This window comes from Macaca thibetana, chromosome 5, assembly GCF_024542745.1.
Source record: "Macaca thibetana thibetana isolate TM-01 chromosome 5, ASM2454274v1, whole genome shotgun sequence".
Taxonomy (NCBI): domain Eukaryota; kingdom Metazoa; phylum Chordata; class Mammalia; order Primates; family Cercopithecidae; genus Macaca; species Macaca thibetana.
In genome coordinates, this window is record NC_065582.1 from 185,399,427 (window position 1) to 185,470,820 (window position 71,394).

Below are 71,394 nucleotides of genomic sequence, written 5' to 3' on the forward strand. Positions count from 1 at the left end.
GGTCTGGGGGAACTCACCACCCTGAAAAGAAAGATACAGGCCTGGCTGGCTTTGCCAACTGCAGACTGCAGAGCCCCAGGGCGTTGAGTGAATGTAGGCAGCAGCCAGGGAGTGGCTACTGACCCAGGGTTGTGCTGGCTTCAGGTCTGACCCAGTGTAGTCAGTGATGTGGCCACTGGGGTGCTTGTGTCACTCCACCCCAGCTTTAGGTGGCTTGGAACAGAGAGACTCCATTTGTTTGGGAGAAAGTAAGGGACGAAAACAAGAGCTTCTGCCTGGTAATCCAGAGTTCTTCTGGATCTTATTCAAGACCATCAAGGTGGTACATTTATGGGTCTTCAAGAACCACAGTGTTACTGGGCTTGGGGTGCTCCTTAAGGCTGATAGAGCATAGATCACAACACAAAGTCCCTTCAGATACCCAGAAAGCCTTCCAAAGGAGGGGTACAAATGAGCTCAGACAGTGAAGACTATAAGAAATGTCTACCTCTTCAATGCCCAGACACTGAAGAACATCTACTAGGTTAGTGCAAAAGTAACTGTGGTCTTTACTAGCATCAATACCATCCAGGAAAACATGACCTCACCAAACGACCTAAATAAGGCACCAGGAAGCAATCATGGAGAAACGAGAGATATGTCACCTTCCAGACAAAGAATTCAAAATAGCTGTGTTGAGGAAACTCAATGAATTTAAGATAACACAGAGAAGGAATTCAGCATTCTATCAGATAAATTTAATACAGAGATTGAAATAAGAAGAGTCAAGTAGAAACTCTGGAGCTGAAAAATGCAACTGGCATACTGAAGAATGCATCAGAGTCCTTTAATAACAGACCTGATCAAGCAGAAGGAAGAATTAATGAGCTTGAAGACAGACTATTTGAAAATACGTGGTCAGAGGAGACAAAAGAAAAAAGAATAAACAAACAATGAAGCATGTCTACAGGGTCTAGAAAATAGCCTCAAATGGGCAAATCTAAGAGTTATTGGCCTTTAAGAGGATGTACAGAGACAGGAGTAGAAAGTTTATTCAAAGGGATAATAACAGAGACCTTCCCAAACGTGGAGAAAGATATCAATATCCAAGTACCAGCAGGTTATAGAACACCAAGCAGATTTAACCCAAAGAAGACTACCTCAAGGCACTTAATAATCAAACTCCCAAAGATCAAGGACAAAGAAAGCATCCTAAAAGCAGCAAGATAAAAGAAACAAATATATAATGGAGCTTCAATATGTCTGGTAGCAGACTTTTCAGTGGAAACCTTACAGGCAAGGAGAGAGTGGCATGACATACTTAAAGTGCTGAAGAAAAAAACTTCTACCTTAGAATAGTATATCTGGTGAAAATATCCTTCAAACATGAAGGAAAAATAAACTTTCCCAGACAAAAGCTGGGGGATTTCATCAACACTAGACCTGTACTACAAGAAATGCTGAAGGGAATACTTCAGTCAGAAAGAAAAGGGTGTCAATGAGCAATAAGTAATCACTTTGAAGGTACAAAACTCACTGGTGATAGTAATTACATAGAAAAACACAGAATATAATAACACTCTAATTGTGGTGTGTAAATTACTCTTATCCTAAGTAGAAAGACTAAACAAATGAACCAATAAAAAATAATGACAAATCTTCAAGACAGACAATACAATTAAGATATAAATAGAAACAACAAAAAAGTTAAAAAGCAGGGGGACAAAGTTAAGGGGGACAAAGTCAGCTTCAGAATTTCTGCTTGGTTCTTTTTAAATAAGTTAGTTAAGGGACTAATAAAAACTACAGTTACCAGCTTAAAATAATGGATTATAAGATAGTATCTGCAAGCCTCATCATAGCCTCAAACCAGAAAGCATACAATGGATACACAAAAAATAAAAACTGAGAAACTAAATCATATCACCAGAGAAAATCACCTTCACTAAAGGAAGACAGGCAGGCAAGAAAGAAGACCATAAAACAACCAGAAAACAAGTAATATGGCAAGAGTAAGTCTTTACTTATCAATAATAACAATAAATGTAAATGTATTAAACTCTCCACTCAAAAGACAGAGTGGCTGAGTGGATGAAAAATCAATTTTACCATGTAATGATCCTTCTAGTGTTTTCCCCTCCAAACATGATTGTATTGTCAAAGTTGATCAAGTTATTGATGTTACAAAAAAATATCCACTTAGTCACAGGGCTCCATTGAGCATAAATGAAGAATTAAAATATAGCATAAACAATACTTTAAAACAGTATCAATCTTGTCATTGAATTGTCCTACCAATATTCCATAGTCATAGGTATGAAGAGGCAGAAACTCTTCCTTTGATGTTGACAATCAGCCTTCCATATTCAAACAAGGTTTTGGCCGGGCGCGGTGGCTCAAGCCTGTAATCCCAGCACTTTGGGAGGCCCAGACGGGCGGATCACAAGGTCAGGAGATGGAGACCATCCTGGCTAACACGGTGAAACCCCGTCTCTACTAAAAAAATACAAAAACCTAGCTGGGCGAGGTGGCGGGCGTCTGTAGTCCCAGCTACTCGGGAGGCTGAGGCAAGAGAATGGCGTGAACCCGGGAGGCGGAGCTTGCAGTGAGCTGAGATCCGGCCACTGCACTCCAGTCTGGGCGACAAAGCGAGACTCTGTCTCAACAAAAAAAAAAAAAAAGAAAGAAAAAAAAAAAAAACAAGGTTTTGTGTATCCTCTGCCTGAGAAGCTGCCCTTTCTCTTTGCTAGCTACCAGCTCTCTTAATAGATGTTATAAGAAATTAATTTTCTTAATTTTATAAGAATATTTTATGAATGTTTCTTGTAAAAGAAACATCCAAAATGCAGCCTTTCCTTTGGTTTCACTTTTTCTGTTAAATTTAAAAATTATATAACTACTTTGGATTTAAAAATTATATATATTTATACATAAAATAGTAATATATTTGTATATATATAATTTATAAATATATATGATTTTCATGTATGCATCTGTGTATCCTCTCTGCTTCTTCCATTTAGTGAACTGTATTCACTAACTGTTAGTGACTGTTTTGGATAGTGAGATTTTTTTTCCTCACAGGTTTTTTAGACTCTGTTGCCCAGGCTGGAGTGCAATGGTGCAATCCTAACTCATTGCAGCCTTGAACTCCTGGGCTCAAGTGGTCCTCCTGCCTCAGCCTCCTGAGTAGTTGGGACTACAGGTGCACACCACTGCACCTGGCTAATTTTCAAAGTTTTTTTTAGAGATGGGGTCTCACTACGTTGCCTAGGCTGGTCGCAAACTCCAGGCTTCAAGCGATCCTCCTGCTTCCCCAACCTCCCAAAGTGCTGGGATTACAAGTGTGAGCCACCATTCAATCTTTAAAGACTTTTCTGATGAGATTGGTAGTGATATAAATAAGTGATTTTGGTAAGGAATGATGAACATTTGTAAACCTCTATCATTCAGTGAATTGTTATTTTCCAAACAACAATGCAGATGTTAAGAATCACTCCTGGGTAAAAGTTTCATTCAGGGTGCAAGACAGGTCAATGTGTTGTAATGCATCAGGACATGAAAGCTCATTGATATGATTTCAGATTCCACATGGCAGCTAACCTTTTCTTTTTCAAAATAACTTTTATTTTGAGATAGTTGAAGACTCACAAGAAGTTGCAAAAATAGTATAGAGAGTTCTATGTATCCTTCACCCAGCTCCCCGCAATGACGGTATCTTACACAACCAGATCAAAACCAGGAAAACAATGTGGGCACAATTCTATTAATTCAAATACAGCCCTCAGTAGCATTTCACTAGTTTTCATATGCACTTGTTTCTTTTCTTTTTGTCCAACTAACCTTCAGAAAACTACCATTTGTTGAGGTTTGGTGTTGGTATCAAAAAAGAACATCCACAATGATCAGAAAAAGGACATTAAAATATTCCTCCTCTTTCCAACTACTGATCTGTGTGAGGCAGTATTTTCTTCATATATTATTATTATTATTATTTTGAGACAGAGTCTCACTCTGTCACCCAGGCTGGAGTGCGATGGCACAATCTTCTCTCACTGCAATCTCCGCTTCCCAAGTAGCCGGGATTACAGCCACCTGCCATCATGCCTGGCTAATTTTTGTATTTTTGTAGAGATGGGGTTTCACCATGTTGGCCAGGCTGGTCTTGAACTCCTGATCTCAGGTGATCTGCCCGCCTCAGCCTCCCAAAGTGCTGAGATTATAGGCATGAGCCACTGTGCCCAGCCGATTTTCTTATATTTTAACCAAACACACATATCACAACAGGTCAAACATAGAATCCCACTAGCTTCAATTAGGCCAGGCATGAAAGAGGTTTGTAAAAATGTAAAACAGTATCATTTTTCTCATTAAACATTTTTAATTTTAAAGACAGAGTCTCACTCTGTTGTCCTGGCTGGAATACAGTGGTGCAATCGTGGCTCACTGCAGCCTTGAACTTCTGGGCTGAAACAATACTCTTTCCTCAGCCACCTGAGTAGCTGGGACCACAGGTGTGTCCCATCATGCCCAGCTAATTTTTGAAGTTTTTGGAGACATGAGGGTCTCACTATGTTGCCCAGGCTGATCTCAAACACCTGGGCTCAAGTGATCCCCCCACTCTGGCCTCCCAAAGTGCTGGGTTTCGCTGAACTTTTTTGTTTTGGAAAATATAGTTATTTCTCCTTCAAGTATTATATTAATATGCAATAAGATTATTTATAAATGAGTCATTTTTTTATCTTAGTTTTCATCTCAAATGCCATCAACACTGATACCTGTAACCCTCATAAACCAAAGCTCCCTGGGGCCCTCAGTGGTTTGCAGGATTCTAAGAGCTCAGTGCTCCGTAAGGTAATCCAGGTGCCTCCTCCCACAGAGCTCCTGGACTCTCTAAAAAAGGCCAGAACCTTTTCATTCATTGATTTAAACACACATATTTGGGTCATACCATAGCTTATTCAGAGGAAATTAAAAGTTCAGAAGCTTCCAGAGTGATTGTCAATAGGGGAAATATACAAACTGTATATTAAAGTGACATTTTATTAGACTATTTACTACTTAGTCTAAATTCAAGTATAGTAGTCAAAGAAATGAGTTATTCATCAACTTTGTTGAATTCACATCTTTCATTTTAGAATAACAGCAGACTTTAAGCATGTATTATTTTTCCAGTATTCAGCTTAGTCTAAGACTGTGTGAGTCTGGTTTGATCCATTGCCGTGAAGAATACACAGACAGCAGCTGTAATGAGCAGTTGCATTCCCTCGTAGAGAAGTTTTGGAGAAAATACGCTCCATATAAATAAATGATAACGCAGAGATGTCACCAAAACGATATATGTGGAAACTGGAATAGAACAAATCAGCGCGTAGCAGAAGCAAGCATGACTCAGTGCTGAACTGCTGTTAATAAGAAAGAAAATGTGTATTAGCACATGCCACTTACATACCACGCATGTAACAACACTTTGACTTTCAAAGAGACTCCAGTAGCTCTTGCCCTTGGACTAGAGGGCACCGCGTTCCTTCTTCCGCACACACATCCAGTCACTATGGTGCTGGGACAGGTGCCTCTCCAGATGCCCGGGAGACGGGAAAACCCATCCTGCCCCCTTGGAGGCTGTGTTCTAGTGAAGGAGGCAGGAGACACCAGATACATAACATGTCAAGAAGAGACAAATTCATGAAGAAAAATGAAGCAGAGTAGGCCGGGCGTGGTGGCTCAAGCCTGTAATCCCAGCACTTTGGGAGGCCGAGACAGGTGGATCACGAGGTCAGGAGATCGAGACCATCCTGGCTAACACGGTGAAACCCCGTCTCTACTAAGAAATACAAAAAACTAGCCGGGCGAGGTGGTGGGCGCCTGTAGTCCCAGCTACTCGGGAGGCTGAGGCAGGAGAATGGTGTAAACCCGGGAGGCGGAGCTTGCAGTGAGCTGAGATCCGGCCACTGCACTCCAGCCTGGACGACAGAGCCAGACTCCGTCTCAAAAAAAAAAAAAAAGAGAAAAGAAAAATGAAGCAGAGTAAACAGAAGAAGGATGGGTGAGGGCCACCACGTCCCATACACGCACCTTGAGCTCTCCAGAAATGCTTCTAAAATTTGACTGTATATAAAAATCACCTACAGTGTGTGCTGGAAGTGCCACTCTGGAGTCCCTCCCCACAGAAATCTGGATGTGGTTGGTCTGGGATGGGCAGAGGTCTGCGTCTCCACAAGGCATGGAGGCGCCCGAGGGGACATGAGCTGCAGCCCCAACTGCTCAGCAGTGCCACCGTCTGCCAACAGTCTGTAAAACAGCTGTAAAACAGCTGTAAAACACCGTCTGTAAAACAGCTCTAAAAAACGCACCCCCAGACTTTGCACAGGTATTTAAAAATTACATATCCGGCCGGGCGCGGTGGCTCAAGCCTGTAATCCCAGCACTTTGGGAGGCCGAGATGGGCGGATCACGAGGTCAGGAGATCGAGACCATGCTGGCTAACACGGTGAAACCCCGTCTCTACTAAAAGATACAAAAAATTAGCCAGGCGAGGTGGCGGGCGCCTGTGGTCCCAGCTACTCGGGAGGCTGAGGTGGGAGAATGGCGTGAACCCAGGAGGCGGAGCTTGCAGTGAGCTGAGATCCGGCCACTGCACTCCAGCCTGGGCGACAGAGCGAGACTCCGTCTCAAAAAAAAAAAAATAAATAAAAATAAAAAATAAAATAAAATAAAATAAAAATTACATATCCATGTGCTACCATATCACATGCATTATAAAATACAAACAATGAACAGAAAATCACAAAAGGGCGAGATACAAATAAACATAAATACAAGTTCTGGCCAGGCGCGGTGGCTCACGCCTGTAATCCCAGCACTTTGGGAGGCCGAGGCGGGCGGATCACAAGGTCAGGAGATCGAGACCACGGTGAAACCCCGTCTCTACTAAAAATACAAAAAATTAGCCGGGCGCGGTTGTGGGCGCCTGTAGTCCCAGCTACTCGGGAGGCTGAGGCAGGAGAATGGCATGAACCCGGGAGGCGGAGCTTGCAGTGAGCCGAGATCGTGCCACTGCACTCCAGCCTGGGCGACAGAGCGAGACTCCGTCTCAAAAAAAAAAAAAATAGAAGTTCTGAGCTTTTCTCCCTGCTGTTGTGTGGAGGACCACGTCAGTCCGTCTGGTCTGGGGACACTGGCCCAGTGGGGTTTGCTGAGCAAATCCACAGGGAAAGACAGCATTCTCGGAAGAGCCACCCCTCGAAGTACGTTAATGTACTCCCCTAGTTCTCAACCCACCAACACATTACATAAATCTCTTCCTCAAAACAACTTCCCGTGAGTCTGTGATTATTGAAAAATGATAGGCCGGGCGCGGTGGCTCAAGCCTGTAATCCCAGCACTTTGGGAGGCCGAGATGGGCGGATCACGAGGTCAGGAGATCGAGACCATCCTGGCTAATGCGGTGAAACCCCGTCTCTACTAAAAAAAAATACAAAAAACTAGCCGGGCGAGGTGGCGGGCGCCTGTAGTCCCAGCTACTCGGGAGGCTGAGGCAGGAGAATGGCGCAAACCCGTGAGGCGGAGCTTGCAGTGAGCTGAGATCCGGCCACTGCACTCCAGCCTGGGCGACAGCGAGACTCCATCTCAAAAAAAAAAAAAAAAAAAAAAAAAGAAAAATGATAAATTCCATTATTTGGGCACTTTCCATGCCTCATCCATGACCTCTGATCAAGTCCTATTAGAAAGGGCCCAGGGGCAGCCCTCAGACCTTCAGAGGCCGGGCCTTCCAGGATCCAAATCTAAGTTCTGGCTTTGTGGCCTCACCGCAAAAGCAGCAGCGAGTGCTGAGCTGACCTGTCTGTGCTCTCTGTTCCGCAAGTCCCACTTCACGGCTGCCTGGTCTCCCTAAGCATGACCTCCAGCACTCACGGGGTAGCCTGTGCTGACTGCGCAGACGCTCGTGCAAGCATGCCAGTGTGCAGACGTTCAGGGCACTGCTGACACAAAGCCAGGCGCCTCTAAAATCCACTGTGGGCGGGGTGTGGGCGCTTCCACCATGGTGGACAGTTCCTTTGGCTCAGAGGCATTCATGCTGTTGAGAGCCTCAACATAGGAGGTGAGCGGCGAGGGGCTCCTTTTAGGGTGGGGAAAAGCTCAAAGGCAGAGCACAGGCGTGTGTCCTGGGTGTGTGGGCCCCACCGCATGTCTTGTAAAGGGCTCCTCAGTCCTGTCAGCCCAGCAGCTCCGCCAGGTGCTACTTGAGGGTGTCCTGTAAGCGGATCCTGCTTCAGTGCTCACTGCTCAGGAAAGGGCGTCAACAGCCACGAAGGGCCAAGGACGGGGCTGTCTCTGGCTGGAGGTGCCTGGTACCTCATGCTCCCAGCGACTGTCTCTGGCAGGGAGCTCAGGCTGACCCCTCCACAGCCTCACCTCAGCCCCTCACTGGCTCGCCATCTCAGGCCTTGGAGGGCCCCTGCTTCCTCCTGGCTTCTCCAAACACTCCTTCACCTCAGCCTGCCATGCACTCCGGTCAAACACTCAGACCCTGGGATCTCCCTGTGGGCGGCCCTGGTGCCTCTGTTTCCTTGCCAGGCCCAGGCTCCTTAGGCGGGTCCCCCAATCCCGTACCGCTGGTCACCACTTGGCATCTAGTCCCACGGGCGGGGAACCCACAGGGAGGTGGACCCCAAGTTATCCTCGACACACCCCCTGGTGACAGCAACACCTGGGAAAAGATGAAGAGACTCTGCAGGAAGCTTCATGGCTAAGTGGGCCGTGGCCCCATCCTACCCAGATAGCGCGCAGGAAGCTGTGGCTTAGACGTGGTACCACCTTGACTTCAGTTTAACAGTTTTTAGCGTTACCCATCTAGAAGATGGCGGCTTGCAGTTCCCACCACCTCAGTAAAGAGCCATGTGCACTGCAGGGGAGCAGGCAGCCCGGGGTGCCAGCCCGACGCCAGCCCCTGGAACAGAGGGTTGCCAACCACTCAGGGCCACGTTTTTGACCTGCTGGAAATGTATTTTCTGTCTACCATTTAGACCTAGTTACAGTTTTTCTACTCTACTGAAACAAAATAGAAACCACGAGTAAAACTTGATGCTTTAAGCTTTTAAAAGGGAAGGAGAAAACCCTATAAAATGAAGGAGAAATGCTCCTTGACTAGGAAAAGTATCATATGATACTCTCCAATTGATCAAAATGCCTTCAGCTCACTTTAAAAAAATGCTTTCATTTGTCTTTTTCCCTCCCAAATACAAACTGCCTGGCTATGTAAGAGATGAAAAGTGCCTGGTCCATCAAACTGTAATCTGCAAGCCCCAGGGCAGCTGCAAGGCCAATGACCAAACCTACAGAGAGAGGAGCCGGGCAAGTGCTTCCAGCCCTCAGTCCCCAGCTGGCCACTGGCAGGTGTGCCGTCCACACAGCAAGTGCTTGATCATGCCGTGCACAGCTGCAGCACATCCGTTCTCCAGGGTGGAGGTGGGTGCACCTCCACGCGCTCACGCCCGCTTGTCCTGACACCTGACCACACGACGTGCTGACAGCCCACCCCGGACGGCCGGGGACGGGGCCTCCTGTTTCTATAAGCCCAGTGTGAGCGCGCAGCTGGCCTCAGACAATGAGAAAGACGTCCCAGGTCAGCTGCTGAGAGACTGGCGGGCGCTGAGCAGGGGTCTCACGGCAGACGTTTGTTTCTACACAGAACCTAAGTCAGGACGGACGTCTCCACACAGCCCCGCCACGGGGCGTGTCTCCCAGGCTGGTCTGTTGGTGGCTTCCGCCCCCCGAACCTCAGCTTTCTGCTGTGATGACAAGCTCAGTGGTGACTGTAAATTACGGGGGTCTGTCCACAGACTGCCCCAGAGTGGGCGTGTCAAGCGTCCACAGGCACCTGAAGAAAACACAGGTGAATCTCAGGTATTCCTGTCCTTGGGAAGCTTGCAGTCTGGCAGTCTGGCCAGGAAGCGATTCTCACCTTGGAAAGGCTCCCATGTCAGCTGTGGGAAGCACATGCCTACCACTGCTAAAGCAAGGCCAATGCTCCCCGACCCCTTACAGAAACCTGTGAGTAACTGAGGGGTCCAGCCCGGGCCCGCCAAGTCGGCTGGGCGTGAGCGCTTCCACCACGGTGGATTGGACGGTTCCTTTGGCTCAGAAGCATTCATGCTGTGAGAGCCTCAACACAGGAGGTGAGCAGCCAGGAACTCCTTTTAGGGTGGGAAAAGCTCAAAGGCAGGGCACAGGTGTGTGTGCCTGGGTGCGTGGGCCCTGCCCACATGTCCTGTAAAGGGCTCCTCAGTCCTGTTAGCCCGAGGACACCTCTGTGGAATGTCAACAGGGGGCTGGGCATCTGGGTCTGGAGGCAAGGGCAAGGGTCCCTGTGGCCTGGGTCTCAGGAGCTGGTCTGGGGAGGGGAGTAGGGAGAGGGCCTGGGTGGAGCTGAGAGGATGAACTGGTGAAGGAGGCTGTGGAGCAGAGCCAGAGGGCAGAGCGGGGCCACAGAAACGTGCAGAGTGCTCTGTGGAGTCACCGGGAGCTCCGCATGAGAAGCCTCTAAGTGTCCTGGGAGGGCTGGCATGGGGGCTCAGCAGTCAGCACCGCCAGAGACTGCTCAGTCATGGGAGGACGTAGGAAGCCCTCCAGCCTCACTGCTCAGCAGAGGCCACAGCGCACTCCCTGGGGCTCCCGGCAGGACTGGGGCCTCTGGTCACCACAGGACACGCGCAAAGCTCTGGCTGACGTGCCGAAAGCCACCCAGCATGTGCCTCAGACGCTCGCCTGCTGTGGAGGAGGCCGCGCCATGGGACGCAATTTCAGCACACGGAGGAACACACAGGTGCTGCAGGGATTCGTGACTGTGGCTGGCAGCAAGGACAAGCGTGGAGCACGGGGCACTCTGGCAGATGCTGCAGGGGCCACTAGCCCCTCCAAGGCTATGAACACTTCTAAGTGCCCCCCAATGAGCCCCCAGCAACTCCCATTTTACAGACGAGAAAACCAGGCACATGTGAGTCAGGTAACTTTGCAGGCCCTGGGGTCTCTGCCAGACCAAGCTGGGAGGTACAGAATCAACCTCCCTGCACTCCACCCAGCGCCTGACTCCGCCAGGCCAGGCACGGAGGCTGCTGTGGTGAACAGAGCTGGTGAAGCCCCTGCCTCACGAAGCCGCCTTTCTTGGGGGAGCAAGAGAGAAACATCATGAGGAAGCAGAGTGCGTGCGGCGGTGGGAATGCTGCAGAGAAGACGGGCGTGTGGATGGGGGGCTGCACCCTTGATCTGGGGTCCCCTGGGGGAACTTCTGCACAAAGCTGCCAGGAGACGTTGGGTGTCAGTGAGGAGACCTCAGGCTCACTGGAGGGAAGGAGGTGGACCAGGGAAGGAGGCGGACCAGGCAGGAGAGCATAGAGGGCAGGCCAGACGCAGCTTGAAGGGATTTCTCAGCAACAGGGGACGGGACTCAGGTCTCTGAACTTCCCTGTGAGCCCCCCCGCTCGTTTTTCCAACCCAATTCACCAGCCTATGTGTAGAAGACACACGCCCCCAGCTACTCAAGGACGACTCGAAACAGGCACGGCCCCAACCACGAGCCTTCCCCAGGGTCCTGCACGCTCCACCAGGGTCTCTGGGGGCCGAGAGCAGTCTTTTATCTTCATGTCCCCAAAGGGGAGGACTACCCACCCTCCATCTGGCCACCAGCAAGCAGATAAACCCGGGGTGGCAGGAAAGGAATTTTCCTTCCGGTGTCTCTAGAAACCATGTGCTGGTGTGACCTGGAGAGCCCAGAGAGACCCCATCAGACCCGACCCTGGGGAGCCCAGAGAGACCCCGTCAGACCCGACCCTGGGGAGCCCAGAGAGACCCCGTCAGACCCGACCCTGGGGAGCCCAGCGAGACACCGTCAGACCCGACCCTGGGGAGCCCAGGGAGACCCTGTCAGACCTGACCCTGTTGAGCCCAGCGAGACCTCATCAGACCCGACCGTGGGGAGCCCAGCAAGACCCTGTCAGACCCGACCCTGGGGAGCCCAGCGAGACCCTGTCAGACCCGACCGTGGGGAGCCCAGCGAGACCCCGTCAGACCCGACCCCGGGGAGCCCAGTGAGACCCCGTCAGACCCGACCCTGGGGAGCCCAGCGAGACCCCGTCAGACCCGACTCCGGGGAGCCCAGCGAGACCCCGTCAGACCCGACCGTGGGGAGCCCAGCGAGACCCCGTCAGACCCGACCCCGCGGAGCCCAGCGAGACCCCGTCAGACCCGACCGTGGGGAGCCCAGCGAGACTCCGTCAGACCCGACTGTGGGGAGCCCAGCGAGACCCCGTCAGACCCGACCCCGGGGAGCCCAGCGAGACACCGTCAGACCCGACCCTGGCCCTACATGGACCGCCCAGGCTGGCCTCTGGCCCTTGAGCTTTGGACTGTTGCTTATTTAAGGAAAAGAAAACTGTTGAAAAGACTGTTGGATCCATGGAGCTCAGACTCCCTTGCATATGGAACAAAGTATGACCCTTAAAACCAGGCAGCCGGCCCCCAGAACTGTGCTGAACGGCAGAGGGGCACCTCACCTGCGTGTTTCTGAGCTCAGGAAGTGCACCAAGTGGCTGGCCCAGAGCACAGGCCCTGCATACGTCCCAAACGCTGTCAGGAGCACGGCTGGGATTTCCACGTAGGTGTCTAAACCCACGAACCCTGCGGAGATGTCCACGGTGGCAATGTTGTTGGAGTTGCCCTGGAATACAGGAGAAGAGCTAAGGCCTCACAACACGTGGCATCAACAGCCATGATGTTAGCGTGAAACGTGTACACAGCCCAGATAACCATGCCAGCACAGACACATGTGTGGTCAGAGGTGGCTGCCCAGGCATTCCTTCAGACCGTTGAGATGGCCTTGCCTGGGTGGCACCCCCTCCCCCGCTTGCAGTGCCCAGGCTATGGAGGGGCACATGAGCCGTCCGTGCAGAAGCTGTGGCCTCCTCTGAGGAAGGACACACACACAGACTGGCTGGCTGACTGCAGCACATCTCAGACCTTTGTCCAGACCCATCGACTTTTCTTAAGCCCATGGACCTCCCCTCAAGGACCCCCATCCGAGGGGGCGCATATGGCCCTGAGAGGTACAGATGCTGGGCCCAGCCAAGGGGGGAATTGGGCTGAAGACTAGAACGGGCACCCAGCCAGGTGCCATCTACAGTGAGGCACTGCGAGTGGGTTACATGGAGGAGGGCAGGCCAGTCGCCAGGGGAGCACAGCCCCTGGTACAAATTGGTAACTCACATCTGGTTTACGTATCAGACCATGAGGACTCACTTGGTCTCGTCAAACTTCATCTGTCAAGATTCTGGCCAGTCCTGGCCCAGCCCTGGTAGGTAACTCTCTGCAGCATGCAAGGGCTGATGCCACACAGCTTACCCTGCTCCTAGTGATTCTGGATCCCAAAAAGAGGTCTTCTGAGAGACCCTGCCTCTCTGGTCCCAGGCCCCGCCTCTCCACTCCAAGAACCCGCCTCCACTCCTAGGCTCCACCTCTCCACTCCTAGGCCCTGCCTCTCCACTCTAAGACCACACCCTTCCACTCCTAGGCCCCACCTCTCCACTCCCAGGCCCCTCCTCTCCACTCCCAGGCCCCGCCTCTCCACTCACTCCTAGGCCCCACCTCTCCATTCCTAGGCCCCGCCTCTCCACTCCAAGAGTACAACCTTCCACTACTAGGCCCCTCCTCTCTGCTCCCAGGCCCTGCCTCTCCACTCCCAGGCCCTGCCTCTCCACACTCCGTCTTTACTGACTCTGATGTCTGTCACTTGCCTGTCATGCTGACCTTTCCTCAGAAACTCAGGACATCTACAGTCTGACAGCACATATCTCTATCAAGCCCAATGACCCCAAGCCCAACAAAGATCCCTCTCCAGAATCAGAACTGTTCATGTCCACAAAACACTGGCTGGGTGTTTACCAGCTTGACTCCTTCCTCCCTTTCCATGCAGACAACTGTGGGCCCAGGGGGTCCCCACGTCATGTTGATGCTGCTTCCTCAGTATCTCACAGATGTGCGTTGACTCCTATCCCTGTTGTCATAGGCCCCAGCCCTTCGATTTGGCTTCCCCTGAGACCCACTGGACTCGCGGCTACCGCCTCTCTTGGAAGGCACCTCCCCAGTCATGTGACTCCTCTGCTTGGAAGCCCTTCTGCAGGGAGACTGAGGAGACAGCAAACAGGCAGAAGCAGCAGGAGACCCTGGAGGGCGGCAGAGGGACAGAGTCCCAGATGCCACGATGGGAGCAGGGGAGGAGGACACCTGGGAGGCCACTGTGGCTCTGAGCAGGCTCAGCCAGGCACAGAGACTGCCAGCCATGCTGACATGTCCGTAGCTGCACAGCAGCTTTACCTGCATGACTTCATTTAAGCCAACAGTCCTGACGTGCTTCGTAATTATCCTCATCAAACAGGGAGGAAACCGAGGCAGAGAGACCCGGGGACTGGGTGAACGTGGAGGGCCAGCAGATGAGCAAGGGCAGTCACATTCCTGTTCCCTGGTCTGTTAAGGAACTGCCCAGTTGAGGGCAGGAATCAGGGATGGGCAGCAAAGCCACAGGTTCCTCCCGAAGGAGATCTAACATTAAGGGGCAGCAGACTCAGCCTCAAAACAGGAGCCGTGGGGAGAGGGGGGAGACCAGGGAGGGCTGGCTCCTGGGGACGCCGGGAGACCACTATCCCCGGTTTACAGATAAGGAAACGAAGGTGTGACAAGAGCCTGCTGGAGGCCACCTGGCTTGAACGTGCTGGACACCAGCATCCAGGCCTGCAGTTCTGCTGGGGACACCATTGTGCCTTGTGTGGACATGGCAGGGAAACCTGCAGGGGCCTGAGTGGGTCAGAAGGGTCGGGGAAGCACTAGGACAGGGCTAAGAAACTGGCCACTAGCCACTGGCCACCTACTCATTGTACCTGAAGACACAGACTTCTGTAACGTCACGCCTACCCCTCCTTTGGGCTTCAGGATCAGAGGGACAGACATACAGACAGAAAATCCTGCAACTGTGGGCTGTTCCATGGGAAAGGCTGGGAACACCAGGAAAGGAGGAGAGGATGGAGGAGAGGCCCTGTCGGGACACAAAGAACTGCACAGCCTCCTGGGATGAGACAGCGGAGAGGCAGACAGCGGTGCACACCAAGAAAATACAGACCTCACGGTAAAGACAAAAATGGAACCACGATGCTCAGCTGGTGCAAAGTGACTCAGCCTGGGAGTCGGGGCTGGAAGGGAACCAGCAGGCCTGTGCCCGCTCTCCTGAGGTTGCAGGGAGGCTGGATGAGGCTGGATCCCTCTGAGGCCCCGTCTACCTGTCCATCTATGTCTCTTCATAACTGAGGTGGTTTGGGCTTGTCTGAGATGGGTCTTTACACTGGACAGAAGCCCTTGTGACCCACCAGGCCTCAGGGAGCTAACAATCGGGGGGAACAAATGGCCCCCAGTGTGGACAGCCCAGACACCAGGGGCAAAGGGCATGAACGAGAACAATTATTACATCCATCAATGAAGCAAGTGAACAATGGGATGTCTGTGCTTCCTGAACTGCTTGTAATAAATAAACCCAGGCCTGGCCCGGCAGAGCAGCAATCCGCTGTCTTAAGCACCCACACATCCACACCTGGGACGTCTGTCTTAAACGACCGGCTGTACTTTATCTTACAAAATACACCCAAGAGTTCAGCATCATTCACCATGCCATACTGACAGTTCTTTCACTAAACAAACATTGTAACTTTCCAACGTCTGGTAAAATTTTCTCAAAGAAAAATACAAAATAAATATGTAAAAAGTGAAGTCTTCTACCCATGATAATAATGAAAACCTACCTGAAAATAGAAGAAGGCTTGCCCAAACCAATAATGCATCACAGTAATCTCAGCTGCATCGTGCCTCAGGGGCTTCCAGATGAACTTAGTCATGAGAGTCTGAATCAAGAGACTAAATGCTAAGACCGGAAGATTATGTGGTCTAAAGAGCAAGGCTGCCAGAAGAACTAATCCACTATGTATCTCCCATAAACCTACAGTCTTCAGTTGGAAGTCTGCAGCAATGACTTGAGATTTAAGTAAGTCTTTGGTGCCCGTGAACAGAATGCCAAGGACAAAGACATAAACAAAACGAGCTTCAATAATACCCCTAAAAAAAAAGCAAAACAAGTTAGATTCATTAGCACCAGTGAGAAAAATTCAAAAACAGTTTCCCATGAAAAACACACCTATCTGCCTAGGGAACCAGTAAATGTCCCAGCACTGCTGGCTAAAGGAGCCGCGGCACCCTCCCTACCCCCCAGGTCCCGCCACGGCAGAGGGCATGTCTCCCCCGCACAGCAGCCCTGAGGAGCCGCTGCCAAAGGCCCACAGGCGTGTCCTCATGCAGACTCTTCTGCTGGGGTTGGCTTCAGGGAGATCTCGCTCATTTGGCCCAAGGATCACCTGGTGGCACCACCCAAGGTGCCCTCGTGGCCCGCCTGCTTTGCACAATTAAAAAAAACCCAATGCACTGGTATAAGATTCACCTCTAAGAAACTGCCGTAAGTTCATAAACGTTAACTGTACAACTGGGCAGATTTAAAGAAGCATTTGCACATTTACAGGTACACACACATGCAGTTATGGGGACACAAGCACCTGCACGTTTACAGGCGCACACGCAATGGTGCAGTCGTCCAACCCGCGGGCTCTGGACAAAGGCAGAGCTCTGCTCAGCCCAGGCCCTGCTGCTCACTAGCTCTCCGACTCGGGGCGTGTCAATCAAGACTTCTGACCCTCAGCTTTGCTATTTGTAAAATGGAGAGAAAATGGTTCTACACTTCACAAAGTCATCCTCGGAATTAAGCAAGGCAATGCAGAGAGTGTTTGGCACACAGTAAGCTCAGTAAATACTAAGTACTCTTATGATAGTTATCTGTAAAGCATACAATTACCAAAAAATTTCATATTACAAAACACGTATGTTCCTAAAACATAGTATTTTAAATAAATTTTGTAAATGAAATACTTCATATATCCTGCAAAAGGTGATCATTTAAAATAATCATAGTTTTTTTATATCACCGTAATATTGTGAAAACTAAATTTTCCTATATTAGATTTTCTTAGAAAGTTTTGTACATTAAGAAATTAAACTTTGATCAGTTTAGTTCAAACAGCCTGAGCGCTGTATACCATGTGCCTGGCAGTGTGGCTGACACGAGGGGCCCACATCCTGGCTGAGGAGCTGGGGTCAGACACCTGGCAACCCCCACAGGTCAAGGTGTGTGCCAAGCTGAGAGTGAATTGTAGGTCCATCTGCATTCAAAGAAGGGAGAAATCAGCAAAGGTCACAATCACTGGAGAAGTTTCATAGAAGGGACTGGTTTCTGTGTCAAGAAAGGACGCCAGAGCAGGAGGGTGGTGAGCAGGAGGGTGGTGAGCAGGAGGGTGGTGAGCAGGAGGGTGGTGAGCAGGAGGGTGGTGAGCAGGAGGGTGGTGAGTAGGAGGGTGGTGAGCAGATGCAGGTATCATCTGGGGCCTTTGGTGGGTCCTCCTCCTCCCCTGGCCAGGCAGCACCTGATCCTGCTCATCCAGGCCCACCCCACTTCCACCTCCACTCCAGCCATCCCTAGGCTTCTGAGTGGAGGAGAGTCAGGAACTGAGTGCAAAGGATTTCAGACTATCAGTGGATGGCAACGCCTGAGGGACTGACAGGAGAGAGGCAGCTGTTACAATGATCTAGAGCCAGGATGCATCTGCGGCCAGGACCTATTTACAATCGGGACAGATGGGGACAAAGGACGGAAGCACTTTACAGGAAGAAGGTGAACCAGTGCGTGTGGAAAGAAAAGGCACACTGGCTAGTTCTGGACACTAGCAAATTACATGCTGCAGGAAGCAGGCCAGGGAAGGGAAGAGGGCCAAGGTTTTCAGATGAGTGATGCTGAAATTCAGTGCACAGATCTGCGAGGAAACAAATTTATTCACGCACTGCATCCTAAACACACACCCCCAAATGTAACATCCATTTGGATGAGCCCAAAGTCTCAGATTCCAAAGTCAACAGTCTTTGAGACATCTCCACAGAACACTGCTGGTACCTGCCCGTCAGCATCCTCTCCACACTGAGGGTCTGCTACACTGCCACTGCCTCAGCCAGGCCTCAGCTCACCCTAACCCCCACCCCTTACTCCCCACTCAGCCAGGAGGTATTTCCAGGAGTGCCCCGGAGCCCCACGGCCACTCCTCAGACTGGCCACAGCCCTTAGCAGTCACCTTGACTTTTGCTCTGATTAGAAAAGCAACACTTGTTAACTGTAGACATTGCTAAGATACAAAAATAAGTAAAAAGCAAGACCACAATCTATGATTTCGGGTCCTAAATATAATCATCAGTATTTTAAGTATGTAGTCTTTCATATTAAGTATGAAAAAAAAAAAACAGGTACACACTTAGTAAGCTGGGGTCATACCACCGTTTTACAGCCCACTGTTCCACAACATGCTTCTCTGTTCTGTGCAAACAGGCTGCCTAACAACCAGAAGACTCCTTTACAGAGCACTGACCTCACTGAGAGGATCACTTATTGTTGCTGGATAATTACCCTGGTAGTTCCTTTTTGCAAGTGTGAAGGACACTTCAGTGGGCGTGCCTCTGTCCCATCCCAGGCTCCTGCCTCTACTTATATTCTTGAGGTAAATTGAAATAGAGTCAGCTATATAAATTTAAATAGAGGGTCACCCACACGTTACAAGCTGCCCTCCAGAACGGCCTCTGCTCATCCCACTCCTGAGGATGAGAAGGAGCCTGCTTTACCACCACAACACCGTTAAAATCAGAAACACAGCTGCCTTGACACGAAGAAAACGGTCCTCCTGACTGAGCCCTCCCACCGATCGGCAGGAGCTCCTGGCCCCTCACGGGGGCTCGTTGTAAATTATGAGGACAGTGTGATTTTCCAGCAAGCTTCATCTCCCAACCGCTGGGAAATATCCACTTGTCATCCTCGTCGCCAATTACATCCTGACCAGGAAACAGAACCCTGGTCATCACGTGCTGCCACTCACTTAGAAACCGATTCATACTCATCTGTCTGTCCCATCACACACCCTGAAGGTTTCATTTTAAATTTAAAAAAATCTTACTTCCAAGTGATTTCTCTTCTAAAAGTAACACATAAAACATAAAAAGTGCTAACAATGGGGCTGGGGGTTTTCTTAGTTACACTCCAGCAGCTGTTGACACAATCCCAATTCACAAACACCAAACTCCAGTGCTGTGAAGACTGGCAGGGTCTTCTCAGTCCATCAAAGAGTGAAGTGGTTCTATGCGCCCCATGTCTGCCACGCACTTAACTTACTTGGAAATGTCCTTGCTGTCCGGCCGCCACGGGAACCGGACACTCCCGATGGCTGCCCGGTAGCAGTAGACGCCCAGCAGCCCCAGCGCCAGGGCAGCCTTGGACACAGAGGAGCACCCCCTCTGCACCAGCACAAAAACTACGAGGAGGGAGATGGCAGCCAGGACAGAGAGCTCGGCTTTGTGATCAGAGCTGAAATGAGATGGAGAATGCCAGCATTACAGCAAACAAACAGCGATGAGATCAATCTACACCGAGTGGCTTTCAAAGAACTGTATTAAAAAATAGCTGATTTTCCCAAAAACCAAAGATTACATGAAATTGTTGGTTTTTATTTTCTTTTTATTTTTATTTTTTTATTTTTTTTTTGAGACGGAGTCTCGCTCTGTCCCCCAGGCTGGAGCGTAGTGGCCGGATCTCAGCTCACTGCAAGCTCCGCCTCCCGGGTTTACGCCATTCTCCTGCCTCAGCCTCCCGAGTAGCTGGGACTACAGGTGCCCGCCACCTCGCCTGGCTAGTTTTTTGTATTTTTTTTTTAAGTAGAGACAGGGTTTCACAGTGTTAGCCAGGATGGTCTCGATCTCCTGACCTCGTGATCCGCCCATCTCGGCCTCCCAAAGTGCTGGGATTACAGGCTTGAGCCACCGTGCCCGGCCAGTTTTTATTTTCAAACGAAGGTTCTTAAAGTGTAACAAATCAAAGACGGTCAACCTCAGTGGGGTGTGGTGGCTCACGCCTGCAATCCAGCACTTTAGGATGCCGAGGCGTAAGGATCGCTTGAGGCCAGGAGTTTGAGACCAGCCTGGGCCACATGGTGAGACCTCATTTAAAAAAAAAAAAAAAAAAAGGACAGTCAACTTGAACTCTCACTTCTCATTCACAAATAGGTTTCCCATCATCAGATCTGGATGCCCAGAGGCCAGGTGGTAACAAATATATAAAGAGTCCTCTTGTCCCCTGGTACCCTCTCGGGAGCAGGCCTGCATCTACCAGCTCACCTCCTCCTCCCACCCTCTCCCATTAACTCGGTAATGCACGATATGTCCCTAGACCCACATGGCTTCTCACAGGGTCTGCCGTCACCTGCTCCTGGGTGAGGAGATGGTGCAGAGGTTGACAGCTCGTCAGAGAGCAGAGCCCGAAGTCCTGACCGTACTGCAGTGGTGCAGCACCAGCCAGCCCTGGCCTGAGTGTGAGGCAGTGACGGCCGGGCTCCCTTCTGTTTCTTTCACGGCAGCTCTCACTTCAAAGCCTCCCAGGATGGGAGGGGGAGACTGGGGCCACACGGGGGCCTGGGCCTCACCCCAGGAAGGGGCACCTGGGTTTTTTTGTATTGTTACTTTTAAAATGGCACGTGTTTTTACACAATCTTCAGGACTGTTATAATAATAAAGTAGAACAATTATAACAATGTAATTGTTACTGTCAGAAATTATATGAATGTGCGCTGTCTCAAAATACTGTAATATTTTCAGACAACGGTTGACCTCGGGTAAGCAAAACTGCGGATAACGCGGTGGGGGATGGCTCTTGCATGTGGGGTGGAAAGCCAGCCAGTTCTCTCCTAATGCTTTAACTTTCCAGGAAAGTCAGGAACAAGGTGTCACAGTGCTATTCCGGGACACGGAGCTCCGTGACACACCCTGCTCTACATGCCTGGGATCCGACCCCGAAGCTGGCGTGCCCAGCACAACCTCCCGTCAGCCTGTTCCCCCTCCGCTTCCTCACCTCCGGAGCGGGGACCAACCAAAGTCCTCTCTCCGGGGTTGCTCTGGAAAGGAAATGTGTGGGCACACGGCAGGCAGATTACCTGAAGGACCCGATCTGTGATGACTTTGGTTACCAAGGTTTTAGTAATTTAGTTAATGCTTAGCCTCCCACAAGAATTACTTAATCAGAAGAATCTGTAATTTCGCAGCTTCTGATGTAAATTTACAAGTATCTTCCAAAAGAACCGTGACACTAACGTGGCCCCAGGAATCCTCACATGCTCACCAAGACTGAGTCTCGTCATTCAGTTCTGTTTCTCTGCCTCAGCAGGTATGAAGTCACACCCTGTCATTTAACCGGAAGTACCCTCATTACTAGGACTGGGCATTTCTCTTTTCCTTCTGCTGGCATTTCTTATAGGAGTTCTCTGCAGTGACGAGACCACAACCTGTGCCTGTTACTCTCATCGCAGATACTGTTTCATTTTGCTGTTCTTCTTTTACTTTAGCTTCCTAAGTCTTCACTGCCAGATAATTAAAATTTAAAGTCTAGACAAATCTTAATTATTTTTCTGTCCTAGTTTCTTATACTTATTTTGAGCCTTGCTTGAAATGATTTGCTACACTTTCTAGGCGGTTTTCCAGTTGCCAATGAAAGGCTCAGGAGGTGGCTGAATTCCTCCACACGGCTCTTACCCTCAGGGTGAGGAGAGAGAAAAGGGAGGATGGAGAGGAGAAAGGAGGGGAGCTAAGGACAAAGCTGACCCACAGACGCTGCACCCACTTTGCCTGGCTGACCCCATCCTTGCTGCTGCCCTGGGGATCATCGGCAGTGGGATATGGGTCTGGGGGAATGACATGGCTTAGATGTTTGTCCACTGCAAATCTCACATTGAACTTGAACATTCAGGCTGGGCACAGTGGCTCACACCTGTAATCCTAGCACTTTGGGAGGCCGAGGTGGGTGGATCACTTGAGTTCAGGAGTTCGAGACCAGCCCAGCCAACATGGTGACACCCCGTCTCCACTAAAAACACAAAAATTAGCCAGGCATGGTGGCGGCACCTGTAATCCCAGCTACTCAGGGGCCGAGACAGGAGAATCTCTTGAACCGGGGGGCAGAGGTTGCAGTGAGCCGAGATTGTGCCACTGCACTCCAGCATGGGTGAGACTGAAACTCCGTTTCAAAAAAAAAAGACACTGGACCTCCAGGGTTGGAAGTGAGCTTGGTGGGAGACGTCTGGGTCATGGGGGCAGATCCCTCATGAATGGCTTGGTGCCATCTTCGCAGTAATGAGCACATTCTCCCTCTGGCTGTTCACAAGAGAGTTGGTGTTTAAAAGCACCAGACACCTCCCCCATCCCTCTCTGGCTCCTGCTCTCGCCACATGAAGTGCTGTCTCCTGCTTTGCCCTCCGCCATAACTGCCAGTTTCCTGAGGCCTCTCCAGGAGCAGATGCCAACACCATGCCTCCTGTGCCGCCTGCAGAGCTGAGAGCCAAGATGAGCCTCTTTCCTTACACGTGACCCGGCCTCAGGTATTTCTTTACAGCAACGCAGGAATGGCCTGACACAGGGAGACGCTGAGTGATGGGCGGGGGGCACACAGCCTGGGCATGGACGGGGCGTCCAGAACAAACCATTAGCAAGCCTGACCCCGAAATGACATCTTTACTATCATGATCATTGAAACACAAGGTTTCAATCACGAAGAGTTACAGTGGTTCAGCACTAATAAATCAAACCTATTAGGCCAGCCCCCAAATAAATTCACCTCTCAACACTAATTCTAGTATCTAGTAAAAACACTGGTTTTAGTATATTTTCCCAGTTCTTCAGATCTCAAAATACTATCCCATTCTTAATATGAAAAATGATCTCAATTTAGAAAAAGAAGAGCTTGGCAGGTGACCAACTGGCTGTAGAAAGTCTGGCCTGTGACCACAGGCCCATGCTCTCACCTGGTGAGCCAGTGGCCGAGGTCAGGCCGGTGAGCCCACTGCACACCTGTCTGGTTTAGAGAGCGCAGCAGCCGGCAGCAGGCCAGTATCAGCCACGGACTGGCCAGCACCATCCACTTCTCGTGGCCTCTGAGCCCTTGGGAGGCAGAGGGGCTTCTGTGGCCTTTGTCTCGCTCCAGCGCATCACAGGCAGGCCCGTCCTGCCACGCTGCTGTGGCCCCGTCAAGCCCTTGTTCCACACGGAGGCCACATGGAGGCTCACTGTCGTCTCCCAGAAAGCAGTTTCTGTAGGTTTCTTGGCTCAGAGCTAGACACAAGGTGTTCACAAGGAAGTACCAGGTCTGGTGTTCCTCCTCCACGAAGCTGCTGGCACCCAGGCTCAAGACGTGGCCCGCCGTCCCTAGCAGAATAAGAAGGTCTAGCTCTGACCACCTTGAGCTGGGATGCACAGGGTTCTGTAAAAAGCAAAGCACATTTTGTAAGAGACAGTCTGATAATTACGCACATCTTGTGGCATGTCAAGTCCTTGCTCACAGCAGAAAATGCCCTGGACACACACCGTTGTTCCTCGCACCCAGCACCTGGGCCCCTACACTGGAACAGCCCCCTTCTGCTCCAATGGCAGGAACCCTCCTCTTGGGACGCAGCCTGCAGAAGTGGAGACGCCCTCAGCCCAGGCAGGGGAGCCGGGACACAGCACGGCCAGCCAGCATGTCCTCCCACTGGACTGCAAGGCCCAAGCTGAGCGACAAAGACTGAATATGGTCAGAACCCTCTGGGCAGTGATGGAGCCCAAAGAGCTTGCCCAGAGGCTCCTGGCCCTGGCCCTCCGTGCTCCCGCGTCCAGGCTCTTGAAGAGCTCTGGTCTTCAGATGGGCATCGCCAGTTCCTGCTTCTTGAAACCAAAGAACCCCAACAATACATCCCACCAAACCAGACCTTGAATTTCTCATGAATATTCCAGAAATCCAGAAAGTTTCCACTAAAATGGTTAATTCTGTTGAAATGACAAAGTTGACATCACAGTACTGTCCCTTAAATATACGAACTTAAAGCAGTCAAAATCAAAGATGAGGATTCAATTATTGCCACTTACTCTTTTGATAACTATATATTGCGTGCGGCTAGGTACTAATTCAATACAGGGAGAGAGAGCATGAGCCCAGGTAGGCCCGAGGTGCGAGCATGGATGCAGATCATCCTGGCTCCGAGGAAGCCTGTGGCCTGATCACAACGCTGTGTCTCGGACAGACACTCAGCACAGGGCCTCTGACAGCTCAAGCCAAGAGCGGATAAGGGCTGCGCAGGGCTGGGGTGGGGGCCAACAGTCCTGCTGCCACTGCACTAAGTCACTTCATCCTGGACTCTGGATCTGAGTGCGACAATCCGCCTCTTTCTCACTGCCTCGCCACCACTCCCCAGCTAACAAATGAAGGTGTCCGAGGCCAAAGACTAAGAATTCCAACAGAAAACATCCGCCTTGGAAAGAAATCTGGACCTGATGAGGCAGGATGCATTCTGGAGGCAGCAGGATGAGTGAGGCGACCAAGTCTCCTTTTGACCCTCCTGAGTGTCCAGGACAACTGTCTTTTCTTCCCTCAGCTGCAGCTCCCACGCCTCTGCTGGGAGGCTGTCTGATTCACGCACCCCCTCAGTGGGGGGTTCATTCCTCTGTGACCACCAGCTCTTTACAATCGCCTTTGTGACAGTCGCAGGAACCTAGCTTTCCAAGAACTAAGGCATGTGACCTGACAGCACAGATGTGAACACCTGTGTCAGGACACCCTGAGGCCTCGGATAAGGCTGCTCCAAGTCCTTCCCTGAGGCCCCCTGTCCAGGGCACTGCCAGCACTTGGCACACACCAGGTGTTCAACGGAAGTCTGGTAAATGAAAGGCAGCCTGAAACAACAAGAACAGCCTGAGCAGAAGGACCACATCACATTCCTAGGAACCAGCCGTACGTACCTTCCTGGAGGCGTTTCCACCCACGAGCATGTTGGTCAGAACAGAAACGACCACACACAGCAGCGCCGAGGCCAGCACCATCACCCCACCTGCTGCCAGCCACGAGAGGCCACAGAAGTAGCACGAACTTTCAGCTGAGGTGCACACAATGACGTGAACGGCCGAAAGAACCAAGATTACCAAATAAAAGAGCAGAGAAAACCCAGGAGATGACAGTGGGACTTCCAGCTCAGCCTTTCTGTGCAGTGCCTGTGGGACGCTGAGCAGGAGCAGGGTGAGAACCTGGAACAGAGAAACAGCAGCGTTCACAGACCGCTGGGCTTGGAGAAACCCACTTAAAAACAAGCCCAGCTCCCGCTCTCGTGTCAGCTGTCCACACAGTAAAAGCAGAAAAGAAAGCTCAGGAAAAGATGATTCTTAATTAACTGCCCCAAAATGCATGGCGTGATTTTTTTTTATCACCTGTAGCAATACTGAGTGATGCCAATTGACACCTGACAATACTCTGGGTCTTGTCACAAATCAGGACACACCACGAAAGAGTTAAACAAGAAAATTAATATTTTCCCATTTTTAATAACATCAAGATATATACTTAAAACTATAAATATTTGGCTGAGTTATCAAATCAATGCAACACCTGAGCCACGACTGTGTGAGCATCTGTACCTCCAAAACCACGACAGTCCCCACCATCATCGAATACATGTCGTACTGGGCCACTTGTGTGCTCAGGGACAAGCTCAGCGTCTTCAGAGCAGCCAGGTACTGCCTGAGAACCTTGGAGCCCAGGTTGAACAGGACTTCTGAATGCTTTTCCTCCAAGTACAGTCTGATCCAGTTCCCATGCAATCTTTCTGACATTTTAAACTGCTCAAACCCAGGATCTATTAAGAAGACAGAAAAGTTACATGCGCACGCACACACCATGAACATACATATATATACATAATCTCAAAGTATTTAGTTACGCGTGGCACATGGCAAAGCCTTCTCTTTTTAGAACTGACACTTAACGAAGATGAACCATTCCTTTGGGTGGGGGTCTGCAACGTCTTCTGTAAAGCCTGGAAAGCCGCCGATGTGCATCCATCCGCCCTCTGGCGATACGGGCCTTGGTCCTTGGCATACACCCTGCGGACGGCAGTGACTGCCCCCTGTGCTGCCTGATCTCTTTCTCTGCCTCCCTCATCACTCTCACTTCCTCCTCCCTGTTCTGTCTCTTTCTACTCTCTCCTTCTTGTCAACGTGCAATATACAAACAATCCTGAAATGCATTTTGTCAACAGTCAGGTTTTACAGTCTTTCTAACCCTTACAGCACTGTATGCGGACTGGGCAGGCAGCGGCTTGACCGTTCTCCACCACACCCACTTCCCCTGTGCAGACTGGCCCTTCCGAGCTCTAACATCCCCCGTTCTGTAGCCTGGGTGACTTCCTCACATCCTCTTTGGAAAGGGAGAGCAGTTTCCAGCCCTCTCTGCTCACAAGGGTGAGCTCTGCTGGGAGCATGGATGCCCTGCCTCTGGATAAAGCCCTGCCCCTCTGCTATGGCACCCTCTTTTAGACCATAGTGCCATGCTGCTCATGGCACAGCTGATGTCCTTTCTTTCCAGAGCTGGCTGATGCGTGAGCCTCTGCCTGGACCACGCTCACTTGTGATTAGACTGGTTTTTTGTTTTGTTTTGTTTTTTGAGACGGAGTCTCGCTCTGTCGCCCAGGCTGGAGTGCAGTGGCGTGATCTCGGCTCACTGCAAGCTCTGCCTCCTGGGTTGACATCATTCTCCTGCCTCAGCCTCCCAAGTAGCTGGAACTACAGGTGCCTGCCACCATGCCCGGCTAAGATTTTGTATTTTTTTTTTTTTTTTTTTTGAGACGGAGTCTCGCTGTGTCTCCCAGGCTGGAGTGCAGTGGCGTGATCTCGGCTCACTGCAAGCTCTGCCTCCCGGGTTCACGCCATTCTCCCGCCTCAGCCTCCCAAGTAGCTGGGACTACAGGCGCCCGCCACCACACCCGGCTAGTTTTTTTTTGTATTTTTAGTAGAGACGGGGTTTCACCATGTTAGCCAGGATAGTCTCGATCTCCTGACCTGGTGATCCACCCGCCTCAGCCTCCCAAAGTGCTGGGATTACAGGCTTGAGCCACCGCGCCCGGCCAGATTTTGTATTTTTTAGTAGAGACGGGGTTTCACTGTGTTAGCCAGATGGTCTCGATCTCCTGACCTCGTGATCTGCCCACCTCGGCCTCCCAAAGTGCTGGGATTACAGGCGTGAACCACCACGCCCGGCCTAGACTGGCCTTTAAAGCAAGAACTTGCTTCCCGAGACCCCCTCGGTTTTTGACATGCGTTTCCTACTCCAGAAGAGCCACGCCAAGGAGGGTCTCAGTTGTGCCTCTTGGCAGGCTCGCCACTCGGTGGCTCTGCATGCCCCAGGTCTGCTGTCATCACAGCAGTGAAAGAGCTGCCACGGGCACTTGAGCCACTGAGGTCCAGGGCGCTGTGGCACGAGTCCCTGAGCGTGAACCCACACGCCTGCAGGCCCAACCTACTGCTGCCGGCACCAAGTCCCTGAGCGTGAACCCACACGCCTGCAGGCCCACCCCATGGCTGCTGGCACCAGGTGCTCTGCACTAAGTGCCAGTGGCCAGCAACACTACGCAGCTCGCTCGTTTCACCTCCCTAATAACCCTATGAGGCAGGGATGAGCATCAGAACTTCTCCAGAGGAGGCAACTGAGACACAGGGGGTGAGTCACACACCCAGGCCACAGCACCAGTGGGTAAAAGCTGCAAACGAAACTCAGGCAGTCTGGTTCCAGGGCTGGCATTCTTCATTGCTACACCCACTACCCTGGAGTGGGGACGCCTGTGTCCACACCCCACCACCCCCGAGTCACAGAGACATGGGTACCTGTGCCTATACCCCACGAGCTATGAGGGTGCATCTGTGCATCGAAACAAATATCCATGGAGCGTGGACAACATGCCAGGCGCTGTGCCAGGCGCTGTGCCAGGGGAAAGACATGACATGGCGAGCAAGCAGGTGCAATCCTTGCCTGCTGGGGCCTGGATCCAGTAGGGCTCACAGGCACGCGTGCGCACACACACACACACACACACACACACACACACACACACACACAAGTGTAATTACAAACTGTGACTGCATTACAGTTGTAATTACAAGTTTCCCAGGAAGGAAAAGTAGAGGGTACCAATGAGGGATTTTTGGTAATGGGGAGGAACTGATTTTGGACTGGGAGTGGGCGCTGGACCAGGAAGGTCTGATGTTTATGCTGAAATGTAAACGGTACCCAGGAATTCGCCAGGCAAAAAACTAGAGGAAGAGCATCAAGTTGATGGGAACAGCATGTGCGAAAGTCCAGAGGCGAGAAAAGGCCAGTCCCACTACACTGAGAGAGCCGGGCACCTCCAACAGACTGGACACCACCCAAGGACTGTACGGGCCTGGCTGTGGGTTCTAAAACATATTTCAGTGTCAGAACACGTACCCTATTTTGTTTTAGGAAATGTGATCCCCGACGGTGTAGACAATGGGCCGCCAAGGGGGGTGTCCCAGACGCTGTGGGCTGTGTTTTCAGTCAAGGGAGGCTCTTGCATTCATTTAACAGGCTGGTTTCCTCCCATATCCACTGTGGTTCCCAACTTCCCCCAGCCACTGCTTCCGGAACAGGCAAATAACCCTTCCATTGTTTTTTTGATTTTGTTGGTATTTTTTTGTTTTGTTTTGGAGACGGAGTCTCACTCTGTCGCCCAGGCTGGAGTGCAGTGGCATGATCTCGGCTCACTGTAAGCTCCACCTCCCAGGTTCACGCCATTCTCCCGCCTCAGGCTCCAGAGTAGCTGGGACTACAGGCGCCGCCACCACACCCAGCTAATTTTTTGTATTTTTAGTAGAGACCGGGTGTCACCACCGTGTTAGCCAGGATGGTCTCGATCTCCTGACCTCGTTATCCGCCAGCCTTGACCTCCCAAAGTGCTGGGATTACAGGCGTGAGCCACTGTGCCCGGCCAAAAATTAAACTTCTTTTGTTGGTGTTTTCATTGCTCTTAGCACAGAAAAAAGGACACATTAACAAAACAAGCAATATGCAAAAGCTACCAAACTCAGACTATTTTTTAAAAAACCAAAAGCACAAGTCACGGTTGTCCCTGGTCTTGACTAAATGTCTCCATGGCCAAAGGCCTCCACCTGGCCACCTCACAGGGTGAGAGCTGGTGCTCAGTGGGGCCTCCGGCCACTCATCACATCCAGTTCCCAGCACTCCTTGGCTGGCCGGGTTTGTCTTCCACAAGTGACTCTAGGAGGCCGGTTTCTATCTCAGCGCAAGCTTGTGGACGTTCACTCTATTTGGTAGTAATAGTATCCCGCTACTTCAAGTAGGGAAATCCGCCAACACATTAACTGCTGCCCCCAAATAGGAGCCGACTTCCTCCAGGCTCTCGAAGGAGCCCCAGTGTCAAACATGATTCTCTGATGAACGTGGCTACGTCAGAGTCGATTGCCTGAAGATGTCTCAGGGAGACAAACGTTCCTCTCCTGGATCCTTCCTGCAGCTGTCTCCTGGCACCTCCCTTGGCCCCACACCCACCTCAGGCAACCTCACCTCCTACTCCCATTAGGGTGGCTGTGTCTGCTGCCGAGGGCTCTCTCCTGCCCAGTACCAGCCAGGCCTTACCCTACTTTCCATCTGACGAAGTTACTCATCATCTCCCGCAGCCAGATCCGAAACTCAGCTCTCAATTCCTGATTTTATTCGATACCAACCTTTGACACAGCAGCCCACTCCCTGCTTCCTGAAATTACTTCTTTACAAGGCTTCCTGGACACCAACACCCCACCCACAAGCACCTGCCTTGCAGAACTGCTCCCCCTAAGTCGTGCCCTCCTGAGGAAATGATTACCCTGCTCCTTCGCTTTCAGCTGAAAGTCCCGGAGTGGTACCTAACGCCTCTGCTCTGCTCATACCCAGTCTCTCAGCACATGAGCAAATCCTGTCTTCATGATCCTCAAAATTTTTCCAGAACGCAACCACTTCTCCACCGCCACTGCCTGGGCACTGGCCACCCTCACCTCTCACAGAAGTACAGCCACTGCCTCCCGACTGGTCTCCTCCCACAGCACAAAGCAGAATCCTCCACAAGGGTACCTGAGACAGCCTTTGAAAATGCAAGTGGAGGACTCTAGCTCTCACCAAACCCTGCAGCAGCTCCCCATTTAACTCAGAATAAAAGGGAAAGCCCCTGCAGTGCCTAGTGGCCCTCATGCCTTAACGCCATCTCCTCTGCCCTGTCTTGCCACTCTGGCCCCTGCTCTGACCATCCCCTGAACGTGCGCCCCGTGGAGGACCCTGTCTGCTGCCCCCACAGCCTGTAATGTGCCCTCCCAGATGGCCAGTGGCCAGCCTACCCCAGCAGCTCCCCAACCCGCTTCACTTCCCACCCCATGGCTGTTTATTCTTTTTTTTTTTTTTTGAGATGGAGTCTCGCTGTCGCCCAGGCTGGAGTGCAGTGGTGTGATCTCAGCTCACTGCAACCTCCGCCTCTGGGATTCAAGCAATTCTCCTGCCTCAGCCTCCCGAGGAGCTGGGATTACAGGTGCCCGCTATCATGCTAATTTTTGTATTTTTAGTAGAGATGGGGTTTCACTGTGTTGGTCAGGCTGGTCTTGAACTCCTGAACTCATGATCCGCCTGCCTCGGCCTCCCAGAGTGCTGGGATCACAAGTGTGAGCCAGCCCTCACAGGCCCAGCCCTGTTTATTCTTTTCCTAAGGTACTCATCACCACTGGCCATCGATCACTTCCTTTTCTCTCCTCCCTCTGGAAGTTTCCATGAGGGCAGAGCCTCTTACCGCTCAATGATCTGTCTCCAGTGCCTGTAACAGCCTCTCATTCTTAAAAAGATCTCATTCTTAACAAGATCCTGGTAAATAGCTGTTGAATGAATAAATTTATGAAAGAACTTTAATTAGATAACTGCATCTGAGGGTGTTGCCAATGGTGATTGTTAAAAGTTCTAAGAAAACAGAAGCACAGTCTGTATAATCAAAGAGTAGTGATGAAAAAATATTCCTGACAAACTGCATACCACAGAAAGACGTTGGAGAAACACGACCTCAGTGGAAACACACAGCTCTGACAGAGTTCGGAAAAGATGAGTTGACTGACCTTTTTCATATGACGGTACATTCTCTTGCAACAGTTTACTAAGCTGCACTGTATTCAAATGTAAAAATCTCAACTGCTCTCTCATTGGTCTTCCTTCCACCACCGGGAATAGAAGGCTCCCTACGCTGTCTTTCGGAATCGGCAATCCAAGTGCTATCGCCAGGGTCGCGGCCACATCCGTCTGTTGGACATGCTTTGGATGTCGGATATCACCTAGAAAAAGAAAACATTTTAAGTAACAGACTTCTAGAAAGTTTAAGATGGTAGTCATTCTTGAATTAGACCTTCTACAACTAACATGAGCCAAATGATCCGTCTCTTCACACCATTCAACACAGAACCCCACAGGAATCACCTCACTGCTTGCTGTGTCGATACAGTAACAGAACCCATTCTATGCCAGGGGCGGTGTCTTTCCTTCAGTAGCCTGCAAAAGGCTGGGAGAGAGACTCATACGAGGAATTCCATACAGTGAGGCTACGGAGCACAGGCTGAACACAGAGGAAGCAGGTGGTCCAGCAGACATGGAGGGACCGTCACTTTGGCAAGGTCAACAGCCAACCGAGAATGAAGTGAGGCTGGGATCGCTGACAGCCTGGCCCCTCTGGATTTGGAGCGTCCCATGCTCTGCCCTCTATGAGTACACATGCTGTTGCTCATGGAGAAAATGAACCCTTCACGGCTCCGGAGCAGCTGTGGGTGCTTCTACAGGGGAGCGCAGAATGAGGCAGGTTCAGCTGGGCCAGGTGCTCTAATCAACTTGGACAAGCTGGACATCTGCCTGTTGGCTAAAGCTCAGTCCCCTACAGGGAGTGGTTATCCTCCCATCTCCTTGCAAGAATGGCTGTGATGTCAGCACAATGGGCCTAGGCCACTGCTCTGCCACCATCCACTGATTTCGAAGGAGACACTCAACTTGGTCGGAGTGTTTTCATCTGTAACGAGAGCAAACAGCTCCATACCCCGGAAGTTCAATGCACACCTGCCGGGCGCTGAGAGGCCACAGGGACGCTATTTAGGACAGGTGGTGCGTGAGGTGTCTTTAGATACTCAGGTGTGAGTCTGTGGAGGTTTTACTTTGATTGTGGTAATTTTTTGTTGTAGGGAGTTTTTAATTTGGTCAGATTTATTAATCAGGCCTTGGCCAACTCTCTAATGATGGCTTCTAGGTCATGCTTAGAAAGAACCTTCCACTCCAGTGTGGCTGTTTTCTTCCAGTGCTTCTTTCTTCCAGTGTTTTATTACATTAAGTGCTTTGAGCTGATACAAAAAAATAAAACACAAAAACAAAAGCAAACCCACCTGAAATTGCTTTTGACCCTCATACTGGTAGTGGCAGTGCTGGCATAGTTATTCTGAGACCGTTACGTGTCTATTGCGGGATAAAGCCAATGAGTCATTATGTGATATTCTAATTCTATCGTATCTGGAGTTGTTGACAACCAAGATTCTAAACTTAGGGAGAAGAAAGTACAGATGTAAGACCTAAGAAGTCAATTTTACGGTTTTGAAGGTGAATCTATACAAACACAAGATCATTTTATCTTAAAACAATCTCTTCTTTCTGTCTAGAAACAATGACCAACCACTCAGAGCTAGCACTGGTAGCTCTGAGACAGTGGTCTTGAAATACCACTTTCCACTAAAAAGAAGCAGGGCATCCTGGAGAAATTGCTGACTGCAGGTCTCAAGAAGGAAATGCACACGAGTAAACCGTAGTAAACCAAAGAGTTTTGGGGCTGGGGACCTAGAGATTTACAGAGACTTAAGAGACACATAAACAAATTACAATGTGTGGTCTTACTTGTAGCCTGATTCAAACAAGCTGAAACACTTAGAGAGAGAGAGAGAGACAGATCTTGGAGGGATGAACACTGTTCGGTGATATTAAGGAATTAACACTATCTTAAAAATGTGATAAGGGCATGAAGATTATGGGGGTAAAGAGCACATATCTTTTAGAAGTCTGCTTCCAAATAATAAAGGAGAAGGGAAATGAGTGTGAGCACAGATGAAAGAAGATTGGCTATAACTGGCCAATAACTGGTGAAGCTAGACTAGGGGGTTTATTATACTACTGCGGCTACTGGTCTACGTCTAAAATTTTCCACACTATAGGCTTTTAAAGACATTAACATGCTTTGATCTGGATTGATATTGTTGTAAAGAATAAGGCAGACAGTCTGCATTACCTTTTTCCAAAAGCTCAGCCAGGGGTACCAGCATCATTTATCGAGCACCATGTCTTTTCTGCACTAATCTGAGATGCCACCGTTATCACCAAATCCCCAGATACACTGAGGTCTATTTCTGGCCTCTTGATTTTGCATATTTGACTGGTTTGTGACCAGTTCTTACCTGCACAAACTATTTTAATAACTGTAATTCTGAAATACAAACACAGGGTAGGCCTGTGGATTGCACCCCACCAATGATGAGGGGCCATGAAAGAAGTTCCAGCACTTCAGAAAACCATTCCCACAGCCCAGCAGCATCCTTTCACCGCCGGTCTCTACCTCCACTGGCTCGCCTGCAGAGTCTTTGACATTCAATCCACAAGTGATAAAACATCCACTAGGTGCCAGGCACCACTGCAGGCTTGGGGGACAGAACAACAAATAGGGTCAAACATTCCAGTAGCAAGAGGCCGAAAATAAAACAGACCTGCTCTGCCCTCTGTGGACGTCCACGAACAGGCATCCTCTCCTTCCCAAACCCCCTGACTCTGGAGCAGCCAGACCTGTGCTGCCCACACGGCGAGGTCAGCACTCTGGGGATGGGCAGTGGCGGGCTAAGTGTCTCTGAAGTCACTCACTACACAATCCAAAACTGCTTATTTTGAAAATAATAAACACCTCCTTTTGGCCCAAGCCTGTAACCCCGGGCGGATCACGAGGTCAGGAGATCGAGACCAGACCTAACACGGTGCCCCCCTACTAAAAAAAATACAAAAAACTAGCGGGCGAGGTCAGCGCTGTAGTCCCAGCTACTCGGGAGGCTGGGCAGGAGAATGGCCTGAACCCGGGAGGCGGAGCTAAGTGTGCTCTGAAGTCAGACTCACTCACAAAACAAACAAACAATCAAACAAACAAAAAAAAAAACTGCTTATTTTGAAAATAAAATAAAATTTGCACCATTTTTAACGTTTATTTTTTAAGAGTAGCTCCAACAAGCCTAAAACTGAAAATTTGCATGCGATTTTAACACAGTGAAACCCCGATAAAAAAAAATCCTTGAGGTGGCAGAATATAGGGAATAGGAGAATGACGTAAAACCCGAGGCGGAGCTTGCAGCGAGCTAGCTCCGGCCATGAACTTGGGCGACTGAGACTCCGTCAATAGCTCCATGAACTTGCTCATCAATGAAACAAGCATAAATGGTAAAAATTTTAAAAACCACCACTATCACCGTTCACAGTCTCTGGAAATTGTCTAGGAGTACACAACAAATGAAGAAATCTTTATTCAAGAAAATCCACTAGGCCTTGGTAAGAAGCATAAGAGTCTGTAGCCCTTGAACTGTGTCCTGCTCCATCCCTCCCCCTCCTAGCCCAGTGGGACAGAAACTCTCCTGTGGTGGGTGCAGCCCAGAACACAGAGCTCCCTTTCCCCCAGCTCCCTCAGTTCCCGATAGAGGATTATGCGATCTCCTTCCCATCTCCCCCTGCTCTTCCTTTCCTCTTCAAATAGACAATATCAATAAAGAGATAGAAATTATTATTATTATTTTTAGATGGAGTCTAACTCTATCGCCAGGCTGGAGTGCGGTGGCACAATCTCGGCTCACTGCAACCTCTGCCTCCCGGGTACAAGCGATTCTCCTGCCTCAGTGTCCTGAGTAGCTGGGATTACAGGCACCCACCACCACATCTGGCTAATTTTTGCACTTTTAATAGAGACGGGTTTCATCATGTCGGTCAAGCAGTCTCGAACTTCTGACCTCGTGATCCACCCGCCTTGGCCTCCCAAAGTGCTGAGATTACAAGAGTGAGCCGCCGCACCCGGCCAGAAATTATTCTTTAAAAAGCATCAAATGAAACTCTAGAGTTAAAAAAATATGATAACTGTTGGGAGGCTGAGGCGGGCAGATCACAAGGTCAGGAGTTTGAGATCAGCCTGGCCAATACTGTGAAACCCTGTCTCTACTAAAAATACAAAAATTAACCAGGCATGGTGGTGGGCACCTGTAATCCCAGCTACTTGGGAGGCTGAGGCAGGAGAATAGCTCGAATCCAGGAGGCGGAGGTTGCAGTGAGCTGAGATCATGCCACTGCACTCCAGCCTGGGTGACAGAGCAAGACTCCATCTCAAAAAAAGTAACTGAAACAGAAAATTCACTAAAGGGGTTTAACAACAGACCTGAGGCCGGGCGCGGTGGCCCACGCCTGTAATCCCAGCACTTTGGGAAGCCGAGGTGGGTGGATCACAAGGTCAGGAGATTGAGACCACGGTGAAACCCCGTCTCTACTAAAAATACAAAAAATTAGCCGGGCACAGTGGCGGGCGCCTATAGTCCCAGTTACTCAGGAGGCTGAGGCAGGAGAATGGCATGATCCTGGGAGGCGGAGCTTGCAGTGACCTGAGATCGCACCACTGCACTCCAGCCAGGGGACAGAGCGAGACTCCGAGACTCCGTCTCAAAACAAACAAACAAACAAAACAAAACAAAACAATAGACTTGAACTGGCAAAAGAAAGAACCAGCAATTTAAAGACAGATCAATAGAGATTATGCAACTTAAAGAATAGAGAGAAAATTTTCCAAATTTGATGAAACACATCAACCTACACATGCAAGAAGCTCAATGAATTCCAAGTTGAGTAAATATAAAATACAGATTATAGCAAAAATGCTAAAAGACAAAGAAATGGGAAACCCAATCAGATTTAAGATTGACTTTTCATCAGAAACCATTGAGGCCAGAAGGCAGTGCGACAGCATATTCAAAATGCTGAAAGAAAAAAATAGCCAACCCAGTCTTACAGTCAGCAAAACTATCTTTCCAAAAAGCAGACAAAATAGACATCCCAAATTTTTTCTAAAACAAAAAATTCTTTGCTAGCAAATCTGCTAGCAAGAAATACTAAAAGAAATTCTGCAGGCTGAAAGCCAGTGACTCCAGATCAAATTTCAGATACATAAAAAAGCAAAGAGCATCAGTAAAGGTAATTACATAATTACGAAAGATACTATAAAAGCATTGTCTTCTTTCCTCTCCTGATTTAAAAGCAATTATATAAAACCATATCTATATAATTATGCCATCAGTTTATAACATACAGAAAAGCGACATATTTGATAACAACAGCACAGAGGTGGCAGGTGGGGACACGCTATACTGGAGTAAGAAAATGACAACATAGGAAAATATACATCCACACAAAAAGCTATACACACATGATCACAGCATCATTATTCATCATGGGCAGAAAGTGGAAACAACCCAAATGTCCACCAACTCACGAATGGTCAATGAATGTGTTAAATCCATGCAACGGAAGACTATTTAACAACAAAAGAAATGAAGTCTTTTTTTTCTTTTTTTAAGACGGGAAGTTTCACTCCTGTCACCCAGGCTAGAGTGCAATGGCACGATCTCGGCTCACTGCAACCTCCGCCTCCTGGGCTCAAGTGATTCTCCTGCTTCAGCCTCCCCAATAGCTGGGATTACAGGCATGCACCACCACACCCAACTAATTTTGTATTTTTAGTAGACACAGGGTTTCTCCATGTTGGTCAGGCTGGTCTCCAACTCCCGACCTCAGGTGATCCGCCTGCCTCGGCCTCCCAATGTGCTGGGATTACAGGCGAGAGCCACCGCGCCTGGCCTAGAAATGAAGTCTTGATACATGCTATAACTATGAACCTGGAAAAACACTATCCTACATGAAAGAGGCCACGCACATGAGACCACATGGTTCCATTTACACAAAACATGCAGAAGAGGCAAATCTACAAAGATGATGATTACCTAGGGTTGGGGGAGGGAGAGAAGACTGGGCTGGGGAAGAGGAAGGCGGCTGCAGAACAGTATGGGGTTTCTTTCTGAGGTGAGGAAAATTATGTAAAATTGACTGTGATAATGGTGGCCCAACGCTGTGAGTACACCAGAGTACAGTCCTGGCTCATGAAACGGGCATGATGAGAATAAAGAAAACACAACATAACCACCTCTCAGGACTGAAGCTAGTGATGAGTTTGGCATGTGCAGGCAGCCTGCACACATGCAGCCACCCCCACCATTCCCAGCTCTGCCAGGTCAGACATTCAAGATGAAGAAGCTTCATAAAAAGATAGAAGAGTGGCCGGGCGCAGTGGCTCAAGCCTGTAATCCCAGCACTTTGGGAGGCCGAGACGGGCGGATCACGAGGTCAGGAGATCGAGACCATCCTGGCTAACACGGTGAAACCCCGTCTCTACTAAAAAATACAAAAAACTAGCCGGGCGAGGTGGCGGGCGCCTGTAGTCCCAGCTACTCGGGAGGCTGAGGCAGGAGAATGGCGTAAACCCGGGAGGCGGAGCTTGCAGTGAGCCCCGCGCCACTGCACTCCAGCCTGGGTGACAGAGCCAGACTCCGTCTCAAAAAAAAAAAAAAAAAAAAAAAAAAAGATAGAAGAGGTCAGATGGAGATGCTTCCCCAACTAACTCTCACTTCAGTGAAAGGGCTGTTCATTCAGCAGGTATTTGCTGGCAACTGTCACGTGCCAGGCAATGTTTCAGGCTCATGGTGGGCAAAACAGACATGGTCCTGTCCTCATCTGGCTTAAAGTGTAATGTGGAGGCAGATGTTATATGAATCCCATAAATAAACAAAATCCATCAATAAGTCTGCAATGATAAACCATGCCAAGAATGATGAATGGGGACAGCTAGAGAGATCAATCTGACCAGTGCAGGGCCTATCCATGGCATTTACAACCACAGAGGCAGGTGAGACCATATCTCCAGGGCGAATGCAGAACGAAACAAGAAGGCAGTCCGGTAAAAAAGACCAGGGAAAGGAAACTAGGCTAGCAAAGGAGAGAAAAGGAGGAAAACCAGAAAGATGTGAGGTCCCAGAAGCTATGGGACCAGCAGCGCTAAGGGTGCTGAAGGGTCAGTGAGAGCAGCGCCCAAAAGCGTCTGCTATGCTTGACTGCACTGCAGAAATAACCGCTGAGCTCACCGCGAGTGAGTCTGTGAAATGTGGCAGCAGAAACCAGGCACAAGCGGAAGGCAGGCCGCCCACGGGACAGCAAGGCCGACGGCCGCGAGGGCAGAGTGGGTAGGCTGGCGGCTGAGTCAGGGCACAGGTCAAAGTGGGGTGTGTGTGTGTTTGGGGCGTGTCTGAATATTGACAGACGGGGCCTCTGTCTGTCCTGCTCTGGTTGGGTCCCATGACTCTTGCTGACACTGCTGTTCGACAGATGGTTTTCAATAACGCAAACTTTTTAAAAAGCCAAGGTATTCACGTTTCCTTCAGTTCACATGTGCTGTCCAGATGTCTGAGCTACTGGCAGTTTTTCTCAACAGTTCCAGATATCCAGGCAGCAACACTCATACAAGAAAATTCTGACGAAGAATATTTGTATTTTAAGGATTAGAGGAAGGAATGTAACTTCAGATCCCGAAAGCCTTTTACCCCATTACTTTTCTTTTTTTTTTTTTTGAGATGGAGTCTCGCTCTATCACCCAGGCAGGAGTACAGTGGCCGGATCTCAGCTCACTGCAAGCTCCGCCTCCCGGGTTCACGCCATTCTCCTGCCTCAGCCTCCCGAGTAGCTGGGACTACAGGCGCCCGCCACCACGCCCGGCTAGTTTTTTGTATTTAGTAGAGACGGGGTTTCACCGTGTTAGCCAGGATGGTCTCGATCTCCTGACCTCGTGATCCGCCCGTCTCGGCCTCCCAAAGTGCTGGGATTACAGGCTTGAGCCACCGCGCCCGGCCCTGTGCCCCATTACTTTTCATTCTCACATTGCTCGGGGACTTCAACCTTACGGAGCTTCTAAAAAATAGGTTTTCAAAATTAAAACCAGACTATAGAAAACAAATATGCCGGGCGCGGTGGCTCACGCCTGTAATCCCAGCACTTTGGGAGGCCGAGACGGGCGGATCACGAGGTCAGGAGATCAAGACCATCCTGGCTAACACAGTGAAACCCCGTCTCTACTAAAAATACAAAAATTAGCCGGGCGCGGTGGCGGGCGCCTGTAGTCCCAGCTACACGGGAGGCTGAGGCAGGAGAATGGCGTGAACCCGGGAGGCGGAGCTTGCAGTGAGTGGAGATCCCGCCACCGCACTCCAGCCTGGGCGACAGAGCCAGACTCCGTCTCAAAAAAAAAAAAAAAAAAAAAAAAAAAACAAATATAATACAGTTTCCAAATGTTAACATTCCTAAATTCTTACCAGGTTTCCTTTCAAACGCAGAACTGATTAAAATCAGAGGTGTATTCACTTCCTCCATGGAGGAGGCCCCGTGACTTCCTGTTTCAGACATGCCGTGGTCACCACAGAGAACCAGCAAATTGGGTAAAGGCGTCTCTCTCTCCTATGAGGCAAAGGAAAAATATTTCAACTGCGTTCAGACTGAAGAGAGCACATCATCTTAAGAAGACAAGTTTCGGTTTTAGCTTTACTTTACAGAGTTGTAGCTCTTTCTCAATGAATTAGATTTTTTTTCCCCTCTGAGCTCATAGCCAGATCACAGGGTCACAGTCAAATAACGTCGTAAATGAAGTCCACAGCATTGTACGCAGTTCATGGAGCACAGCAGGATGCATTTCTGCCCTCTGATGGCAGAGGATTTGTATCTGGTTTCTGTCTTTGCCACTGCCGAGCTGTGAGACTCTGGACACATTCTACTCCGTGCCTTCATCGCCTCATCTGTCAAATGGAATCTCTTCCACAGGACTCCAGTGAGAACACAACACACAGCACAAGGCAAGAGCTCTGAGCCACCACGTGGGGGCACCCATCAGGGTTCTCTGCCCCTGGGGTTGCAGCCACACAGCCTTTGCTGCTCCGGGACAAGCCAGGCAGGCTGTGTCTGACCCTCGCTGCTGCTCCTCCACCTGGAACACTCGTGCACAGACCACACCATCTGCCCCTCCCTCCCTTCAAGTCTCTGCTCACCCTGCACACATCTTCAGGGAAGGCTTCTCTCAACATCTGTTGAAAGCCCCTCCTCCTGCCCTCTGAGTTTCTGCAGCACCCATCACTTCCTCACATACTCATTTACTCATGTTTCTTGTTAGTCTCTCCTGGTTAGAACACGAGCTTCACGAGGGATTACTGACTGTTTCACTGATGCACCAAATGCATGGACAGAAAGAGTGACACAGAACAGAGTGACACAGAACAGAAAGAGTGACACAGGTCTTCAGGAGGTATTAGTTGAATGAATGCACATGGGTAGGAGTGAGAGCTGCTGTTCTGCAGGGCTGCTGTAAGACAGTCAGTGCACTGGACACTGAGACAGCGCTGCCCGTGGCATGCAGCCCCTGGCTGGCAGACTGATGGTGGACATTCACACAGGCACCCTGAATTCACTCAGGCAGTTGTATTTATCCTAGGGAATATCCACGTGAAACCACATCACCACACAGTGCGCGACGGCAAGCCTCACCTTCGACTGCAGCGAGGTGTGGATCTTCATCAGCACGCTGTCCATCTCGCTCAGCTTGTGCCCAATCAGGGGGCTGTTGGGCCCTGAAATGTGGCCAATGTGGTCCAGCCCCAGGTAGTGGAGGATTAACATGTCCCAATCTCCTCTTTTTAATACTTTATCCAAATGCCTCGTGACATTATTATCCACCTTTGAAGGGGAAACACACGTATAAACAGCTCACCTAATTTCCCTGGATCTTCACTCCCCGGGGAAAAGGCAACAGTCATCTTAAAACCTAGGGGTTTATTCAGGTTAACAGGATTTGGGTGAGTTGAAAGACAACAAAATCTATGTCATTAAAAATAAATAAATAGGCAGGACACAGCAGCTCACACCTGTCATCTCAACACTTGAGGAGGATGAAGGGGGAAGACTGCTTGAGGCCAAGATTTCAGGACCAGCCTGGGCAACATAGCAAGACCCCACGTCTATAATAAATAAATGAACATTAGCATTAGATTACACTTTTGCTAATACTGTTTTTATGTTTCTAGGCTATGGATCGAAGATATAATACAGATAATTTAAATGAGCAAGGGTTGTTCTAACAAAAATATTTTTCTGTGGGATCACTGCTGAGCTTGATGGGCATAACTAAAAGTTAGCAAATGGGCAAGTTAAATAGATCCCAAGTTGTCACGAGGTAACTAAGGGCAACGGGCAGTTAATTAAAGACAGGACAGTACCCAGAGTTGAAGTAACCAGCAGGACAGTGAAGCTGAGGGCACCTACATGTGTCCTACAAGAAGGCTGTTCTTGGAGGGAAAAAGACACAGCACTCAGTGATCACATTTATTTCTGAAATAAACACATCATGGAGGAGAGATTAGCAGTTGATCAGCCCCAGACAGAGCTGTCAGCCTGGTGAGCCCTGACCCCTCAGCTCGCTCATCTCCCTCCCACTAAAAAAATCTCCCATGAAGAGAAGTGTTTCTCAATGATGCCATGTACAGTCAGGAAAACTCAGTCATTACTGAAAAGTAACTGTTGAAAGCGCCCCGCTTTGGACCAGGATAGGACTGCAGATGTTCCACAAGGCCCAGCCATCTAGGAGGTGACGGTGGCTAGACCCCAGGCCAGGAAGGTGTGGTGTGCCCCTGCCTCAGCCCCAGGGTCTGCTTTCTAACATGCGGGTCTTTGTTGGAAAAGCTCCAGGAAAATCCCCTCATGGCCAGGCCCCACCCAGTCCATCACCTGCCCTCAGGGCTCGAAGAGGCTCTGCTTGCAGCAGAACCAACAGGGTGTGGAGTCTTATAGCTCTGCCATACGCAGAGGATACCAGCCTGTTCTGCCCACCTGGGGAGTCCCCACTCACCCATCACAACTCGGCTCAGACGGCCCCTTGGCTGTGTCACCCTTTCTGATCCTCTCTGCCCCTCAATGGCACTCAGCTGTTCTAAGCTCTGGGTTCCATAAAACTCTGCTCACACCTGCTTCAGGTTTGTATTTCTGGGTTGTCAACTGATTACGTGAGTGAATAATTTTTAAAACTGTCCATAGTACTCCCCATAAATTAATAAAACCAAATACAAAATAGTATCATCTCTCACTAAGCAATGATGATGCCAGGCTCTATCTAGTATGATATTCTAGTACGATTTATTTTCTTATTTTAAAAACTGACCTCTGTGTAATCTGACACGAAAAATGAGGTTGTTCCATCATATTCCACAAAATGTTTTGGGAATAATTTAACCCAGGTTTCATCTCCATAAAAGATTATTCTTTTTCCAGCTGTTTTTGCTTGTCTTATCACACTGTCTTCCAGCAGCGCAGGAGAATTGAGGTTCCTGACGACATCGACAAAGCCAGGGAGGCTCCCCGTCATCAACGCCTTCAGTAAGAAAACGCAAGAATTAGACTACTGAATCCGAAACCGGAGCATGAAAAGGGCACTGAAGAATTTTTTTTTTTGAGACAGGGTCTCTCTCTGCTGCTCAGGATGGAGTTGCAGTCACACAATCATGGATCACTGCAGCTTTGAACTCCTGGGCTCAAGCGGTCCTCCCACCTTGGCCTCCCAAGTAGCAGGGACTACAGGTGTGCGGCACCACACCCGGCTTTTTTTTTTTTTTTGGGTAGATACAGGGTCTCACTATGTTGCCCAGGCTGGTCTGAAGATCATTTTATGGACAAAATAGGTGAGCATAAAGCTAGGGTATCCCTAGTACTGGTGGCTGGGTCAAAGTTAGGACAGTAATTAGGGTAAAGAAGAGAAAGTGGCACATAGATTCTGGTAAAAAACTGTAAACTCAATAATAATAAAGATAACCATATTAAAGGACATTCATGGCTCATAATAATCTTTCCAGCTGATAAGAGGTTAAAGGAAGTGGCTAGGGATAGCGAGACAACAACAGCAGCCAGAGAAGCAGCTATGGGTTCGTGATGTAGCTGAAGCAAATGGCAAAGTGAGGTATACATTAAAAACATTAACCTGTGTATTCAAAGCCTCTGCCAGGTTCCCAATTAAGATTCAAATCTCCACGTGACAAGCAAAGTCCATATGACTCCTAAGAATCCAGCAATTCCAACGTCTACCTTTGAGTGGAAAACCAGGATGAAAGCAGTCCTAAAGCGTCAACTTTCAGCAATTTACAAAGTGAACTGGGCCAGGGAGGCCAGTGGGATAGTCTCTTCTGCTCCCGCCCTCAATGTTGCACCATATTTTCTGGGAGGGGTTGGGGGTGACGTGTCCTTATACCCTTCTGATAATATAATTGAGTCAAGAATTTCCCTGCTTTTAGCATAGAACCTAAGAGGCCATCGTAATGGGTAACAGATCTCTGTGATTTAGAGTTATAGAGCCACCTCAGCCAGCACTGGCATCCTGCAACCTGTGCAATGAAAATAAACAGGAACCTGGATAACACCAGCAGGTGAAATAATTTTACCAAGACATCTTTAACGGTAAATAAATGCAAGTATGAATTATCCAGACTTCTGGAATGCCACGGGGAGGAGCTCAGCAAAATCTCTCCCCCAGGAGCAATAATAAAACTGGATGAAACTGTCAAAAGCAACCATTTTAGTACTTTGGAAATTCACCAAAATTATAGAACAGATTGAGAAGAGCTTATTTAAGAAAAAAACGGAATCTCAGTAAGAACAGCAAGTGCCATGGTGTTTCCACACAGGGCGGCTCCCACCTCCCTCCTTTCCAGCTGCAAGCTGCAGCAGCCACCGAGAAGCCTCACACCCAGGGAGGTTAGGAAAACACATCAGGGGTGCTGAAGCACAACCTCTGACCAATCACTGGCTGACCACTAAGCTATGCGGAGCCTGGGCTTAGCTCCTGAGGCTTCCGGAGCCTCAGGAAGACAGGCTTAAAAATAAAAACAAGAACTTAGGCCGGGCGCGGTGGCTCAAGCCTGTAATCCCAGCACCTTGGGAGGCCGAGACGGGCGGATCACGAGGTCAGGAGATCGAGACCAGCCTGGCTAACACGGTGAAACCCCGTCTCTACTAAAAAAATACAAAAAAACTAGCTGGGCGAGGTGGCGGGTGCCTGTAGTCCCAGCTACACGGGAGGCTGAGGCAGGAGAATGGTGTAAACCCGGGAGGCGGAGCTTGCAGTGAGCTGAGATCCGGCCACTGCACTCCAGCCTGGGCGACAGAGCGAGACTCCGTCTCAAAAAAAAAAAAAAAAAAAAAAAAAAAAGAACTTAAATACCAAAAGAACCAAAAGACCTAAGTGAAGACATCAGTTGCCGCATGCTCGCATGCTGCCGGGGAGACAGACTGCAGAAGTCGTTTACGAAGTCACTATACAAACAACCAAAATATACGAAGTCACTATACAAACAACCAAAATAACCCTAACAGCCATCAATATTCCTAGGGTGGGGTTAGAGCTGAGGTGGGGTGTGCCTGGATATACACATTTGTTAAATTCTGTACGTGCAAAAATGTAATTGTATAAAAATTACATTTCAATAAAGTTATTTTTTTAAATGTGAGCCTCTCTCACCCCAAAATCCCACTCTTTTTTTTTTTTTTTTTTTTTTTTTTTTTGAGGTGGAGTCTCGCTCTGTCAGCCAGGCTGGAGTGCAGTGGCGCCATCTGGGCTCACTGCAAGCTCCGCCTCCCGGGTTCACGCCATTCTCCGGCCTCAGCCTCCCGAGTAGCTGGGATTACAGGCCCCTGCCACCACGACCGGCTACTTTTTGTATTTTTAGTAGAAATGGGGTTTCACCGTGTTAGCCAGGATGGTCTCGATCTCCTGACCTCGTTTGTGATCCGCCCACCTTGGCCTCCCAAAGTGCCGGGATTACAAGCGTGAGCCACTGCGCCCGGCCAATCCCACTCTTTAAAAGGCAGCCAATTACTCTTGGTGAGTATCCTTTTAGACCCTTTTCTGTGTGTGTGTATGTGTGTGTGTGTGTGTGTGTGTGTGTACGTGTATAAAATCACAAATATATGAAGGTACATATTTTTTACCAAAATGGTAGCAAACTATACAAATTAGTCTCAAACTTCTTCAATTAATAACATATCATGAACCTCTTTACCTAGGGAAAATTTAAAGTGGTCCCTACCCTCTTTAAAAATATCAGTGGGAACCCAAGCTAGTGTGAGGACAAAGGGGGTGCCTTATAAAAGCCACAAAAGAAGGGATGAAAACAGAAAACTTTTATATTGTCAAGATGTTGTAAACAAAGTCAACTAACATGATAAACTGAAACAATTATTGACTGTGGACATGACATACAAGATGTTACATCCATGATGTATAAAGAGGTTCGGATCAAGGAGCGACAGTCCTGTGGAAGCTGGGCGGACTACATAATAGAATCCACAAAGCAAGAAAGCGGAATGGCCAATAAACATATGCAGAGATTCTGGACTAGTAATCAGAGCAGGGTAAACAGAACAACCCATAAGCCAGTTTTTGTTTATCATATTGTGAAAATTTAAAGATGGATGATCTCTACCCCGCACAAGAAATGAGGTGAACAGGTGCTCTTGAAATACCGTAGATGTGAATACAGGTTGACTGAGCCAGTATCTCCATGGCCACCACCGTCGTCCAGGCTGCTGTGGGCTCCAGTCTGAACTATTATAAATGCCCTAGCACCTTTTCTTGCCCAAATCCCATCTGGACACAAATCAGACCCTGCTACACCACTCTTTAAAACCCTTCCATAGTTTTCCCTCTGCTGGGTTTGAACACTGAACGCCATCGCCCAGAGCCTCGAGGCTCTGTGCAGCCTCACTCCCATTTACCTCTTCATCCTCATATAGGCCCTCTTTTGTGTTCCCTTGCCCTTCATCCACACAGGTCACACGCAGCTCACACAGAAAAGAATCTAAAAGGATACTCATCAAGAGTAATTGGCTGCCTTTTAAAGAGTGGGATTTTGGGGTGAGAGAGGCTCACATTTTAAAAAATAACTATTGAAATATAATTTTTATACAATTACATTTTTGCACGTACAGAATTTAACAAATGTGTATATCCAGGCACACCCCACCTCAGAGGGGATTTGGCATCCCCTCATCCCAGAAAGTGTGCAGGCAGCGAGTGGGCCGCACTCACAGTCCTAGGAAATCTAAGGGAAAGCTCAGGTCTGTCAATCAATGCCGGCTATTGTTATGACTAGAAAGTGCTTGAAGAATGAGAAGGCATTCAAAAATGAGTTACAGGACTTTAAAACAAAGCTGCTACAGGGTCTTAGCAAGTGATAGCTCACTGGACATGTCAGGGTTGGCGTCTGGTTGCAAATGTATCAATACCAGGAGATGCTCTGAGCCCTTTCTCGGACTAGAGGCAGGGCAGGGGACACTTTCCTCAACCAACACTGCCCAACCTACCAAACTCCAGAGCTGTACAATCCTAACTCCAGTATGGGCTTTCTGTTCTAGCTCCTCCCTGATGGAGAAATAAGGAGCAAGAATCCTCAAAGGACTGAAAACAAAAGAAAACACTAGCTCTGGGGTGAGGCTCCCCAGCAAAGGTGAAATGAAACCAATAAGCTGGAGACAGAGGCGCCAAGAACCACAGTGCCAACGTGCTGTCTGAATAGAACCTGGAGCCTGCACAATCACTTACACATTTTCTCAAATCTGCCTGTTAAATCTTTAAAAAAAAAAAAAAAAAAAAAGGAAGAAAAGGGTTCCCTCCACACTTCTGAGAGAGCAGATAAAGAAATCGGTGTTTCTGAGGTCAGGGGCGTGGATGTCTCTCTCAGATTCCCACCGCTAGTTTCAGCAGAACGGCAGAAACGGGGTGCTGTGATCAAAGGTGCCTGCCCCTCTCCTTCATTCTCCCTCACCTCCCGCTCCATTCCTTCCAGAGCAGTTGTCACTGTCTGAAACGATCTTCATTGATTCATATTTTACCGATTTTCTATTCCTCCAATTAGAAAGTAGGCTCCATGGCCGGGCGCGGTGGCTCACGCCTGTAATCCCAGCACTTTGGGAGGCCGAGGCAGGCGGATCACAAGGTCAGGAGATCAAGACCATCCTGGCTAACACGGTGAAACCCCGTCTCCACTAAAAATACAAAAGAATTAGCTGGGCGAGGTGGCGGGCGCCTGTAGTCCCAGCTACTCAGGAGGCTGAGGCAGGAGAATGGCGGGAACCCGGGAGGCGGAGCTTGCAGTAAGTTGAGATCCAGCTACTGTACTCCAGCCTGGGCGACAGAGCGAGACTCCGTCTCAAAAAAAAAAAAAAAAAAAAGAAAGTAGGCTCCATGAGGACAATGCTGTCTTGTTCTTCACTGCATCCCTCCTGTCTAGAACAGCATGTCACATAGTACATGCTCAATAAATATTGCTGAATGAAGGTCACATCACATTGAAATGTGGCAGAGAGAGTAAAACATTCAAGGAAAAAGTCAGTGAGCGATATGGCACTGTGCTTCCTCCAGTCTCAGACTGCTTTCATCCAGCGAACATTCGCTGAGCATCGACAACCGGGGCTGCCCCCAAGCCTTCAATCAGTAAGCAGCTCCTTCTCACCAAGTAACAAGCTGTCACCCCATCAATCACACAGCAAAGGCTCCGTCAGAGACTTTATGCCACACTCACATGCAATACACTCACAAACACAATTCAACCCCTCTGCTCCTTTCTGTCCCCAACTTTATTCATCCTTCCACTCTCAGTTTAAATGCAATTTCCTCAGCCGGGATTTCTCACCCACTAATCATCACATCCTGTTCTTTCCCATCACGCACTAACCACACTTTACAACTGCATGTTTTCTTTCTTTCTTTTTTGAGACGGAGTCTCGCTCTGTCGCCCAGGCTGGAGTGCAGTGGCCGGATCTCAGCTCACTGCAAGCTCCGCCTCCCGGGTTCACGCCATTCTCCTGCCTCAGCCTCCTGAGTAGCTGGGACTACAGGCGCCCACCACCTCGCCCGGCTAGTTTTTTGTATTTTTTTTTTTTTTTTTAGTAGAGACGGGGTTTCACCGTGTTAGCCAGGATGGTCTCGATCTCCTGACCTCGTGATCCACCCGTCTCGGCCTCCCAAAGTGCTGGGATTACAGGCTTGAGCCACCGCGCCCGGCCTCTTTTTTTTTTTTTGAGATGGAGTCTTGCTCATCGCCAAGGCTGGAGTGTAGTGGCGCAACCTCGGCTCAATGCAAGCTCCGCCTCCCGGGTTCAGGCCATTCTCCTGCCTCAGCCTCCTGAGTAGCTGGGACTACAGGCGCCCGCCACCTCGCCCAGCTAATTCTTTTGTATTTTTAGTAGAGACGGGGTTTCACCTTGTTAGCCAGGATGGTCTCGATCTTCTGACCTCGTGATCCACCCGCCTCGGCCTCCCAAAGTGCTGGGATTACAGGCGTGAGCCACCGCGCCCGGCCGAGTGACTGTATATCTAAAGACTAAAAGCTACATGAAGGCAGAGATACTATTTTCTCCCCGATTGTATACCCATTAAAATATCACCACATAGTAGTTGCTCAAAAGTTTTCGAGCCAATCAATAAAGGCTTACTTTTTTTCTTTACCCATGGTTCTTGGGAAACGCACTATGTACTTCAAAGCTGCTGTCAGTAGGCTGGACACCTGAAGGATATGGTGGAAACAGTGGTAATTGTTGAGGCAGATCATACTAATTGGATCATTATGTATACTGGTGGATACTTTTGGAGAAGTCACATTTAACTTATCTGGGTTTGCTTTCCTATCTATAAAATCTAGAGACTGAACTAGATCAGCTCTAAAGGCTCCTTCTAAGATTGCAAATGACCCAGTGGCGATTAAAGAAGAAAGCAGGTTACCAAGAATGGTATATCTTGGGGTAGGTTAGCCTGGGTGATCTTGCTGTAAATCTTTTATACTTCCCGTGAAGCATGAGTTTTGGCTACTTGACAAGAGGCACAAATCATGGGTCTCAGTTCCGTCCTGTGTGAGGCTCCCTCAGCATTCTATTGCCCCAGCCAACTGATAGCACAAAATTTCCACTTTCTTAAAATTGCAACTCCAAGCGAAAGACTACAGAGGCCCCCTTTAAATCTTCAAAAGAGCCAAACCATGATTCATTAAAACATTAAGGCCAACTTACCTTGATTCGAGGCATAGTAACTGTAGGTGGCTTTGCTTCAGCCACAAAACTGTGAGATGCTCCTTTTTCCACAAGATAAGTTGTGTAGGGCATAAATTTCACACCCTTTGATCCAAACACAAAATCATCTCTCAAGGCATCTATCAGAACAATAACAACTTTACTGAAGAGAGGTGATGGCAGCGTGGTCCAGTTAGAACTGGCTCCTAAGTGTTTGAAAGAAAAAAAGGAAATTGAACTTTGAACTTTCCTAAGCATTCAAGCACCTCCACAATCTAGCTTCTACCTACTTCTCCAGCACATATCCTGCCATATCTATATAACCCAACCCAAAAGGAGGAGACTTGTACTTGGTAGGTAGTGCTGCCGGGAATGGACGGGGGTTAACAGGAGTAATCTCAGGGACCCACAGTAGTAAGCAGTTAATTATCCTTAGTATAGTGAGAAGTACCAGGGCAGGGGAATCCCTACGTAAGCGTCCTGGGATGGGACATTTAGGGAGCTTGACCTAAAACCCAGAGCTGCAAGAATGGGATGGTTGGGTGTTTATATACTGCGTTTCGCGGTCAGCGGCTGGTGTGTGCACGTGGTCCAGAATCAGGGCGCCTTTACTTGCTGTATATGGCTGGGTAGATGAAGACTAGGAAGGGGCCTAACGCAGAAAGGCCTTAGCCACTAGGCAGGGAAAACACCTTGGAGGAACGTAAGAGACCCAAACGCGAAGGGATCGGCAGGGGTCTTATCTGTAGTGTGCTAGGGGGCAAAAAGGGCGCCTGGAACAGGCAGTGACCCAAAGGCTCCTCAGGAGAGGGGCGGGGGCTCTGGACGAGTAGAGCTGGAGAGGCCGGATCCCAGGTATGGACACAGCTTACTTTGTGGTGATCAGGAAGGAAGGTCGAAGTGGGGCCAGTAGAGGTGGTTGCCACAAAGTTGTAAGAATACAGAAAAGAGACGCTGGAGCGGTTAAAAAAAAAAAAATTCTGGGGTGGGGACCATAACGGGAGACCACCGGGGAGCGCCGAGAAGAAATCCGAGCAGTGACGCTCAGAAAAAGGGTCTTCTAGGGGATGTGGGGTCAGGGGAGCGGAGATGCTGGGGAGGGGTCCGTACCAGCCGAGGGTTCGGGCGCTGGGGGCTCTGCTCCGTGTACCGCCCTCGCAGAGGAACGAACGGGAGCCGGAAAGAATCCCCGAAGGAAGACTGCGATCCCTAGCACCTCGATCGCTACGCAACAGGTAGCGAAAGTCCCGGAGCCCAGCCGCATTGTGGACACGCCAGGCAGGATGCGGAACCGACCCCACCTGGAGCTTCGCCCTGCTGCACCCGCGCTTCCGGCTCCAGGTAGCCGTCTCTAAGCAAGAACGCCAGGCCTTACCGTCGCAGCCACAGTGGCGTCACGTCCGCCGGCGGGCCACAGTGGCGCGTCACTTTCGCCGGCGCGCCAAAGCGGCGTCACGCTGGAAATACGCCCGGCGGGCGGTGATCCAGGCTCTCTGCGGCGGCCTTCCCGGCGAGTCCGCGGTGGGCGCAGCCCACTGCGAGGTACAAGGTTTTAGAATTTTTTCAATTTGGAAAGCCGGGCTCAGTGGCTCACGCCTGTAATCCCAGCACCTTGGGAGGCCGATGCGGGCGGATTCACGAGGTCAAGAGATGGAGACCTTCCTGGCTAACATGGTGAAACTACAAAAAATTAGCCGGGCGTGGTGGCGGGCGCCTGTAGTCCCAGCTACTCAGGAGGCTGAGGCGGGAGAATGACGTGAACCCAGGAGGTGGAGCTTGCAGTGAGCCCAGATCGGGCCACTGCACTCCAGCCTGGGCGACAGAGCGAGACTCCGCCTCACAAAAAAAAAAAAAAAAAAAAAAGTTTATTTGAAAATTTTATTTTTTAATGGACACATTGTAAAGGCACATATTTATGGGCACGATTTGATGTTCAGATAAATATATGTTGTTGTCTTAATTTAATTTAGGAGAGCTAAATAATTAAACAGGCCAAAGTACATAAGAAAGCAGCAGGCTTTTATTGCAAATATGCACACACTCTTGGGGTAGGTTCTCCAGTCCTCAGGTATGGGGCCAGGGAAGCCCAGCGGCCTCTGCCGGGGAACTTTTATGCATTGGTACTGGAAGGGGGAGGGCAGTGGGCGGGATAAGGGCGTGATAGGGGCGTCTCAGTAGGCGTGGCCGGGTAAGTTTGATTTCTTCGGATTGAGGTCACCTGGCCAAAGCTCCGTTGCCCTGCACTTTCCCGGCGCGGGAAAGTTGGTGATGAACAACACGGAAGCAATCGGGACTGTGCCATGTTCACCTTCCTCCATTTTGGTCCCTTCTCCCTCACCCAAACAGTCTAACCTCTTACTAATTGTAGGAATTTGGGGCGCCATTGTCAGTCTGGCTGTTTCCTGCTGTTAAGGGGCGTAGTTAGGGTCTGAGGTTGGCAGTTGGGTGTAGGGATGCAGGAGCATTTGGTTGAAGGTGACTGGGTGATTTCTTGGACCCTAGCTCGGAGAAATTTTATTAGAATGGGAGCAAAGCATAATATAAGACAGAGGATTAGTATGGGAATTAGGAATGGAAGCATCTGCTGTACTACAGGCAGCAGCGATACCAACAATTTAAGGGGGCATTAAATTGTTGAAGCTCCTTTTTGATTTTGTTTAATGTTTGGACGTTGGTGTCAACCAGGCCTAATCCATTTATGTAGTAGCAACACTCCTCTCCTAGGGAGAGGCATGCTCCTCCTTTTTCAGCAGTAAGAAGATCTAATGCCCGCCTATTTTGTGCTGCTACCTGGGCTACTGAGGTGATTTGACGTTGTAAAGAGGCTAGGCTTTCAGCTGAAGCCTCTATGGCTGCTTGGACCTGAGTGGAGAGGGTCTGTGTGGATTGAATGGAGTGGGTGAGGGCCCCTGTTCCAAGTCCTGAGGCTACTAGGGAGGATGCTAGGGAAACCCCGATAACTAAGGGAAGAAAAATGGCCCGTTTTTGGATTGTATTGCTGGAAGTGGTAAGCTGGGAAGCTAGCTCGGACAATTCTCCTTCGCCATATAGGGTTAAAGTAGGCACTAAAGACACCGGAATACAAAGGGATTGGGTGATGGAGGTGTGGTTAAGAGTTTTAGATAAGGCCGGGCGCGGTGGCTCAAGCCTGTAATCCCAGCACTTTGGGAGGCCGAGACGGGCGAATCACGAGGTCAGGAGATCGAGACCATCCTGGCTAACACGGTGAAACCCCGTCTCTACTAAAAAATACAAAAAACTAGCCGGGCGAGGTGGCGGGCGCCTGTAGTCCCAGCTGCTCGGGAGGCTGAGGCAGGAGAATGGCTAAACCCGGGAGGCGGAGCTTGCAGTGAGCTGAGATCCGGCCACTGCACTCCAGCCTGGGCGACAGAGTGAGACTCCGTCTCAAAAAAAAAATAATAATAAAAAAAAAATTTAAAAAAAAAAGGGTTTTAGATAAAGTTTGGTCACACCAGAAGTAGCCGCCAACAGGAGCCATCTGGGTCCCGCTGGGAGCTTGGGTATGATTACACCACGAAGGGTTGGGAGTAGAGTAGCAGAAAGGAAGGGTTTGACTTTCTGGATCATGGTATAATGAGACTTGAGGTAAGGATGTTGCTTGAGAGGAGCTGGTAGGGTTGGTGGTGATATTGAAAGCGGCTGGTAGAGGGACCGCCACTAAGGGAGGTTTCCCGAGTGCAGCGCAGAGGAAGCAGTGGGAGAGGTTTTTCAGTCCAACTGCCTGTGTCAAGTTAAGTCCGTGGCGAATAAGTGTCAACCATGAGAATGGGTCCTCATTGTTAGGGGGTAATGGGTCCTCATTGTTAAGGGGGCTTAACTGTTTTTGTAGTTTTTGTTCATGAGATTTTATGCCTGAGGTTAAATTTTGTAAATTTTGTAGGGCCTGTACACCTTTAGGGAGATGTACTTGCTGTACGTATACTCTCTACCTGGATGATTGTGGTGGGATATGAGGAAACAGATGATGCATATAGTCCACCTTTAACTCCCTGGGCCCACCAGGGGTCCCAGGGATCCTTAATATGAAGAGTATATTTGCCTGATGTTAAATTTCTTGTAAAAGGTCGATCTTTGGGGGTACAATAACCATTCTCACACAGTGGGGCCAACTCATGGATGTTGCAATAGTTGTATGGACACCCCAGGTTGGTTTCTTGCCAGTAATTTTTACAATTATATTCAGTTTGGTCGTACAAGAAACATATGACTGGGCGGTCATAGTTGCCGACGGAACCTAGGTCAAATTTAAGGGAGAGGGCAGCTTGATAGCCCTGGGGGGAGCAATCTGCAGTGCCTTGCATGGCTGAGTGTACCTGGTTGTTTGTAGACCAGATTTCAGTTGTAGAGAATCTCCATATAAACTTAGGATTAGTAGGAGTAACTAGGGGAATTAGAGTAAACCATAATAATGGTAACGAAGGTGTAGAGGGTAAGTTCGACATTGCTGAAATCACAAAGGGCACCCTGCCAAACTAGGTCTTCTATGAGAGTGAAAAGTCGGGAGACCCACTGGTTGGGGGATGGGTCGGGAAGGAGGGTATCTATGGGGTTTATGAGGGAAAAGTCAGTTAAGTTAAGATGAAGAATAGTGAGGAAACGGAAAAATTTGAGGAGGGTGTGGCTCATCTAACTTGTTTCTGTCTTGGTTATTTTTAGACGGGTGGGTGACAGTTGGGTGGACTGCCACTTAGCCTGAGGGGGCTGGGCTGTCTTCAACTGGGTAATATGGACCCAGGAACCGAGACCTAGAAGCTTGGCTGCTGTAGAAGTGGTGAGAATTACTGTGTATGGGCCTTTCCACCTAGGAGTAAGGCCCTTTGCATGTAGATCCTTGAGTAGAACCTGATCACCTGGAGAAAGGGCCAAGGGGGTGTCTGGATTTCCTTGTGTAGGTGGGGGAAGTGACTTTTCGGTGTGTTCTCTAAGTAATTGTCTTAAGAGAGAGAGATAGGGCAAGTAGGGTGCCAGCGGTGTGAGAAGAATAGGAAGTTCTCGTAATGCAAGAGGGCCCTCGTAAACTAGTTCAAATGGGCTGAGGCCTGTAGGGCTTCTAGGTGTCGCCCATAGTCTGGTAAGGGCAAGGGGAAGTAGGGTTACCCACGATTGATGTGTCTCTATGGAGAGTTTGGTTAGTTGTTGCTTGATGAGTCCATTGGCCCACTCAGCCTTTCCAGATGACTGGGGATGTTATGGAACATGTAGCTTCCAGGTAATGCTGAGAGAATCCTCCACCAGTTGGATTACTCTGGAAATGAAGGCCAGACCATTATCAGATTGGATTGATTGGGGAAGCCCAAAGCGTGGTATGATTTGTTCTATAATTATGGTAGCCACAATGGATGCACTTTCCCCCGTAGTGGGGAAGGCCTCTATCCACCCTGAGAAGGTATCTACTAAAGTGAGTAGGTAGCGGAGTCTTTTGTGTCTAGGCATATGGGTGAAGTCAATTTGCCAATCCTCTCCGGGTTGATGCCCTCTAAGCTGATGGCTTGGGTGTATGTTGCGTATTGCCCCTTGAGCGTTTGCCTTTAGGCAGATTAGACACTGTTGGCCGATTTTTTTGAGGTGAGAGAGAAGGGATGGACACTCAATGATGGGATATAAAAAATTATATAGAGCTTGGTGCCCAATGTGTAGGGAGTTGTGGATGTCTCTTAGGATTTTTTGCATTTGAGCTTCAGGGAGGACAACACGGTTCTGGATAAAGATCCATTGGGTAGGCGTTATGGTTGCTTGTGGGTTTTGTAAAAGTCTACTTTTTTCTTCTGAGGAATAGGAAGGGGAGTATTGGGGGTTTAGGAAACAGATAGATTGGGAATTTTTTGTGGGGAGTGCTATAGATTTTGCTGTGGCATCGGCCAAGTGGTTACCTTGGGCAATTGGATTGGTAGGCCTTTGATGTCCTTTGCAATGAATGATAGCCACCTCCTTAGGGGAGGTTAGAGCTTGTAGTAACAGTTGGATTTGCCTGCCATTTATAATGGGAGTTCCTTTGGTGGTTAAGAATCCCCGCTCCTGCCAGAGTGCAGAGTGTGTATGTGCTATCATGTGTGCATACTTAGAGTCAGTATATTAACAGTTTTTCCCTCAGATAGATGGAGTGCTCTGGTTAAGGTAGTGAGTTCTGCCTTTTGTGAGGTTGTGCCTAATGGTAGATGTTTAGCCTCTATTACTTGGGTGTTAGTGACTACTGCATATCCTGCATGTTTGTTTCCGTGGGGATCAGTAAAGGAGCTTCCATCCACAAAGAATGTTAGTTGTGGATTTGGGAGGGGTTGGTCCCGTAAGTGGAGATGAGTTGGGGGGACTGACTGAATGACCTCAGGACAGGAATGTTCTGGGGCATGTGGGGTATTTGGGGTAGGCAGGAGAGTGGCCGGGTTAAGGGGGGAACAGGTGGCTAATTTAATGTCAGGGCTTTCTAAAAATAGGACATGAAATAATTGTATACGGGAAGGAGTGAGATGACTGATGCACTTGTGGGAAATTAGATCTTGGAGGCGATGTGTGGAATGGACGGTGAGGGGACCTTTTAAGGTAAGTTTTAAGGCTTCTTTGGTTAGTTCTGCTGCCGCGGCTAGAGCTCGTAGACAGGTTGCCACCCTTGCACTGTGGTGTCTAGCTGCTTGGAGAGATAACCAACTGGTCTAAAGGTTGTTCCTATTGGTTGAGCCAAGAGGCCCATGGCTACTTTTTGGCATTCATCAGTGAAGAGATAAAACGGGTATTGGGGGTTAGGCAATGAGAGAGTGGGGGCTGACAGCAGACACGACTTAAGGCGTATAAAAAGAGTAGTGATTAGTTTTGGATTGGACAGCGGTCCTGTTGGGGACTCTTTTGCAGCCTGGTAAAGGGGCTTGGCCAGGACCCCAAAATTTGGGATCCAATGTCGAAAGAATCCTACCAATCCTAAAAAAGATAAGATTTCTTCTCCGTTGGTTGGGGGGTGGGGTGAGGTCCTGAATAAGACTTAATCTGTCTATAGTAAGGGACTTGGACACAGGAGTAAGTTCTATACCTAAGTATATAACCGCAGGGAGACAAAGTTGGGCCTTTTGTTTGGTGACTCTGTAACCTAGTCCTCCTAAATAATTAAGGAGGAGGGCGGTGTCCTGTAGGGAGATATCATGTGAAGGGCTACACAGAAGTAAATCATCAACATACTGGATAATTGTGCTAGAACTGATTGGGCACTGGGCCAGATCTTTGGCCAATGCCTGTCCAAAAAAATGGGGGCTGTCCCGGAAGCCCTGGGAGAGGACTGTCCAGGTTAACTGAGTAGACATATGGGTTTCGGGGTCTTCCCAAGTAAAGGCAAACAGAAAATAGCAGTCAGGGTGTAATGGAATGGAAAAGAATGCATCCTTTAAATCAAGGACCGTGAAGTGAGAGGTTTTGGGAGGTATACGGGATAAAAGGGTATATGGGTTTGGGACCACCGGGTGAAGGGGTGGCCTGCCCCTCCACACCTGTGGGCATTTCTCATTAGGTGGAATGAGAGACTTGAGAAAAGAAATGAGACACAGAGACAAAGTATAGAGAAAGAAAAAGTGGGCCCAGGGGACCTGCGCTCAGCTTACTGAGGACCCACGCCGGCTGGTCTCTGAGTTCCCTTAGTATTTATTGATAATTATCTTTACCATCTTAAAGATAAGGGAGTGGCAGGACAATAGGATCATCGAAGGGAGAAAATTAGCAGTAAGACATATGGACAAAGATCTCTGTGACATAAATAAGTTCAAAGGAAAATGCTGTGCCTTGATATGCATATGTAAACATCTCCACAAACCTCTTAGCAGCATTGCTCCAGCAAGTCCTGCCAGCAAGTCCCACCTTATGCCATAAGGCGGTTTTCTCCTATCTCAGTAAACAGAGCATACAATTGGGTCTCACACAGAGATGTTCCATTGCCCAGGACGGGCAGGATTTTTAACCAGCAAGCTGCCTTCAGGCACTTGTTTAACAAAGACACATCCTGCACAGCCCAAAATCCATTAAACCTTGAGTCACCACAGCACATGTCTCTTGCAAGGACAAGGTTGGGGGTAGGGTCACAGATTAACAGCATCTCAAATACGGAACAAAATGGAGTCTCTTATGTCTACTTCTTTCTATATAGACACAGTAAGAGGCTGATCTCTCTTTCTTTTCCCCACATTTCCCCCTTTTCTTTTCAACAAAACCACCATTGTCATCATGGCTCGTTCTCGTTGGTCACTGTCTCTTTGCAACTGTTGGGTGTACCTGCCTACTAACAGCAGACAGAACAGGCACAGAAGGATTAATATGAAATTTACAACAGCAGTACTTTAGATGGTCTTAACCGAAGTGACAGGGTTAAGATTTGCGAGGCCATCAGCGACTCCTGCAATTGCCTCAGTTTCTGGTACCAATACATAGATCACATACTTCACAAAGTAATAAAATATCACAAAGCAAGTGGAGGCAGGATGATATCACAGGATGGCATTAAAATTAAAATTAAGATTGCTAATGAAATTCTGGGCACGCATTGTCATTGATAACATCTTATCAGGAAATAGGGTTTGAGAGCAGACAACCTGTCTGACCAAAATTTATTAGGTGGGAATTTCCTCGTCCTAATAAGCCTGGGAGCGCTACAGGAGACCGGGGCTTATTTCATCCCTTCCGCTTCAACCGTAAAAGGCGGCACGCTTCCAAGGGGGTCGTTTACAGGCCTACCCTCAGAGCGCATTCTCTTTCTCAGGGATGTTCCTTGCTGAGAAAAAGAATTCAGCGATATTTCTCCTATTTGCATAAGAAAAGAGAAGAAATATGGCTCTGTTCCGTCCGGCTCACCAGCGGCCAGTTCAAGGTTGCCTCCCTTGTTCCCTGAACATTGCTGTTACCCTGTTCTTTTTTCAAGATGCCCAGATTTCATATTGTTCAAACACACATGCTCTATAAACAATTTGTGCAGTTAAGGCAATCATCACAGGGTCCTGAGGTGACATATATCCTCCTCAGCTTACAAAGAAGGTGATGGGATTAAGAGATTAAAGTAAAGACATAGGAAATTACAAAAGTATTAATCTTGTAGAACTAATAAATGTCCATGAAATCTTCACATTTTATGCTTTTCTGCCGTGGCTTTAGCCAGTCCCTGCATTCAAGGTCCCTGACTTCCCGCAACATTTTCCCTCCCTTTTCCTCTATATAAATGTGCCATGGCGATGAAGGCTTGTTCATTCTCTCGATTTTGACGCAGGATTCTTCGACTGGTACGGCACACTAAAAACAAGCCGATTAAACAGAGACACATAGGCCGGGCGCGGTGGCTCAAGCCTGTAATCCCAGCACTTTGGGAGGCCAAGACGGGTGGATCACGAGGTCAGGAGATCGAGACCATCCTGGCTAACACGGTGAAACCCCGTCTCTACTAAAAAATACAAAAAACTAGCCGGGCGAGGTGGCGGACGCCTGTAGTCCCAGCTACTCGGGAGGCTGAGGCAGGAGAATGGCGTGAACCCGGGAGGTGGAGCTTGCAGTGAGCTGAGATCCGGCCACTGCACTCTAGCCTGGGCGACATAGCAAGACTCCGTCTCAAAAAAAAAAAAAAAAAAAAAAAAAACAGAGACACATAATTCCAAAATTTACTGCAGTAGAGTTCCCAGTAGACTTCAAGTTGTGGGGTTTAATCCATGAAGATTTTTTGCCACTTGATCTAATGCCTCAGTTCTAGGCACAATATTTAAGTGACTTTGAGAGGCTTCAAAAATTTGTTCTTTTAATTTAGAAAAGTCTAAAGTGAGATTATCTTCTCTTCCCTGTAGATGGCGTCTAACCATGTCCCAGTGATGTTTAGACTCATTATAAACTTGGGGTGTAATACAAAAATCTGACGTATTCCAGTCACACTGTAACTGGAAACGATGTTCCAAGCTCATGAGTCTATCTCCCATCCAAATGACTGTTTGTCTAAGATCATTAATTTGATTTGCCAATTTTTGATAGGTACCAGATTGTGAATTCCACAACCTTGTGGAATTCTTTTGCCAATTGTCAACAAAGCTTACTGTCTGAACAGAAGAGTGCAATGCAACTCCTGCCACAGTGGCTGTAGCTGTGACTGCAATTAATCCCATAATCACTGCAATTAAAGTAAAAATGAATCTTTTGGATCTATTTAAAATGACTTTTAATACTTCAGTCAAAATATGGATGGATGGTGAGGCCTCCCTTGGTCGGTCCATGGACACAGGGATCCACACGCCTTCTCTTGCTCTCACTAGCAGAGGATGGTGCTGCCAATCAAAAGTCGAATCAATGCAAGTAAACAATCTGCAATTTTCACAAGTTATAGTTTGGGAGTCTGGTTTAATAACTATATTTCCTATGACTAACATATAAGGGGGCTTTACACAACTTTGTAAAGGAACTGTTAGACTGGAATTTAGGTTGATAGAATAAAATGGCTTATAATATCTTGTTTCTATAGTTTGATTTCCAGACCAAATTCTAAGGCGGTAAGAAGCTACAGTAGCCAGGCGCGGTGGCTCACGCCTGTAATCCCAGCACTTTGGGAGGCCGAGGCGGGCGGATCACAAGGTCAGGAGATCGAGACCATCCTGGCTAACACGGTGAAACCCCGTCTCTACTAAAAATACAAAAAAATTAGCCGGGCGAGGTGGCGGGCGCCTGTAGTCCCAGCTACTCAGGAGGCTGAGGCAGGAGAATGGCGGGATCCCGGGAGGCGGAGCTTGCAGTAAGCGGAGATCGCGCCATTGCACTCCAGCCTGGGGGACAGAGCGAGACTCCGTCTCAAAAAAAAAAAAAAAAAAAAAAAAGAAGCTACAGTAAGCCTCCATAATTCTGGATGTTTGGGACCAAAAACAGGACTTATTATTTTTGGTCTTGAAGTAGAGATTCCCTTTTCTCCCCATATCAAAGAGTAGAAAGACTGTAATTTTTTGTGCTTATGTTTGTCTAAATTTTCTGTTAAGTCACTATCAACAGTTGGACTCACTAGTGCACTGGGACAGAATTGAGTTTGTCCTGCGCAATTGTGGTAGAATTGACCTCGAGGTGCCCAATCTATAACAGTTCCGAATGTATTGTTTTGTAATATCACCGCACTATCAGCCACACATTCTTCCCAAACTAAATATTTTGATTCTTTGGAAATCTCGTTGGGGCAAGGTTTCCCTTTTGGCCTAAATTTTAATGATCTTTGATAAGAAAAGTCTTGTAAATAGTTTACCTGTAGTTTGAGTGACATTCTGCTTACCATGTGATAAGTAAATCTACTGGTGGGACTGACAGTAGGTACTTCTACCAAACAATTTTGGATTGCAGGCATTAAACATCCTGGTGCTCTCCCTAGGCAAATAGGAGGATAACGATACCCAATGGAAATATTTATCATCGTTCCTTCTTCCTCTGGTTTGGCAGGGTAACGATCATCTGTGGGACCAGGTACCCACACACTATTATTAACATATACTTCAATAGGATTATCCATCCATGTAACTGCCCGAATTAAGGGCTGGAAAGGCACATAGGCCCAATAGGTATAATTAGCTGCAGCTGCTCCTGCAGGCATGGGGAGACTTACCACCGTTGATACAATCATTAAAGCTGTAAGCAGCATTTTTTCTGGGGTTTGTGTCACCTTTGTGCTAGCTAGGCTTTTTTCAGCTAATGGTGTCAGCTTCTTTAACTGTGCCCAGGTCGACAGCTCCGCCTTCTTGGTGCGTGGTGACTTCATCTGTTCTGGTATCACCTCTTGGTTCATCATGCGAGTCAATGGTGCTCGATTGCGGTGTTTCCATCTCCGTGGAGGCGCTTTTCTTTTTTTTTTTTTTTTTTTTTTTTTTTTTTTGAGACGGAGTCTGGCTCTGTCGCCCGGGCTGGAGTGCAGTGGCCGGATCTCAGCTCACTGCAAGCTCCGCCCCCCGGGTTTACTCCATTCTCCTGCCTCAGCCTCCCGAGTAGCTGGGACTACAGGCGCCCACCGCCTCGCCCGGCTAGTTTTTTTGTATTTTTTTAGTAGAGACGGGGTTTCACCGTGTTAGCCAGGATGGTCTCGATCTCCTGACCTCGTGATCCGCCCGTCTCGGCCTAAAGTGCTGGGATTACAGGCTTGAGCCACCGCGCCCGGCCCAGGCGCTTTTCTTTACATCTCCGATGGGTTCATTGTAGAACTTCAAATGTCTAGTGGGTATCCAAACAGGAAGCTGACTTTCTCCTGGTGAAACACAAGCAAAACCTCTTCCCCAGGTTATCACCTTCCTTATTTCCCATGTCTTATTTTTGTTGTCTTTCCACCAAATCAGTTTTCCTTCATGTGGACTGTTCTTTTTACCAGTAAGATATTGTTCTGCAGAAGTAGTAGTCTGATTTCTAGAAATGTTTAAAAAATTTAAAGTATTTAAATTTTTAGTATAATATATAATTTAAATTTATATAATTTAAATTTAAAGTATAAAAATTTAAAGTGCTAGATTAAGCTGCATCTGAGGAGTGGTGCACTCCTTACTGTCTCTCCCTTCTTTTTGTTTAACTAACTGAGTTTTGAGTGTTCTATTTGTTCTTTCAACTATGGCCTGTCCTTGGGAATTATAAGGAATTCCTGTTGTATGTGTAATATTCCACTGATTTAAGAATTTTTGGAAAGCTTTACTACAATAACCTGGTCCATTGTCAGTTTTAATTTTTTCTGGAACTCCCTTTACAGCAAAACAAGATAATAAATGTTTTTTAACATGGGAAGTACTTTCTACTGTTTGGCATGTTGCCCATATGAAATGTGAATAAGTATCAACTGTTACATGAACATATGATAATTTTCCAAATGAAGGCACATGGGTAACATCCATTTGCTGTAATGCATTAGGACACAGACCTCTGGGATTAATATTCTTTGACTATTTAAGTTGGGATATCTTAGGCCGGGCGCGGTGGCTCACGCCTGTAATCCCAGCACTTTGGGAGGCCGAGGCGGGCGGATCACGAGGTCAGGAGATCGAGACCATCCTGGCTAACACGGTGAAACCCTGTCTCTACTAAAAATACAAAAAATTAGCCGGGCGTGATGGCGGGCGCCTGTAGTCCCAGCTACTCAGGAGGCTGAGGCAGGAGAATGGCGTGAACCCGGGAGGCGGAGCTTGCAGTGAGCCGAGATCGCGCCACTGCACTCCAGCCTGGGCGACAGAGCGAGATTCCGTCTCAGAAAAAAAAAAAAAAAAAAAAAAAAAATAAGTTGGGATATCTTAGGATAGAGAACAAATTTGACATGGCATAAGTAGGAATGCCTAGAGTTGGCTGAATCCAATTAATATCACCTAACAATTTTTGAAAGTCATTTAATGTTTTTAATGTGTCTTTTCTTATTTCTATTTTTTGTGGCTTAATTTTTCTATTTTCTATCTGCATCCCTAAATAATGAAAAGGAGCAGAGGTTTGGATCTTATCAGATGCTATTGTTAGTCCTGCGTTGGCAACCTCTGCTTGCAGAAATGTGTAACAGTCAATTAATTTGTCTCTTGTGTCTGCAGCACATAAAATATCATCAATATAGTGAATGATACAACAATCTGAAAATTTGTCTCTAACTGGTTGAAGGACTTGACCTATGAAAGTTTGACAAATAGTTGGACTATTAAGCATTCCCTGAGGTAATACTTTCCACTGACTATTAAGCATTCCCTGAGGTAATACTTTCCACTGAACCTGGTGGCTGGTTCTTTATTATTTATGGCTGGTATAATAAAGGCAAATTTTTCACAATCTTGCTCTGCCAGAGGAATGGTAAAAAAGCAGTCCTTTAGATCAATTATAATTAAAGGCCAGTCTTTTGGGATCATGGCTGGAGAGGGCAGTCTGGGTTGAAGAGGCCCCATGGCTTGAATTACAGCATTTATGGCTCTTAGGTCCATTAACATACGCCATTTGCCTGATTTTTTCTGAATTACAAATACAGGAGAATTCCAGGGTAAGAATGAAGGCTCAATGTGTCCTTTTTCTAACTGTTCCTTTGCTAATAAATGTAAAGCCTCCAGTTTTTGTTTTGGTAGCGGCCACTGATTTACCCATACCGGTTTTTCTGTTTTCCAAGTTAATGGAATGGGTTTAGGAGGCTCTACAGTGGCCACCCCTAAAAAGGATGCGCTATTCCTTTTCTTTCTTGATTTTTCTCAGTCTCAATTGGGACTTTAATGCCATTTTCATTTTTTCCTAACCCCTTTCCTGGTATATATCCCATCTTAGTCATGATTTTTTGACTCATGGGGCTGTATAATGGAGCGGGCATAACGATTCTGCATCTCATTGTTGTAATAAATCTCGACCCCATAGATTAACAGGAATTGAAGTAATCATTGGCTGAACAGTACTTTCTTGATTATCTGGCCCTAAACAATGTAAAATCATTGTACTTTCATACACTTCTGAAGCTGTGCCTATGCCGACAAGTCTTGTAACAGCCTTTTGTTTAGGCCAATTTTTTGGCCACTGATTTAAAGCAATGACAGAGGTATCTGCTCCAGTGTCTACCAACCCTTCAAACTGTTTTCCTTGAATAATGGCCTTACACACAGGTCTGCTCTCAGAGACCAGACTTGCCCAATATGCAGCCTTTCCTGCCAGATCAGTGCTTCCGAACCCTCCTGTTCTTTTTATCTCACTGTTTCCAACTTTAATATAAGGTAGGAGTAATAATTGAGCAATCCTGTCTCCTGGACTGGCACTCCAAGGAACTGAGGAACTAATAACCAGTTGAATTTCGCCTTTATAGTCTCAATCAACCACACCAGTATGAATTTGAACTCCCTTTAGATTTAAACTTGATCTTCCTAAGATTAGTCCTACAGTCCCCTCAGGCAATGGGCTGTATACCCCTGTGGGGATTTTTCGTGGAGGCTCCCCTGGAAGCAGAGAGACTGCTTGTATGGTACATAAATCTACTGCTGCACTGCCACTTGTGGCGGGGGATAATTGCCCTATTGTGATAACTGGCTTATTCGCTGAGGCACTTGTGACAGTGGGGGTTGTTGTTCCTGAAAACCCTGAGGAAGAAAGGGCTGAATTTGGAATGCCCCAGTTTGTTGCGGGGCCTGAGGCTGACCCCTCCACTCGTTTCCCTATTCCTAATAGTTGATCTGCATCTATGTTAACTGGAGGATTGGCAGTCCTATTTCTTCGGACCTGTACTTCGGACAGTGGTTGCCCATTTTTATCAAATTTAGAACAACATTGATTACCCCAATGTTTTCCCTTTTTACATCTTGTACATAGGCCAGGTGGCTCTTTATCTGTTGTTGTAGTAGCTTGAGTAGTTACATTTTGTTTATTTGAGACTAGGCAATTCTTTTTTAGATGACCAATTTGACCACAATTATAACATCTTCCCCCAAATGTTCTAACTTGTCCTCCTAAAGCAACTCCTGTGATTGCTTGAGCCATAAGCATAGCTTTATGCATAGCTCCTCCAATTCCATCACAGGCTTTAACGTACTCTGAGATTACATCTGATCCTGCGGGAACCCTTCCTTTTAATGGCTTAATGGCTGACTGACAATCAGGATTGGCGTTTTCATATGCCATCAACTCCACTATGACCTTACGGGCCATCAACTCCACTATGACCTTACGGGCATTCTCATCGGTAATCTACTTTTGAGCAGCATCTTGAAGTCTTGCTACAAAATCAGGATAGGGCTTTTTAGAGCCTTGTCTTATTGTATTAAAGGAGGGGCAGGGGGTTCCTGGGTCTTGGATTTTCTCCCAGGCCCTAAGGCAGATAGCCCTAATTTGCTCAATGGCCTCATCTGGCATTATTACTTGTTGGTCAACAGTGCTCCAATTTTGACCTATTCCTTATAGTTGATCTGCATCTATGTTAATTGGAGGATTGGCAGTCCTATTTCTTCGGACCTGTACTTGTGCCCCATTGCAGGGGCCTTTGAAAACAGTATGCTGAGAATAGATAGGGCTCAAGGACAGTATCTCCAATTGAACTTTTAATGAACTCCTGTAGGCGCCAAGAAGGCGGGCAGATAAGGAAGAGCATAGAGACAAGGAACTGAGTAGAAGGTTACATCTGGGAAAAGAAAGTTTGTTTTGCATTGCGTTCTTTATGGAGTATAAATAAAGTGAGGTGGAGGCTTTGAGCGCAGGGCCGCCATGTTCTCTGTTTGTCTTTGTCTTTTGTGTCTGTTCATTCTCCACCACCCCCGGCACGGACCCCAATACCCCATCAATCCACCAAGTCTTAAATTGTAAAAATTGAGAGGGTAAGAGTGATTTTGCCAGAATCTCCCAATCATAAGGAATGAGTCTATGTGTAAGGAGAGTTGGGTCCATACTGTTTTACTCCCTCTTTCATTTCTTTTAGCATTTTTACAGAAAAGAACTGATATCTGGCTTCAGCTACGGGAGGCTCTCCCTCTTGGGCCCCTTCTCCAGGTGATCTTGCTTCTAATATTACTGGGAATTGCCACGCCTCAATATCTCCTTGTTTTCTTGCCTCATCAATAATTTTATATAATGCACTACCCTGTGTACTAGGCAGTGCTGTAGGATTAAGTCTCATGGTGGGTGGCTGAGGATATGGCGCCCTGCCCTGTGGCGCTGGAAATGTTCCTGGCTGTCCAGAAGGATTTTCTGGGGGCTGCCGATACTGCAGTTCGGCTGGCAGCCAGTATTGATAGTCTACTGGTGGCTGGGTCTTATTTTCTACCGGCTGATATTGTGGACACTGTATTTGGATTGGCATTGCCATGACAGAGACTCTATCTTTTCCTTTTTTTTTTTTTTTTTTTTTTTTTTTTTGAGACGGAGTCTCGCTGTCACCCAGGCTGGAGTGCAGTGGCTGGATCTCAGCTCACTGCAAGCTCCGCCTCCCGGGTTTACGCCATTCTCCTGCCTCAGCCTCCCGAGTAGCTGGGACTACAGGCGCCCGCCACCTCGCCCGGCTAGTTTTTTGTATTTTTTTTTAGTAGAGACGGGGTTTCACCGTGTTAGCCAGGACGGTCTCGATCTCCTGACCTCGTGATCCACCCGTCTCGGCCTCCCAAAGTGCTGGGATTACAGGCTTGAGCCACCGCGCCCGGCCAACTCTATCTTTTTCTATTTGATCTTCTTTTGGAGTTTGTACTTGTTTAACCTGCATTTGAGGTTGTAAAGTTACAGGCATCTGAGCTGCTGTAAGAGGAGTTGGCCATCGTGGTTTAGACTCTGATGGCTCTGCTAATTCTGGACCTTTTTCTTCTAATTTTAACATTTCAGGATATGTTACCTCCTGTAATTGATTATCGTCAACATTTTGCGTTGACCGAGCCCTTACCAGCTCTGCTACACATTTACAGTGTGAACTTTCTGTTCCTTTCCGGGATTCTATCCCTGCCTCTTTTTCACAATCTACTGCACAGCTTTTAGGGACATCAGAAATTGGAATGTTATCTTCTTCTGTTTGAAATGGTTCTAAAGCTACTTTAATAATGACCCAATCATTCCATACTGTGAGCGGAATGATTTTACCTTCCCTGCTTGCTTGTTTTAATTCTTTGCCAATTTTTTCCCAGTCTTTTAGATCTAAAGTTCCCTGTTTCGGAAACCATGGACAAAACTTTCTATTGTTTGAAATAGCGTAATTAGATTTTTGGTAGAGACTTTAACTCCCCCTCTTTTTAAAAGAATTTTAATAAAGCTGCGATAAGAGGCATATTTACTTTTAGTTTGCCCCATTGTTACCCTAGGTTCTTCCGAGCGCACAAGCTTACCACAAGGCTGACTGTAGACGTACTCGGGAGTCTCTCGTCGACTTGTCCTCAATGACCACGCTCCAGCGTACCTTCACCTTAGAGAAAAGCTCCCACTTTGGGCACCAGATGAAGGGGTGGCCTGCCCCTCCACACCTGTGGGCGTTTCTCATTCGGTGGAATGAGAGACTTGAGAAAAGAAATGAGACACAGAGACAAAGTATAGAGAAAGAAAAAGTGGGCCCAGGGGACCTGCGCTCAGCTTACAGAGGACCCACGCTGGCCCCGGTCTCTGAGTTCCCTTAGTATTTATTGATAATTATCTTTACCATCTTAAAGATAAGGGAGTGGCAGGACAATAGGATCATCGAAGGGAGAAAATTAGCAGTAAGACATATGGACAAAGATCTCTGTGACATAAATAAGTTCAAAGGAAAATGCTGTGCCTTGATATGCATATGTAAACATCTCCACAAACCTCTTAGCAGCATTGCTCCAGCAAGTCCTGCCAGCAAGTCCCACCTTATGCCATAAGGTGGTTTTCTCCTATCTCAGTAAACAGAGCATACAATTGGGTCTCACACAGAGATGTTCCATTGCCCAGGACGGGCAGGATTTTTAACCAGCAAGCTGCCTTCAGGCACTTGTTTAACAAAGACACATCCTGCACAGCCCAAAATCCATTAAACCTTGAGTCACCACAGCACATGTCTCTTGCAAGGACAAGGTTGGGGGTAGGGTCACAGATTAACAGCATCTCAAATACGGAACAAAATGGAGTCTCTTATGTCTACTTCTTTCTATATAGACACAGTAAGAGGCTGATCTCTTTTTCTTTTCCCCACAACCGGGTATGTTGGGATTACTGCCTCATTAATGATATGTAAGTCCTGAACTAATCTGTATGCCCCTGAAGGTTTTTTGACAGGGAGGATGGGAGTGTTACAAGGAGAATGGGTGGGAATTAAAATTTGTTGTTGGAGTAGATGATCTATGATGGGTTTGATTTCTTGTCGGTGATGCAATGAGAGAGAGAACTGGGGGCGAGACGGAAAGTGGGTAGGGTCTTTTAAGCGAATGAGGACTGGCTTATGGTGTTGGGTGACTACCGGGGCAGAGGTGTCCCATACCTGTGGGTCAACCAACACTGGAAACGTTGGGGAGGGGAGTTTAGGACCTTGGTTATGGGGGCACAAAGGCGCTATGAGGGTGATGTTAGAGCCAGGGTGAGGACGAAAGGGAATGGAAATAGATGCCTTGAGTTTGGTTAAGATGTCTGGTCCTAAGAGGGGGGTGGGACAGGAGGGCATGATGAGGAAAGAGTGGGCAAAGCATGCATAGTCCAGGCAGCAATTTAACATTGGGGTCTGGCGAGGGTTAGACAGCTTACTGTCTACCCCAACTACTGAGATAGTGGATGGCTGGCTAGGACCTCCATAGGTTGACAAAACAGAATAGGTAGCCTCTGTATTGATGAGAAAAGAAATTGGCTTACCCGCTATCTGTAGAGTTACCCTAGGCTCGGCGAGGGTGACCGGGGTCTCCGAGTGTGGGCACCGTCAGTCGTCATCCAGGTGTAGGAGCTGGAAGGAGCCTTCCGGCCTTTGAGGAGAGGCACCACGTTGAGGTGCAATGCCTGCCCTGCTGGTGGGGCAATCAGACTTCCAGTGTCCTTCCTGTTGGCAGGTTGGGCACGGCGTGGTAGGCAGGTGAGGATTTGGACACTGTTTTGCCAATGCCCAGTTGTGCCACACTTAAAGCATGGACCAGACGGAGTGGCCGGCTTGGCCTGGGGACACTGGTTTGCCCAGCATCCTGGGTCTCCGCATTTATAGCAGGAGCCCTTAAAAGACTTATCTTTGGTTTTCCCTGCCAGCAAAGTGGGCAACGCAGGTTGGAGGGCAGCCACTAAAGCTTGTGCTTGGAGGGCGGCCTTCTGTTTTACCCTGGTTTGTCGAAGAGCTTCCGCTGCTTCTTCCCTAGAGTTAAAAACTTTGAAAGCCAGCTTGACTAAGTCCTGAATGGGGGTTTGAGGCCCATCCTCTACCTTTTAAAATTTTATTCGGATGTCAGGGGCCGACTGGGAAATAAAATAACTGGCAAGGACAGTAGCTCCTGCCGGAGAGGTGGGATCCAGTCGGGTGAATTGGACAAGTGCCTGTGTAAGGCGATTTAAAAAGGAGGCAGGATTCTCATCTGAATGTTGAATAACCTCTTGTAATTTATCAAAATTTACTATTTTGTTAGAGGCTGCCTGCATGCCAGCTAAGAGGCATTGTATCATAATATCTCTTCTGCGACGCCCAGGTTCTTGAGGTTGGTAGTCCCACTCAGGATCTACAGATGGGACAGCTTGCTCACCCACCGGGACGGCAGGGTCAGTTAAGTGTAACTGATCTGCATGCTGCCTGGCAGCTGCAAGAATGCGCTCCCTTTCCTCTGAGTTTAGAGTGGAAGTGAGAATGACACGTAAGTCATGCCAGGTAAGGTCATATGCCTGACATAGGTATCGAAACTCTTTGGAATGTAGGGTGGGGTTAGCTGAAAAATTGCCGAGCCGTTTTTCAATTTTGGAAAGATCTGCCAAGGAAAAAGGGACGTGGACTCTAACTAGTCCTTCGGCTCTGGCGACTCTTGGAGGGGGGCCAGTAGATTAGTAGGAGAGGTAGGGTCAGGTTGATTAGTGGAAAGTTGATTTGTAAAGTCTGGTATAGTGGTCTTTGAGCGGGTATGGGCCGCAATGGGAGAGGTGAGAGGAGTGGCTGAGGGGGGAGTGTCAGGAGGGGTGGTGGGAGGTGCATAGGGAGAGGTGAGGGGAGTGGCTGAGGGAGGAGCCTCGGGAGGGGAGGTGGGAGGTCGGGAGGGAGGTGCCCTGCCTTCGGCCCCATCTGAAATGGAGGTGGAGTCCTCCTCTGTTGTTGAGGTGGGGGCTGAGGGCCAGGTTTTGGCTAAGACCTGGGCCATTGAACATTGGGCGCACAGGTCTGGGCGAGAGCACAAGTCCCAAAAGCCTTGGACATAAATGACTTCTGACCACTTTCCTAACCTTTGACAGAAATTAGAAAGGTCTAGTAGAATATTATAGTCGAGGCCGGGCGCGGTGTCTCAAGCCTGTAATCCCAGCACTTTGGGAGGCCGAGACGGGCGGATCACGAGGTCAGGAGATCGAGACCATCCTGGCTAACACGGAGAAACCCCGTCTCTACTAAAAAAATACAAAAACTAGCTGGGCGAGGTGGCGGGCGCCTGTAGTCCCAGCTACTCTGGAGGCTGAGGCAGGAGAATGGCGTGAACCCGGGAGGCGGAGCTTGCAGTGAGCTGAGATCCGGCCACTGCACTCCAGCCCTGGCGACAGAGCGAGACTCCCTCTCAAAAAAAAAAAAAAAAAAAAAAAATATTATAGTCGAGCGTACCTTCGGCTGGCCATTGAGATTGGTGGTCCAATTTATATTGTGGCCATGCCACCGTGGAGAGGAAAATTAGTCTTTTTCGTTTTAGATCCTGAGCCAAATGTAAGGTTTGTGAATTTTGGAGGAGACAACCCAAGGGGGTGTTCCTAGGGATTTTCGACTGTGAGGTTCCCATTGCCCTAGCCAACGGAAATGGAAGCCGGTCTTGGGCAGTGGCAAAGTGTCCTTTGCCGCTGTTAATGACCGGGGACTCGTGGAGCTACTTAGGAAAAGAGAGCCAAACTTCAAGACGGACGTCTCCCGGTTGAAGTTCTCCGGGCAACCACCAGGTGGCTAAGCCTCCTGCGTGTACACGACTTCAGGCAGAGGGGACTACAGACCGACGAACTGGGGAAGGGGAACACTCACCGAAGATGGCGACTTCAGAAAGGTGGCGAAAAGGAGCCGGAACGCTTGATGTACCCAGGAAGGTTTCTGGAGCTGGAGTAGTAGGTTTGTGAGGGAGGAGGTTCCCCGGATCCCCCTGAGGGATACCGAGGAAGGGTCTCCTCCCGGGGTTCGGCACCAACTGTCTTAATTTAATTTTGGAGAGCTAAATAATTAAACATGAGGCCAAAGAACATAAGAAAGCGGCAGCCTTTTATTGCAAATATGCACACACTCTCAGGGGAGGTTCTCTGGTCCTCAGGTATGGGGCCAGGGAAGTCACGCTGGCCTCTGCCCGGGCAAACTTTTATGCATTGGTACTGGAAGGGGGAGGGCAGTGGGCGGGATAAAGGCATGATGGGGCGTCTCAGTGGGCGTGGCTGGGTAAGTTTCAATTTCTTCGGATTGATGTCGCCTGGCACATGCTCGGTTGTCCTGCACTTTCTTTTTTTTTTTCTTTTTTTTTTTTTTTTTTTTTTGAGATGGAGTCTCGCTCTGTCGCCCAGGC

At 48.5% G+C, this 71,394-nt stretch overlaps 1 protein-coding gene across 10 annotated transcripts; it reads right to left on the reverse strand.

The window, feature by feature from the left end:
- Positions 1–5,004: 5,004 nt before the first annotated feature.
- PIGG (phosphatidylinositol glycan anchor biosynthesis class G) lies at positions 5,005–50,709 on the reverse strand. Of its 10 annotated transcripts, none has more exons than XM_050789788.1 (13): positions 50,420–50,709; positions 49,310–49,515; positions 42,420–42,629; positions 40,754–40,942; positions 39,535–39,676; positions 31,150–31,362; positions 25,654–25,847; positions 24,961–25,242; positions 22,995–23,449; positions 19,325–19,516; positions 15,819–16,128; positions 12,531–12,694; positions 5,005–5,384 (listed from the first exon to the last, which is right to left on the reverse strand). In XM_050789788.1, the coding sequence occupies exons 1-13, from the start codon at positions 50,571–50,573 to the stop codon at positions 5,168–5,170; spliced, it is 2,928 nt and encodes a 975-aa protein (XP_050645745.1). In that variant the 5' UTR covers positions 50,574–50,709; the 3' UTR covers positions 5,005–5,167. The 10 variants fall into 10 exon arrangements, 9 of the variants coding, with proteins under 9 accessions (XP_050645745.1, XP_050645742.1, XP_050645746.1 ...); XM_050789785.1 differs by having other exon boundaries at positions 25,630–25,847; XM_050789789.1 differs by having other exon boundaries at positions 25,630–25,847; positions 50,611–50,690.
- Between the last annotated feature and the right edge of the window lie 20,685 nt (positions 50,710–71,394).

Bases quoted from the DNA above. Each gene is read 5' to 3' on its own strand.
- PIGG (XM_050789785.1), bottom strand. From the start codon at position 50,573: ATGCGGCTGGGCTCCGGGACTTTCGCTACCTGTTGCGTAGCGATCGAG. The intron at 39,677-40,753 runs GTGAGGCTTGCC...TTTGCCTCATAG, and splicing joins ACACCTCGCTGCAGTCGAAG to GAGAGAGAGACGCCTTTACC. The intron at 25,848-31,149 runs GTCAGTCAACTC...TCTTCTTAATAG, and splicing joins TGTACCGTCATATGAAAAAG to ATCCTGGGTTTGAGCAGTTT.